A 70,764-nucleotide genomic window follows, 5' to 3' on the forward strand; every position below is an offset into this window, starting at 1 on the left:
ACACTGATGAACATATTGCTGAACCGAAATACAAGTTGACATATGAGATGTCATGCACAAGATAGAATTTTTCATCTGGCTTTCAACCAACGGCCGAATTGTTTATTTCACCGACGTCGAAATGTCTTGATAGCAACCAACAAAATTTGGACAGAGTATCCAAGTAATTCACTTGCTAAGTGGTCAAAAGATTATTGAGTCTCAAGTCAACACGTACATGTATATTAGGCTCGGTTTTAAAGCGTTTTCCTCAGAAATAGCCCAGTCCCAATCTCTGAGGTTAAAGGCCCGGAAACTAGCAAAGAAAAATCCATAAATAAGTGAATGACAAACCAGTTATCAGGATCACTGTCTCTTGGCTTTGGATCAGCATCCATATCGTTAAAATCATAACTCGCTTTTTGATCCTTACGAAAAACAAAAACAAAATATCAACTGAGTCCAAACATTTGTAATTCGTTCTATTTAAAAAAAAAAAAAGAAAAAAAAGAATCTCCGACATTCAACTGGCAAAGAAATTAAAGTTAGTATTTAATTCTTTTTTTTTTAATGTGGCCAATCACTTTTCATTATGTTTCGCAGTTTCAGTGATAATGCCAATAGTGGTAGCCAAAAGAGCTAACAATTAGTGAGAGAAGAATGTTTAAGACCCGGGGTGGGGGGTTAAGAACAATTGCTTGTTTCCTTATCACCTTGAAAAACAGATTAACTGCAAAAGAAATTAAAAGTATATATGTTGAACGTCTTTGTCGTAATTTCAAGTGATATAGGGCACACAAGACATGTTGTTTCATCACATGTAAAACACCGCAGACCGGACATTTATCGGCCGATAACTAATCATAGTTAATGAAGTGAACTTACAAAGTTATCTCTAAGATCTGGATGCGTGTGATCCACTCCGTCATCAAGAATACTAACGACTACCCCTCTTCCCGTGATTCCCTGTCGCCAAACTGGCATCACATCGAGGTCGACGCCAGCTGGACCTGTGGACTGGCCTTGATTTAACTGTGAAGAAAGGTAGAGTACATTCGATCACTTCTACATTAATGGCGATGGATGCATTTAATGAAGAACCAATCAACCAAGTTCGCTTTTGTAATTAAGCTAGAAAAGAAACAAAACTAAGAAAGTTGGTTTCCTTTTTCAAACTGCCTTGAAAACGTTAGGCTGTTCGGGAAATGATCCCGCAGCCTTGTCCCGCGAGAACCCGAGAGAGCAGCGGGAATTGAGCCTAAGAAAATGTGGGATCAACAGCTTGTTACTTGATAACAGTTACTGTATGTCTTGCAGTTAGGACTGAAGCACGTTTTACTCTTTTCCTAAAGTTTATGTTCACTTACGTAGGAAGCAGAGAGCGGAAAGAAGATTTTTCAACAGACCAAATTATTAAAAAAAAGCTTCCGAACTTTGATATGAAAAGGTGTGTAGTTTGGCCTTTTAAAGTTTAAATATGTCGACTTCATTGCGCAAACTGCAAAATTCACCAAACGGCGAATTTTACAAACATCAAAGAAGGACGTTCTTGGAGCCCAAAGAGGGTAGCTCTAAAGGCCACATAAACCTTAAAAAGAGGTACCTCATCCTAAGTTCATTAAAACTTTCAGTTGTGCAGGGGTGAATAAAATGCCCAATAAACCTAGCCTGGTTACTTACTAAAGTAAAATAGACTTACAAGATACCACTGGTCATTAAATTTTGGATCCGTAGGTATACCATCCTTTCTTGTTCTTTCTAAAACATGTTGATGTTCAGCCCATACAACCTGCAGTTAACAACAAACAAAACTTGCATTTTATATTAGCACCAGCTTATAATTATTACTTAGCTTGTTCTCAGTAGTCTCTGATACATCAGAAATTCTCTTGCGAGAATACCGTCTAGGCCACAGGTAACACTCCTCCGTATTTGTTAACTTCACCATTACCTTTTTATCAAACACTTAAATGCGCTGTTCCAAAATTCCTTAAACTACACTAAGAACACGTATTCATCAGTTGGGAAAGCCTTTTAAGTGAATGAATAATTTTTATTGTATATGAGTCTGAGGATAGTTTTCTTTTACCGATGGTTCATTAAGGCTCCGTTAGTCGAGGGTAGAGGGAACACCCACCTACTCGAGTTACCCTGGGCGAGCCAACGTTTCATTCATTTCCTCATTACAAAACATAACGAACCGTTCACTTGAGAAACAAAATGTTGGCTCGACTAGTCGGGTCACCCTTTCGTGATGGTAGGGTCACCCTCCTAGCCGGGCTAACTTTTTTCCATATAAACACTTTGGCTTGCCCAACCGGGTCAACTCGGTCAAGGTGACAGAATTACGCGAAGACTGTTTGAGACAATTAGAGCATGCGCGAGCGCTGTTGGCTCTGGCAAAGGAGTCAACTTTGTTCTGATATAAACGCTTGCTAAAGTTTACTTGGCTGGGAGGGTGACCCTACCACGAGAAACATAATTTCTCCACATAAACTTGTTACGAGGCCTACGTGCTTTTCCAATCTGCAAAATCATAACCTCAGTACTGACAGGGACTAACTCTGACGACTATTTTGTTGGAATCAGTTATAAGTGCAGAGCTTTTGAAGCCATCCAGCTCTTGGCTCCTTTTTTTCGAATGCGTCCTAAGTTGAGATATTTCATATCGAGTATTGTTTCTAAAAACTGTCAATTGTTATAAAATTATACATGTGACACATTTTAGCTTAGGATCTTGGACCAGCTGGTTGTTTTGATTGATCGATCAGCTGATGTGCTGACTTAATTCTTGCAATAAGATCCTGGAGAGGTGCTCCGAAGCTCAGCAAAGCTTTCTTATTATTTTTAATGACCATCAATCCGTAGCTTAAAATAAATGGAGGTTTATCTTACTTCATCTTCAGATAGCAACAATCTGGTCTTTTCGTGTAGATGGCGCTTGTGCCGCAATCCTTTGCCTTCATGTTTAAAGTGATAATAACCTTTTAGTGATCCAACCTGAGTACAAACAAAATGGTCAAAATATCATTGCACAAGACCTCAACTCCTCGTCGGTCTGTATTAAAACAATACCACTGTTTGTGATTACAATCGACTACTCTTACTCTAGAACTGGAATGATGAATATAACAGTTTTATGTATTTCAACTGCGGAGTGAAGAAATGAATGCAGAGACGATCATCATAGTTAAATAAGCATTTTTTGCAATTGAGAAAAGAAAACCTGAAAAAAAAAATAAAGGCGTACTGAGACCCGAACCATGACCACCTCTTCCTTACCGGTGCAGCACTTTAACCAATTGGACCGGCAAGCCAACTGGGAGCTGGTTGGCTCAGCTGTTTACTTAGGTTGGCCAGTTCCCTACAGGGTGACTGCAACAGCGCGAGACGCCAATTACTGCGGGCCCGTAACAGTCCCTTCCTCCACGAGAGATAGACCACCATACCGGGGACAACGCCCCCCGCTCTTTACGAACAGAGTGTGGGTTCTTTCACGTCCCACAGAATTTATATCTACAGGGGTTGTGAGACGGGGCCTACGTTTATCGTTCTTATCCTAGAAGACTGTGGAAAGTCTAATCGTTTGCAGATGTTTTTACAAAGGCAGCACTTTCTCCTCTGCTATTTTAAGACCCAGAGTGTTGGTCCGAGCTGGAAAAATGGTGAAACGCTTTTCAAAGAAGAAACATTTGTACGCTCCAAGAAAATAGCAAGAACAGAACCGCCCACAAACTAATCATCCCTTAAAATCTTGAATTTGACAAGGAACAGGCAAATGAAGTGGAACTTCAATGCAAGTGTTGGATCGGAATATCAGCGCCCGAACAGACTGACAAGACCGACCGTACAGTGTTGTTCTTTATCAAAATACTGTTCCGCTTTACTCATTTCATAAACGGGGGTGTGGTCAGAATTCCAAGAGCTTTGGCTTCTGACATATGGAACATTTTACATCTGATCAATCGGTTCCATTTTCTCCTTTGAATGTCCTGATAACATACTTAACTGTTAGCGAGTATATATGATGTACATTCAGTTACTTTATTTAGTCAAGTTTCTTGGCCTTACTATCAAAGCCAACTGCTGATAAATCGAACGTAACGTATCATGTCCATGCTTAATTTGTTTTTAAATACCACTTGTGGTAAAATACCACTTGTGATTAATATAAACAATCATTGAAGTTCCAACTAACCGGTTTGTTAATTCCAATGAAAGTAATAAAAACAACCTCATAAAAGAATCGTGTTTACCTTTATGTTTTAAACAACTGTTTAAAGAAGGTGTATCTACAAAAGTCTCAGAGGAAAGAGTTGAGTCTTACGCTGATATTGAATGATAAAGCTGAACAAGAAAGTATGAAAAATCTCTCCACGTGCATGAAATGAACAAGTGTATAAGTTAAACAGAAGAGAGAATCAAAGAGGCAAATCTCCAAAAAATTAAGATCACTGGTAGCTAGTAATAACAGTCAGGTATCTGTTGTTAGTGGCATGGCGCATTTTGCGTAACGATGTAAGATCGCTTATGAGTCAAGAAACGCCGGGATCATCTATCAGCCTAGTTAACATCACGGAGCACTTATTTCTCTTTAATTCTTCCCAGAAAGAAAACGTTCGGTGAAACAATAAAAAGTTGCACTTACTCAATGCATCTACCACCAGATGTAATTATTGACGTTTCAATATCAGCCGGCCAGAACACCCGCACAATAACATAAAGAGTAAACGTTTCCTACCTGACCATAGTTTATAAATCCATGTTTCTCAGCAATTCTATCCGCTACCTTAATCTCCGCTGGGTCGAGTTTGACCGCCCAGGAATTTGTGAACATTAGCTCTCCAGATTCGCTTTTGAGTGCATCTTCGAACTTATGGAGTTGTTCCCATTCTCTTCTTGTAAGCTTTGGCGTCGATTCTAGCGTCCTCTTTCCACGTTTTCGTGATTTCCTAGCGGGTTTTCCAAGGAGAATGGCAGTTTCAGAGAGGAGAAAGAGCAACGTGATGTAAGCTCGCCATCGCAATGGTTTCATTTTATAGTTTTTTTAGGGAAATAGTTATAGAAAATGAAGCTAATTTTGTTGAAAAATTATTGGATTGGCCATCTACTTAACCAGTCTGATGCACATAATAAATCATGGTGGTGGCAGGTTGTGGGTTGTCTTGCTGCAAACGCTTCGCTAAACTTCGTCTTGTTTAGTTAGCCATGCGTGTTGATACATTCGCAAGGTATATCACACAGAATATGTTTGTTACGGAGAACTAAAAAAAATAGAAACTAAATCTGCATAAAAAATGCCCTTAACGTTGAAAGTTCTAACTGGTCAAGCCAAGAAGAAATTTAATGAAACTTGGTAGGGATAAAAGAACAGTTAAGAGAACCGAAAGCTAGAATTAAACAAGCTCGAAAGACGCCTGGACAGAAAACGACGAAAAAAGAAATGATTGGTCCATTTGGAGAGGAACTCATGATGCATTGGAAGCGATTCCAAAGTATTGGGGAAAAAATGATTGCTGATAACTGACTGCCCTTGAATTTAATCAGCATCTAAATTGTGTCCAATACAAAGCAAGAGATGTGATTGGTTATGCTGGAGAAAAATCCGTGAAAAAAACTCTGAAATTAAATCTGCATGAAAATTGCTTTTGACAGGACGAAATATGATTCTGAAAATTGAAGGCAAGGCTGATCGCACAGCTTAGGGTTACAGATTTATTTGCCCAATATTTCGACTAAACAAAACTGGTCTTCATCGGGGGCCAGAAAAGCTTTCTAGCCCCCGATGAAGACTAGTTTTGTCTGGTCGAAATCAGTTGAGCACATAAATTTGTAACCCTTAGATGTCCGATCAGCTGGCCTTCAATTTTAAGTGTTATTTTGTATTGCTGATCCTGATCTACAACAATGAGCCGGCCTTGCTGTTTGCCCACTGGTCCTTACAAGAATTGTCCGCGAAATATGATTGGTTAAGTTGGAGGAAAATTTCATGCAGTACCTTGGGAGGGATTTTGATAGCGGAGCCCCAAGCGCGCTTTTGTGGGGCCCCATAGATAAGAAAATTTGGTTATCTATTGTTGGTTTTCACATGACGTCACTAAAATTCAAACTAGAAAGCTATCGATAGAACCGATATTTAACTTCCACGATGTATTAGAACAGCGGAAAACTAATTTTCATACAAATTTTCGCTTCAAAAGGGTTCTTGGTTGTGTGATAGAGTTCGCTTGAATTTCTAAGCTTTTGCGTGACGCGGCATTTACATGACGACCAAGAGAGCTGTCATGTAGGTTAAAGAAATTACTTATTTCAGGGAATTTTGCTCTCTAAACAGTTCATGTATCAGAAAAAGTATCACTTTAATGTTTACGAGTTCCTCGAAGAATAAATTCACCCTTTTGTAGCAAAACTCGGTAACAGATGTTTCTGTTGGTTGCCGTCCGCCATGCTAGTGCTCAGCCGGATGGGCACCAGCATGGCGTCTCCATACAAATCTCTATTAATTTTGTGAAAACATTGCTTCGCATATCTCTTATACGATATATTTCCTCTTGGCGAGGGTCTTTGCATATTTACCTCCTTTCATTTCCCAGATTCTGGACTTTATCTATTGAACGGTTTTGATTTTTATTTTGGTCTATTTTGAATGGCGTGACACTGAAAACCAGCAATCCATTTGAGAAATTTTGGTAGTCACGTGACCTTACGCCCACCCGCCCGCCCGTCCACAACAGGGGGAAGCCAAGGTGAATGTCACTTTCTAGCTAGTGTGGGGGCCTGCAACATGATATTACACATCGACGTGGTGGTCAATTGACAGCTGTCAAAACAGGGTAGTCACTGACCAGTATCACATGACCATATCGCGGGATCAAGTATCCATCCATCGAGGTTACGTTTTCTTTTGAAGTTGTCTGCCGAGGGGTTACTAGTTTTTATCTGATCACAGGCTCAACTCCAAGCGGATTTCTTTGCAATGGGTAAAACTCATTGAAAAAAGCACACGAGGAGAGAAAAGACTGGTTGATTTGCAGAGAAATTTAGCACTTTGAAAGAAATTTCTGAACCTGCGAGCGGACGTCACCTATTTCCTATGTCCCTTCTCAGCGTGAAACAATGGAAATAGGAGGCGTCGGTACGCAAGCTAGTGATTTCCCAATGAAAAACTGATAAAAGAAGCGTTGTTATGATAAACCCCTCTTAAATTTGTCATGTATGAAAAAAGACGCTTGAGAAGAGACATGATTGGTTGACTTGGAGAGGAATTCGAAGCAGTTAGATATCCAAGCTCTCTTCCACCGTCGTCTTCGTTACGGACACGATGGCGGAACAGGGGATGATGGGAAGGGAGAAGAGAAGATTGTCTTTCCCTCCATTTCCCACTTAACAACTATCCCTGCGCGGCACTACGGAGAGGTGAGAGAGAACTGGGGAAGAGTCAGATCCAAGAGTCGAATTGTTAACACAATAGTGATCCAGAGAAAAACCCTAAGATTAAATCGAGCAGGAAAGGAGACATAATTGGTGGATATGGAATGAGTTCTCTTGCCACGAATTTCCATTCAAGGGAAAGGTAAAGTAATTTGTCTAGACCGACAATCTGAGAACTGACTAAAGCCCCAGCGAAATTGCCACTTTTAGTGCTGTACAGTCCTTTGATAACAGCTTACATCCCTGTCATTTGGGTGGTTGTGTACCATTTTGAAGCTGATACCCTTGGCCTTCATCAAACTATGTTCAGCTGCATTTGCAACGATATTCTAAACTCCACCCCGAGACCCTATTCTAGACCAAAACCCTCGGATCTGTAGACCCGACCTCAGACTAAACTGTGTAAAAACCCTGGCTCGGGGACAGTAGAACATAATCTTTGGTGCCAATTAAATTTTTGTTTTCTCGATTTGAAGTTCGTAAAGGCAGCAGTTTTACCAAATAAAAGTTTCATTCATATTTTCTCAGTACATGAAAAAACGAAAAACGTATGCATATTTATATATGTTTAGGGAGCTGCATAGCTCGACAAGTTTGATCAGTTAGAAAGAATTTTCCAGATTTTCTCTCATTTCTCTCATTCAGATAGTGGAGAGTGGCGCGAAATAAAGAGCGGAGAAAAAAGGCAGAAGAGGGGGAGTGGAGGGAACAACATCAATTCCCTCCCAGCCCCCCCCCCCCTTCCCTTCAACCCCATCGCTGTTTTTCTGCTCATTTTTCTGTACGCCGTCCCCACTATTTTGGGCCTGTTCACACGAAAGTGAGGGAACCCCGGCTGTCCATAAAATCCCCCCCCCCCCCCCTTCAAGCCCATCGCTGTTTTTCTGCTCACTTTTCTTTGCACTGTCCCTACTTTTTTGGACCTGTTTACATGAAAGTGAGGAAACCCGGGCTGTCCATCAAATCCCTCCCCCCCCCCCCCCCTTCAACTCCATCGCTGTTTTTCTGCTCACTTTTCTTTTCGCTGTCCCCACCATTTTGGGCCTGTTTACTTGAACGTTAGGGAACCCGGGCTGTCCATAAAATCCCCCCTTCAACCCTATCGCTGTTTTTCTGCTCACTTTGCGCTGTCCCCACTATTTTGGGCCTGTTTACATTGAAGTGGGTAACCCGGACTGTCCATAAAATCCCCCTCCTTCAACCCCATCGCTGTTTTTCTGCTCACTTTTCTTTGCGCTTTCCCTACTATTTTGGTTCTGTTTACACGAACCCTATCCCTGCTTTTCTGCTCACTTTGCGCTGTCCCCACTATTTTGGGCCTGTTTACATGAAACTGGGGTAACCCGGGCCATAAAATCTGGCATTTTTATTTGATCACGTTTACATGATAGGTGGGGTGACCATATAAGAGATTACGAGTTACCTCACCTACCTGGGTTCCCCTACCTTCAGGTAAACAGGCCCTTAAACGCCTGGAACAGGCTTTATTCATAACTGAGGAGGCAGGTAAACTATACCATCAGGTGTGCTCGCTCCTGGTTATGGATTCCTGGTCATATATGGCGAGTACTATCCACTTTGCTGCTCCAGAAACATCATATGAGCCACCATTGACCATGACAAAGTTTTCCCTTTATCTTTTATAGTTCATTATATTTCAGTGGACTTGCTTCATTCTCTAGCGTTTTCTAAATACTCTTTACCTAACCACATCTACAAGCAACATCCAACCTCAAGAAAAATTCAACTTTTATTTAGTAAAGTGGTGAAAAAGGAGCAATTCTATTTGAGAGAACCACAAGTGAATGACAAGAATGATCGCAACGAATTATTACTGTACATAGCGATAACAGACGAAGCAACATCTGAAAGATTTGTGTTGGATTTGTGAGGGGAAAACGGAGTGTTTAGCCATTGGAACGAATCCTTGGAATTCACAATCTTCCAAAAGATCTTCTTGAAAAGTCCATGAAAAAAATGCTTAGTGCTTCCAAGTTTTCGTCGACAACGAAATTTGTTACGTGATGTGAGGTGATATGAGTAGATTCACGCATGACTTGGTTTAGAGAGGTTTCCACACGCGGGAAACTCACGCAAGCACACTTTCACTCCTTATTGGCTACATAGTGGTCAGCGATTTCAAGTCATTATTTAAGTTTAGCTAGGGCAAACAGAATCAACTGCGAAATTGTTTTTGTTTCGCGCTTTATAAAAGCTACTTAATGAGCATTTTCCAGCTCTTAACTCGAGAGAGCATCGTTTGTGTCTATTCTTCATTTGTTTATTTGTAGCGCAGGTGATTTCAATTTGATGACAGTCAAATTTGCGGAGCCAAAATACTGTGAAGTCTGACCCACATACTTGAGAGCAGAGAGTCATGGCAACACATTTGCCATAAGTATTAGGATCTTCAAATTGAAGACACGTTCGACTAATTTGAGAATTTCAATTATAAAATCGATAAATTGATAAAAATCTCTACACTAAAGGTTCTTCAGTTAATTTTCAGTTCCATAAAATGTCAGCACCCATTTTAAAAGAACACCCGAGCACCCACTCGCTAAACACGGGATCTCCGGATTTTCATAGCCAGCATTTACTTGAACACGTTGAGTAGCAGTCTCTTCAGCGGCTACTTGTACTTTTTTCTTGATGTTATTTGAATTATTATCGACTAAAACACTTTTCTTCCCTACAGATGGTGTTTCTGTATTTGTGGATTTAAATTTCTTTTTCTTAAGCGTCTTCACGAACGCTCTTTGGAAATCGTTGTTACTATCAGTGACGAGATCCTCTTCGACGTCAGGCTCTTCCTCGCGGGATTTCCCGCCACTGCCCGATCCCTCGGGATATGAAGTGTCCTGTTCTTCGCCTTGGGAGCCATCGTCAAGGTCTTCATTATTGTCTCCACTAGCAGACCCATCGACATATAACCTATCCCTCGGATATCCCTCGCCACTACCAGACACTTGCCCACTTCCCGATACCTCGGGATAAGCAATTCTACTTCTGTCATATACGTATTCTGTAGTGCTCGCAACATCGCTTTCTGTGAGGTTATACAGATCATTGATCACACTTTGTTCACTCATTTCTGAACTGTTGTGATGATGAACATGATCTCTCCTGACGCCCGGTGGATACGGAAAGTCTACATGGTCATTCTGTAAAATGAGTAAATAAAATAGATAAAAGTTTTAACAAGACATTTTCACAGTGTTTTTTACGACGAAATACTCCTTGCCAGACCCTAGACTAGATTTATTAAGCGTTTACTCCCTTAAAAGCTACGTTAAAACAGACAACAAAGCGATGAAAAGCGATATTATTTAGTACGTATGTGAAAGGGGTGCCGTTTACATATGGAAGGTATACGAGTCCTCCCTGGGACTGTTATTTGCAGCTCTCTGTTTTCTTGTTGCTGCTTAAATGGCAAGTGATAAGAGCAAAGGATATTCTTAGTACCTGGAGCCTCATCTGCTGTACTTTAGCTTGTTGCTGCTTGGTCTGGTCATCTATTACTTGTTCTTCTAAGTCTTCAACATCTGTGTCTTGTTTGCTGGTGTCCAGATGTAGAGTCCCGTAGCCATTCAGTACTCGGTCACCAATCTCATTTAGCGGATTGTCGATTATCTTAAGCTGCCAGAAGCCACGCGGATTCTCACCTTCATATAGCGACAAATTGAACTGGATCAATATAAGATTCTAAGAAGCTGCCCACGCACCTACCCCTCCCCCAACCCAACAATTTTGCCCTACGTGAAAAGTTAGTTTCAACGTTGGTTTAGGGAAGGGGTAGGTAGGCAGATTCCCCGAATCCAGCAAAATTCGCCTTTAGATATCAAGGCAAGATGCAGTGAAGACTCCCTTACACGGCCATTTAATGCCACTCTCAGTGGTGTCCCTGATTAGAAAGAGTTCACCATAAAAACATCTCTTAAGTAATTTCCCATAAGGGGGACATCCTTCTAAGATTGCCTCTTAGTTCAAAGCCCAATGGTGCGCATGTTTAAGACAACTTTCCACACAGTCAACTCTTTGCGTATGGACACATCTCTAAAACACACACCTAAAAGAACTGGGTCCTCAATGTTCTTTGATTATTAGAGTGGTTTTCGTTTGAGTGTCGTAAAACCAAAACCAAAGTAATTACTCTGGCCAATCACATAGGACACAGACAATACATTGAACCAATCAAAACTCGAAGTAATTACATGTGGCTGACGCAAAGCGTGGGAAAATGCATGCGAGCGCGTCACAATTGGCTTTGGTTTTACTTCTGATTGGATGAAAAGGTGGCGCGAATCTTTTAAGCCAATCGCATCGTGTAGAAAGTGCAAAACCAATTACTTTTCGACACTCAAATGAAAACCGCTCTACTATTTATTTGACTGTCTATAATGCAGGAGTGCCTTATAGAGAGTGCTGGGGTGTCTGTCTTGAATACAGACACGTGGTTAATCAGTATCAACGGTGTCCGACTTAGCGAGAGTCCACAGTCCTCTCAAAACACATCACTTACCCCAAGTATGCACAGTCATAAAGCCCCAGTTATCAAGTCCCTCCTTGGAGTCGTCATAGTGACGTGTAGACAGCATTTCGTTCTTTGTTCCTGACGGCGACATCAAAAGAACACTGACGTCACCGCGCCGCCGGTGAATGAAGCTGATGGTCAGCACTACATGCTCAAGTTTGTTTATCTCGGCCACGGTTCCCGCGCACGCTTTGGTGGGTATAGATAACTCCAGCGCGCCTCCCGAAGGAATGTCCCTGGGAATTATACGAGACCAATCACGGATGATTACATGAACTGACGTAAATGAAGGCGTAAGCATTTTCATAAGAAGTTTGGAGAAGAGGAAAGTGAAGGGGGGGGGGGGGGTTGCAAGGAGGGGACATACACAAGAAAGGATTTCCTTTCCCCCGCCTTGATTTCCAAGTGGATAGACGGGTAATTTTTGAGTGACTATGGGGCTACGTCGGATAGGTATTGATTTATTCTCGATGGCCCCGCGTTCAACTCCTCGGCCATACTTGTAAGTAGTCAACTGGTTTGCCTAAGGCCAATTAATATTCTTACTTGTACTTGTCTCTACCCTTATTATTCATTCAAAATATTTCTCCGTTTCTGATTGGCTCAATTTCCACGGCTAATTCTTTAGAACCAGCTTGCCTTGACCAAATTTGGAAGACGTTTCCAATATACGATAAAATGACGTCAATAGTACAGTTTAATCGCCAAAAAACAACGGCAATCGAGAGGCCCTGGGGATGAGGTTGTGTTCTTTTGGTGGGGCGGTACAAAATGGCGGAACATTTCACACGTTTCGCGAAGAAGAAATAGCCGAACTACTTCCTAAAACATAGCAAGAACAAAAATAATACAACTTGACGGATGACCGATAACAGTCTCCGAGATCTACATAATTTTTCACATCATACGAAAGCCGAATCCAATAATTGCCAATGTAGGCTATAGGGAAGCAAACTAGCTCACCGTTCTTCCAAACTTGCGGCTCCTGTACATATTCTTTGAGGTGGAACAGTCGTCCAAGTTTTGGCCATTTCCACCATAGCATCAGCATCAAGGCGACCGAAGCCGAACTTGTGATTAAAATGAAAACCAGCTCCGTTGGTTCTCCAGCCATCATCCACAGGACTCGTCAGCTTGGCCGTTCTGACAACAATGTGTTGTACATCTCGCCACGTCAGACGGTTACTGAAAAAAGGGTTCAATGAAAAGAACGCGCCATGATTGGTTAGAACGGATTCATTACGTTGCCATTAAACACTTGCCTAACCTAAAATCAGACCAATTTTTGAAGCTTTTATAGATTCTCTTTTACGTCGTAATTAATTTACCAGGTTTCATTTTAATGGTCACGCCATAGAAATCGGCCATTTGAATGATGGCGTCATTTCACTACTACGTCCAGAATCCTTTTCGTTTTTCCTTTCACGTTTAAATTTGTTATTCCCAGCGAGGGTCAAATAACAAAAGCCCTAATTTGCACAAGAAAGCAAAACCCTGAAGTATTCTGGTCTTAGCAGTAAAATGACGTCATCGTGCAAATGGCCCATTCATCCATAGGCTCCCAAAAATTTGAACCTATTTATACAGTATAATGATAGGCCGGGTACCATATTCAAGCACGGCTGAAGATACGTTTCAGTTGAATGGTCACACCATAGGATTTCATCCACAGACTCACTTTACGAGTCTCAACAAATAACTTCGCTAAAACGCTACGAACACGTACAACGTGCATTAAAAACGCGAACAAACAAACAATACGGGTTATATGCGATAAACTAGGGAGAGAGGGCATCGTACTCTAGCCTTGTAAATCCGAACTAAACGCCTCCAAATTAGACTGAGAAATGAAATGCTTACTTTGCTTCCAACATGAGGGCTATCATTCCTGCTGCTAGTGGAGCTGCAGATGAGGTGCCTTTAAACTGTTCTGTACATTGATGATGAAGATCAGTTGTAATCTGCAATGAAATGTCACCACATTAAACTCACAATGTGTCTCTGTACTTTGTCCTCACTCAATTTCTCACTCGGCTTTTCACATTGAAATGGCAAAGCAAAATTAGTTTTCCTAGTCCCTACAATATTTAGACTACGAGCAGTCTCTCTTTTTTCTGTAGTCCGTCGAGCAAAACGCGAGACACGCAAATGGCCACGCGCGTGACTGATGGCGCGAGATGGGAGAGGCACGAAAAAAGAGTCTTTTTCATCTCGGGCTGCCGCCCTCGTTTCGCGCGTCTCGCGGCTTCGCCGCTCGCGCGCGCGTGTACTCCCCTTACTAAATCTGAAGAAAAAGAGAGACTGCTCGCAGTCTATACAATATTAGGGAGCTTAAGCAAAGGCGTCTTTGAGCGACACACGTCAACCGGAAGTGAGGTGTTTTTCATTTTAAAGCACCTTAAAGCAGCTGTGTCACGAAATTCAGCCAAATTAGGAAATTACAAAATGACCGTTAAATTAAGAGAAACATAAAAATAACCGCTTAAAACTTTAAAGGAAGGTTTGAATAACATAACAGAAACAACAGATGCCACGGATGGGCAAACTGAAGAAGATTGAAACGGATTGAAATTAGGGTTTTTGAAAACTGTTCAGCATAACAGTTTTTCAAAGTTAATCCCTGCTGCTTGCAATTTCAAAAATAATGCTCAGGAGACATATTTGTTTGTCTCGGATCTCTGATTTTGTCATTTACATGTAATTTCTTTGCTTACCTTTAGTTCCATAGCGATTGAGGGCGAGTAATTGGCAAAATTAAACAAAATGAACTGGACTGCCGTGACACAGCCCCTTTAACGCTACCAAATCTGTATTTCGATGTGTCTTGACTACTATAGAGACGATTTGTCCACACATTTGGGCAAAACCACCGTCCAAAAATGAAAAAAAGACCACTTCCGGTTGTAATTGGCAAAATTAAACAAAATGAACTGCACTGCCGTGACACAGCCCCTTTAACGCTACCAAATCTGTATTTCTATGTGTCTTGACTACTATAGAGACGATTTGTTCACACATTTGGGCAAAACCACCATCCAAAAATGAAAAAAAGACCACTTCCGGTTGACGTGAGTTGCTAAAAAACGTCAGGCTTTATAGGTGCTGGTATGCGTAGCGCCAAAGGGTATGGGTTTGGACCTTTTTTGGACTAAAATTGGGTGAAGAATTAAACCTTTCTGGTCTGAAATAGGGTGAGGTTTGAGCTCTCTTGAACCAACATACGGAATTGGGCATTTTTTTTTGCCTCTTAAGGACACCACCACTTCATGTCTGAAAAAGGGAAGGAGAAAATCACGTTTTGGTCTGAAATAGGGTCGATAACCAAATTTCGAAACATGTTTCAATGGTTTTAATGGTTTAAGTGTTACGTACCATTTTGTTTTCTTCTTTTTCTCGATGGGCACCGCCATTGAAAGTCACAGCCAGAGTAGATGAGCACAGCTCAGTGTAGTAAGCCGACAGACCATGATCGCCAATGCAGCCAACAGATACTGTATATATACTGGTAGTGTATCCATCGCAGTTACAGTCGTCATCTGTTAGTCCTCCATTACCAGTCGCCCACACATAAATGTTACCTTTACCTCCGCGACCCTAAATAAGACATAATAGGTACGCAAGACGTTGATGTATCTCTGGGGGTTTGTGCTTTTATCTCAAACGGATGGTGACAAAAAGGACAGCAGAACATTACAGTAAACGTGCCATTAAACAAGATAAAAGAGTTTAAAAGGGACATCATCACGGCTGTTTAGTCTAATTTGTTAAGTTGAACTTAAGAATGAGGCCGGTGGAGTTAACCTTCGTACAGAAGTGTGAGCGAAGGAAAGAGAAAACGTCGGCGAAACTACCATTGTATAGAAAGACGAATCAGATTTAAAAACTACTCGAAACCGAGGAAAACTTTACGGAGCACATGCAAGTCCGTAAATATTCAGCAGCGTGCAAAGAAAGTAGTGTCCGATAGCCCGGGGCTAGTGGATTTTGCTATCGGGCTAGTGAATTATGTTATTAACTTGTCCGACGGGCAAGGGAAGTTTTTTTAGGAATTCAAATTACAGAAGAACTGTGAAATCACTCTGCTCATCGAAACGTTTTTGGGGCTAGTTGAAATGTTGTTTGGGCTAGTAAATGTTAGGCTTAGCTTGCCAGAATAGCAAGTTGTAAAAATGACTTTCTTTGCACCTGTATTGGCCAGGTCACTTACATAAAACTCTTAGTTTATTTTAAGCCAGACATTAGCACTAAGTTTGACGAAGGTTCTATGCATCTAACCGTGTAGAGTGAAAGTGAAGTCTTTTTGAAAGAAACATTTTTGTAATTTGTTATACTATTTACCGTTTCAGCTCCTCGTTTGAGTGCCTTAGCTGCTAAAGGACCTGGCTTTCCAAACGTCTTTCCATCGTCCTTTGGTCCCCAACAGTTGCTAAAGATATCAACATACTGAAGCTGGAATCCAAGTGAACTGGCCTCTAGTGCGTCTGTGGCTTTACCGTCCAACATACGAACACCTACAACAATTGTGGTAAAAAAAAACTTTTGACTACTTTTCAGACCTTGGATTTCGAGCACAATCGAACTCTTTTTAATACCAGGCCCTGTCACACCAGAGAGCCTCTACAATGAATCGCAGGGCAGGCGACATTTGAGGAATATTTTACATTTTGATAAAGTTTTGAGCAAACATTTTTTCAGGGAAACCATAGTCATTAGAGGGGTTAACTATGGCATAACGTCGCAAAAACTGCGCGCGGTCGGATTTTTCTGCCTTAGCTAGTTCGTGTTTTGTATAAACACTGCTGACATGGAAAGGCTCATGGGCTTTTCGGTGGGAAAGCGTGGGGTTTCTAATTGAGCTCTTTGACTGAACGTAACGCGAAAGATTGTAAGATTGCTCTGTGGTGAAACATTCCCCAGCGGTGAAACATTTTACTTTATCTTTGTGAAACAATTTTTATGCACTACTTTAAAGTTTAATGCACGTTTTAGACATTTCTAAAGAACTTTGAAGAGTTGTAAAGAATGTTACCAGCTCAATCAGGAAAGGCCTACCTTTCCTATCCCCTGAGGGCTGATTTCCAGTGTCGCGCAATTTTTGCGTGTGTACGTGCTTACAATTTACTTTCGCAAATAAAATAGAGGAAATGTATGAAAGGTTGCACGTAAGCGTAAAAGTAGAACCTCGCTCAACTTCACGTTTAATCTCAACACTTTATATCTTGCCTCTATTTTATTTACGTAATTAAAATTTACGTGCGTTAACATGCGTAGCCAAAAACGTGTCAGTGGAAATCAACCTTGAAGGACGTGACTATCCTACAGGATGTAGCCGTGGAACAGCTTGGAACCAAGACAGACAGTTGAATAAGTGATAAATAATTTCACCACAATTTTGTCTCCGAGAAAAAAGATTAAGCAAGTACTTGCTAATTCGTTCAGAGGTTCAAGCAGGATGACATTTTTTGGACTTAGGAGACACCCTCTCTTCGTAACGACAAGCAAATTTTTTGCGGGCTGCAACAGATTTCTATGATCCTTTACAGAGCTGAAAACTTTTTTTATTATGTGAGTGTCAAATTTCACTAGAATTGTGAAAATTCTGAAAATGTGTAAGATGTCATTTTGTGAAATTTGACATTTATTTTCTCGACACACATAAGAAATTTTCTTTGGTGTTATTACAGATAACTAATTACATCTTTAGCCCTTGAAAAATGTAAAAAAGAATGCGATACGCTTCAAAAAAATTCTGGTACAAGGTTTTTGTCCACTGAGAATTAAAAGTACTCAATTTCCTGACGGATTCTGTCTTAATATTTATGCAATCGAGAAATTTTGGCTCTGACAGAATCACCCCTTCCGAAGGTATGTCCGTTCGTACAACTGTACGTCCTCGTCTTAGCGGATGTGAAGTGTCACAATTTGTACAGTACAATCTGTGGACATCCATATTATAGCAAATTAGCAGCTGTCAAAATAGGGTATCCACTGACTGTATCGCGGGCTCAGTTATACAACTCATTGGGCTGTGACAAAGTAACACGTGTCCAGCGGGGTGGGGTGCTCAGTCTCGTGGGCTCACAAAACCTTCCTCAGGTTGATCTTAATTTGTATTTGCCAACTCATTGAGGTGAACTGTTTTTTAGGTTCTCTGCTGACAGGTTAATGGTTTTCAAATGATTGCAGGCTCAGGTCCACTTTTAAAAGAAAGTTGAATTATTTCAGAACGAAATCTCTTAATTAATCCTATGAGAGCATCAATTTTAGCCTTGGCTAAATCTGTATTACATATACTACTGTTTACCTCCAACATGAGCTGAATAAGCTACTCCTGCACCACAGATGGTGTTATTTGCTATAGCGGCAACTTCTCCTGCACAGCGTGTGCCATGGCTGCAGACCAAGAAAAAATTTCACAGTGAAAATATGACTCCTGAGATTCACTAATAATTACAACACTAGTAAAACTAGCAGGTTTAAATACATAAACTGTTGTACTTTGCCACCATTGAAAACATTTACTTACAAGCAGCATTGTCATTCGGTTGTACCAATCAAGTAGCAGCTCAAATTAACTTACTGGTTAATTATTAACTGTATACGGACAGGGACATATAGGTTTATAGTATTGAGCTTTTTTTAATTGGCTATTTTGGTAATTTGAATTCCAATGTGCGGTATTGCAGTATCATTTAGCACTGCAGTATGTGTTTTGTAATCTTTTGAGCTAATGTATTAGGTAAAGGAAACTCCTTCACGGTATTGTGGTAGCGTTCACCTGCCTCTCCTGTCTAACTCAGATCAATACAATGTGCAACACAAAACAAGAATTATATAAAGCTATAGAGGTTAATAAAGGTTAATATTTTTAAGTCTTTACATAATAATAAATGATTACACAATTTCTGACTGCTATATCTACCATGAAATTGTTGTTGCATCTAACAACCTGGCTTTTTTTTACCCTAGTACCGATCAATTTGAGGTTCATTTTCTAGCAATGGCTGAGGTTGATTTCTGGTGCAAATATGCTTGAGATAAATAAACACACTAGATAGACACAAGTTTAAGACAAGCATAATCAATCATATGCAGTCGCTGATTTAAGACATGGTATTTTGGTCCGTGCCAATTATTCTTACAGTATTGCAGTATTGGGTAAGCTCCAGTGTCCCCCTCTATATAATTTACAACTGTACTGAAAATTACCAGTTATCAGGATCCACATCACGAGGACTGGGATCATCATCATTATCATTAAAATCATGACTAGCTTTTGGATCCTGCAATAAATAATAAAAACATAAATAATGAGTCAGGTATGAAAAGAGGGGATGGCAACAAAGAGAGGCTTCCATAGAATACTGTAAAATTCCAAAAATAAGCCCCTCCATGTATAAGCTCCTCAAACTCGTAACACAAAAAACCCTCCGTTAAATCGCCCCTCCGAACATAAGCCCCCGGGGCTTGAAATTGGAAAGTGCCCTCAAATACAAAATAAAACAAAGCAAAAACAGTACAGTAACATATAAATTTTTGTATTTGCCAAAGAACTATTATGTGTCTGCCAGGTGTTTGTAGTCAGAAAGTCTCACAGTTAATTGCTGTTTGCGTGGTTCCTCTTCACTCTTGGCCTTGATTTCCTCGGTCCATATAGACAAAGTACTTGCATGGCTACGTTTTAGAAAGGTCTACGTCCTCAAGGCAAGTTTCAGTAAAAACTATCTGCAAATTACTGACATACAATTCCTTTCAACTATAAGCTAGCCCAATTGATTTTGAGACGCAAATTTCCCTCCATATATAAGCCCCTCCAAAAATAAGCCCCTCAAAAAGGGCCTTTGAAAAATATAAGCCCCGGGGCATATTTTCGCAATTTTACAGTATCCACAGCTACTCCCTGGTAAGTCCTTTGGAAAGCTAATCAAAGTGAAAAGCCAAACTCTTTACTCTTCAAAAATTACTTAGTTAATAATACATCTAGCTTCAGATGGAGTGTGTGCTAAGACCATGATAGTAAGAGGTCCTGCATCAATACTGTTAAAAAAAAATTAATGCATGTCAAGTCTAAGAGTGATATGTTGAAAAATGTAACAAAGGTATGGTCTGACAAAGTCCTACAATAGGATTTTATGTTTTGAATGGTGGGAGGCAAATTTGCTCCCCCCAACCACCACTACTACACAAACAACAGTAGTCTTTCACAACTCAGTGAAGCTATATCTTTGCTCATTTCTGACATATCACTTTCAAAAATGACAAGTTCACCAATACAAGATGCTCTATTCAAGGCTGTCAATTGATTTTGCTAACTAGCCCTTGTTAAAAGTTGAAAAAATCATAGAAAGGTCTGTTACAATGTATACTGAAATTAATAATAAAATTGTTAAAAAATAATAATACTTACATAATTTCCCTCTAAATCTGGATGGGTGTGATCCACACCTTAAACGGAAAATTCATATATGTTTGAAGGTTATTTTCATTTTTTGGAAGTTCCCCTTGTCTACTTTGAAGAAGGGTAATAAATGGAGTTTAACCCATTTGCTCCTGGAGATTTTGCCGAAAAAGGCATTTCAAAGCTAGTCGAGTGGTTTTCTGGTCACTGTCGTGCTATGAAGAGCTAAAACTTACCACAAACCTGTTTACAGGTCGTACACTTCATGGCCTTCTGATCCAGATGCAAAATATTAGCTTGCGAAGTTCAGGCATGTGCAGAAAGCAAAATTTCGAGATAGTTTTTGGGTTTACAAGTGACACAGCATTCTTGACTTTTACTTTTCACCTTCTCTCCTCCCCTCTTTTTACGATTTTCTTACCTCATTTTTTTCTCTTGCTGGGCATTTAGCAGGCTTGATTTTGGTGGGAAGGGTTTTTAGGAAAGCTTTTAAGACTTTAGGATTAGGTGAAAGGAAAGGTAGGTGGGCAATGGAACAAGATTTTCGCGGAGATTTTCAGGTCAATGTTACGTGGGTTTTACCTTTTTCTCCAGTGTCGATGACTGAATTGTGCTCATTCTGGTATGGTTTGAAAGATCTTTTCACTCTGCACAAGTCAGCGGACAAAGTTGTCCTTGACGGTTAAAACTGATGACGTCACAAGCAGTAGAAAGGACGCGGACCTGCATGAGCGGTTACGGGCAGCTCAGGGGCGAATGGGTTAAAGACCTTAATTTGACTTCCATAAAAGCTTTGGACTTCTTTTATGATGCAGAAATCTATCACTGAGTGGCTGCTTCAATGGCTAAATGATCAGACCAATACTTGACTCCACAAATAGTGACAAAATTGTTGAGAGACCTCCATAAACTGGGTATACATATATTTTAGAAAACAAACCATCTGGACCCCTCCCCCCAGCCAATATTAGCATTGTGTGCAAGTGTTGTCTCTTAAAACAGGTGACTTGAACAGAAGTACAACATTTTGTTAAGGCGGGTAGGGAAGGGAATACTTTTTTTTTTTTTGAAGCAGCTATGCTGTACATGTAGTGTTGGGAAAACTTGAGGAAAGACTATGATGACATTTGTGTCTACACTAGTTATTTTGACATCTGGATTGTATCTGTGAACATGACTGGGAGAAGAATTATTGGCATGATGAACATGTAATGGTTGCCTACCATCATCTAGTATAGAGACCACAACTCCTTTGCCAGAGATACCCTTCCTCCAAACTGGCAAAACATTAATATCAACTCCAACTGGGCCTCCAGTTTGGCCTTCATTAAGCTGTAAAACAAAAGGATGCCACACATTATCAATCAAGCAGGTTTGGTAACGATGGCTTGATTTTGACCAATTTTAATTTTTACGATTGATATGTTGAGGTCCACATAACATCAGAACAAGAAGGAAGCCAAAACAAAGGTATTACGATAAAACAAGCACAGTCAAAAAGGCTTATGTGTGCAATGTCTTATGCATTTGCATTCACTTTTGTAAGAAACATACAGCTCCAATATAGCTCCAATACTACTTACTACTACTAGGGGTGCATTCAAATGGGGAATCTGGGAATTGAATGCAACCTAGATTGATTCAACAACTGCTAACCCAAGGCACGACAAATTTATCACCTGGGGCTACAACCAGTTGCAAAAGTACTTAAGACTCTGTACCGTATTTTGGCATAAATGGCCTGTCCATGATCTTGTGCTTGTGATCCCCCCTCCACCCCTTATCAAAGTTGCTAGAAATAGAAGACCATACTAAAACTTAGAGGAACAACTTTGAATGGGAGGGAGTAGGGAGGTCAGTATTATATCTCACAGATCTGTGACCAGGAGCGATTTGCAGCAAGAAAGGTTGTTTTTTCACGGGAGTGTCTCAACATTTTTGCAACTGGTTGTGGCAAAATGTCCTGGGAGGCTAGCTGCCTTTCTGCTAGCTCTCTCTTGAATTATTTACATATAGAATAATTATCTTTCCAATGAGATTGCTTACCAAATACCACATTTCTCGAAACTTTGGATCAGTTGGTATTCCATCACGTTTGACTCTGTGAAGAATTTTTTGTTGTTCTGCCCATTTTACCTGACAGGATAAATATAATCTGTCAATGTCAGTAAGTCAGTAAGTAATGTGTGAGGGGAATACATCACTCATACTCCTAAATTTATGGGCAAAATCTGATAGTGTTACCATTCAATCGAAACTGCTTCAGCAGAACTTTTACATGGTGTTACTCATTTCTCAGGACTACAAAGAGAAATTTAGACTTTTTTTTTTTTCATTTGCCACTATCTGAAGTGAAAATGCAAAATAATACAGTGAAGTCCACAGTGTAACAAACCAACCTCCTTTTCCAGTAGTAGCCTATCAGTTTTATCTCTATTGTGCTCTTTGTTAAGTTCATCTACATCATCATGTCTGAGATGATAATGGCCAGGTAGATCTCCAATCTGAAAAAAATACAAAATACAAAATTTAATTAAGTAATCAGTCAATCAATGGGGCATTTCTAAGCTCCCAAAACACTTACTTTCAAAATGAACTCATGATGCATTTTAAAACCTTCTATGTGGAAATTAGTATCATTTGCATGTGAATAAAAATGGGGGGCAGTGTTCTCCCTAAAATTTAGCTCAGCAGGTAAGGGACCATTCATGGCTGGTAAGGCAAAAAATATGTGCCAAAAACATACTTACTTTCCTGGGGGGGGGGGGGGGGGGGTTAGTGGAGTGAGGGACATGGCCCCACTCTTGCTGTGAAATTTAGGAGCTACGTTCTCAGAAAAGTCATTGACCCATTTTTAGATCTATTTTACGCATATCAGCCGTTGTCATCTTTAGACAACAATTTAAAATGTTTAATTCCAATAATTTTACTCTGTCTTCAATGTTCTCTTTTTTAAATGTTTATATGCTTGGCCCAGAAAAAGGAAAGCTGTGTATACTTTAGTACTTTTCTATATATTCAATCATTTCCTTGTGAGAATCGGCTGATCGGATCACAACTTGGGTATTTTTTAGAACTTCAGGCGATAAATACTACCAGTTACCTCCTGATAAGGAGAACACTATGGGGGGCCAAAGAATTTCCACTCAGCCTTGCCTGGGAATAACTCAGAAAATAACACATACATATACAATGAGTTTGAGTGTAATGATATAAAGACTCCAAAAGAAACTAACGATACCAAAGGAGAATAACTGTACATTGCTTTATCCACGCAGCTTTTCTTTGAATGGCCACACAAACAAACTAAAGAAACTAAGTAACTGGAAACTACTATACTATAAACTACTATACTACTATACAGTACAATAAGCTACTATACAGTACCTTTCATTTAAACACTGAGCCTTAAAATATGTTACCCACACAATCAACATTAGAACTGTCCAATGCAGCAAAATTAACAGAACCACAGGAACGTACTGCTTAAAATCTTTTACATGAAAATTGACACTTCAGAGATTCCACGGGCAGTTGAAATTTACCTGTTTCAAAATTTCATGTTTATGCAGAGAAAGGAACTTGAGTTGTTATTCTTATTGTATTCTTTTTGGAGTCACATGTATTTAATGTTTCATTTCAGATAATTTACAACATTCTGTTTCAGAGTGGTGATTTAGTGTTTCAATGTGCAGTAAACAAAGAGTTAAGCTTAAATTGGTGAAACAAATAACTGCAGACATAAACTATCCCATTTTTCTTCTTTTTTCTTTTCATGTCAATGAAGTCTAAAAGCTCTACAAACATACAGCTCTTGAAGAGATCTAAATTTGTTCTTGAGAGAGCCTTTTTCATGGTAAGGGTAATTCAAAAGCAAACACATGCACAAGAATTGAGATTTTAAGTCAAGCATGGTGACCACCATGGGTTGTTTGGATAATTTATGATATTGACTGCCTTCAACCACATAAATCCACATAGTAATTGTTACCACTAATAACTCAACAAACTCTATTTTTGAAAACGCTGTAATTTTTCTTTTTACCGCTAACCTGGCCTATGATGGAAAAACCATGTCTTTTGGCAATTTTCGCGACCACGTGTTCTTCGGCTGGGTCAATTTCTACTGCCCATGTATTCGTAAAGTAGCCCTCTTTGTCGGCCAGTTCTCTCTTCCAATCTCTAGTGTTGTTCCAGCTCGGGTTAATTTGCGGTCTACCACTTGATTCCGTCCAAAACACACTCAAGATCGCCGCTATCACCAGGCAAGCTCTTGTCAAGAAACAAGGCCCATTTCCCATATTTTCGTTCCGATAATCGACGATCGCTTTCGGGGAGGCATTCGAAAAGGAATCAGCCCATGGATGACAAAGCAATTAAATCATTTATGTTGACAAACGTAGGCAGGTACACGACCGGGTGCATTTCTCTTGCTGGCTGGTGGTTTGATTCAAACTCTGTCCTTGCTCTCATCCCAGTTTCACGGTCTTCTGCCGACATTTCACGTGATAACGAATTCGACGAGGTACAAGAGAAGACATAGTTGTGGTTTTCACTCCCTAAAAGTCTTTTAAGGAATTTACAAGAGCGAGTTTGGACATAACCTGTTCTGTTTGAAACATTCTTTATAAGCGTAACCAAAATATATCAACAGAAACGACATGACTTCTAAGACCGTCAAACTGGTAAGTTTTGATGTCAGATGTAAATCCTTGAACCTCATCATTTTGCCCTTTGAAGAAAATGCAACAAATTCAAAAGCATCCGCCAAAATCCGCCATTTTGGCGAGAGACTTGTGCATGACTTTTCAAAGAAAACCGCTAATACAAAGTACCTCACATTCATAAATCATCTGATGAAAAGTGTGACGTCACCAAAAAACAGTATGGCGATGAGATTGCAGTGCATAGTTCAATCTTCAGGGCTATAGAACAGCGTATTTTTAGGGTAAAATCCTCTTTTAGAAGAAGATGTTTAGCTGGTGGTCCTCGCTAGGACCTGAAAAAAGCCAAAACAGTGAAAAGTCTGAGGGAAAAAACGCGGAAGGAGAACATAAAACCGAAGGAGATGTTCCAACAAGTGACGATGGAAGGACTGCCGAAAATGAGAAGGAACAGCACCAAGAATCGGCCAGCGGCAAGACATCCGAGCTTGATTATGCGAGAGACATGGCCAAGAATGTAGGAAGTAAGTGGTTTTGTTGTTTCTACGTTGTGCTTTGCAGACAATAATAATTACTTTAAAATAGTTTCTCAGCTGAAGAGCGTAAGAACGTCGACAGTCGAGTTTTTTTGCCTCAGCCATTTAGCTGTGTTAAGTTGCGGTTTTTTCAGGTTTGCTTAAACGAAATTATCACCTACCAAAATTTATTTTGTCAAATTTGATATTATCTAAACTAGTTGGATCTAATTTATACATGCATCAGTTGAAAGTCCGATCCTGTTGATATTGCAAACATCTTGTTTGTTTTGCATAATTATACGAGTCAATGACCACAAAAGAGTTACAATAAGCTTGTAGCCTGTAGCTTCTGCATCTGCTACAGTTGTATCTTTGTTAGTAGTCCTCTATCACCTGTTATTTTGATACAGAAAATGGAAAACCATCTTCTATCATCTTGGTAATTGTAAAAGAACTTTAAAAAAAGTTAAAAGTTTGAAAAGTAAAAAAAAAAGAAAAAAAAATCGAATAAAATACAATAAAAAAAGAACATTACATGTATTGTCTACATGTATTTGTTAATTGAACAATCCCATTTATTTTGTATCTATCCTGCAGTGAACTCACTGTATGGGTCCATAGGCTTAATGCCACAAGCAAAATTTTCTTTGAAAAATCAGATGCAACAGTCATCAACCTTGATTTAACAAAGGCCCAAGGGACTTGCAAAATGTGTTCACTGTAACATGGTTTCGTTATGTGCAGGTTTTTTTTTTTCATATATTTTGATATAACTGGACTAAAGAAAATAGTTCATTTTACCAAGGACTTTGTTATACATAGGTTTGTTATATCAAGGCTCCACTGTAATAATGTTCGTTTTAACAGCTTATATCCATCCCGGGGGATGGGGGGTGGGGGTACTCCCTTTTATAAACTATATAGGTATGTACCGCCCCATCAGGTAGGGTTTTTGCACCATTTTGGTCTGAAAACGGGTATACACATCGCCATTTTGGTCTGGAATAGGGTATGGTTTTTGGGGGGAACTACGGGAGTGTATGAAAGTATTTATCATTTCAATTCCAAATGAGTAAGGAAGAAAGAGAAATATGCGAATTCAAAATGGATTTGATGAGTTTGTTTGTTTGTGCTCTAATCTAAGTAGTGTTAACATAATTTCAGGCCAGGTCTGAAAACGGGTATGGATTTTAGAGATCTGGTCTGAAAATGGGTACAGAAAATGTGGCTGTATCAATTTAATTTGCAAAGTGCTAGAAAAAAAGACAAGAAATCTTACTGCTTGTAGATATCTGAAAGGGACATCATTTTTCAATGGAAAGTGTGCAAAAGGGTACCTTTTCTGCCAAAATGGTAGGAGCTGGACCTTGTGGTGGAGGCTTCTTGTATTAAAGGTTGAAGAGTAGCCTCCCTCCTTCCAAGGATAGAATTGAGTGCTAGCCCTTCGTCAGCCCTTCGTGCTAGCCCTTCAGTATCAATAAATATCAAGTATATTTTGTCCGGTATTTGCTTGGGGTAGATTTGGTTACTGGCACCTTTGCAGGGTGTTCATTAGGCATCAGAGATCGGAGAATTCGCCATTTACTATGCAGAATTCTCTAACTAACATTCGGTGGCTTATGACTATTTTTTATTCAGACATGGAGTCTCTTTCAAAATACTCTCCTGTAATGTTACACCTTTCTCCTGCTACTAGGGTTCTTAATGAAAACCCTGCCTTTGAATATGGCCTCTTTTTAAACAAAATTTGTTAAACCCTTTAAGCCCTAAAAGTGATCAGCATCAAATTTCTCCTTGTAATATCAATGCTTTGTAAAAACAGAGTGGTCATGAGAATCACAGACATGATCACACAAGATGCTTGCTTACTTGCTTATTTCGAGCGAACTCGAACTCCATTAACTAGCTTCATCCATTCCTTCCGGTTTTCCATGATGTTCTTCAGTTCAGCTATGCTCAAACCAGTATCATTTTGCAGCTGGTCTATGTATGTTAATGCTGGTCTTCCTCTCTTTCTTGCGCCGTGCTTTGGTTCCCAGAGTAGTAAATCACTTATCACCTCATCCTTTTTTCTCCAACAATGTCCTATAAACCGCAGCCTCCTGATCATCAGTGTATCTGTAATCTTAGGAAGATTGCCGTACAGTTCTTTGTTGGTTTTATGCTCCTTCCAGGAAACTCCAAGAACTGCTCTGAGCATTCTTGTGTACGTACCATCTAGTCTATTCATCATCTTTCCAGTCATCGTCCAGCATTCAGCACCATAAAGCAGTACACTTTCAACTGTGGCCCGAAAGAAACCTATTTTGAGATGATTTTTTAGGTTTGATTTCCACACTTTCATCATTTTGTTGAGTGCACTCCAAGCGTGTCCAATTCTTATATTCATGTCCTTTTCACCGGATTGTATCCACGAACCAAGGTATTTGAAGTTATCTACTTGCTTCAATTTGTTCCCTGCCAGTGTGACAAGATCACCTACAGGTTGATTGTACAGCATGTATTCCGTTTTCTTGTAGTTAACATGCAGACCCACTGTTTTCGCAGCAACCTCCAGTCTTAATAAGAGAAGTTGTGGCTCTTCAAGATAGTCAGAAATTAGGGCAAGATCATCCGCGAAATCAGTGTCGGTGATGTATGTTGCTACATGACGGGAGCTCTGCCGTGGTGTAAGAGTGAACCCAGTGTGTGTTTCTCTAGTAGCTTCTCTAAGGGCATAATCCAAGGCTATGATAAATAGGAAAGGTGCGAGTGTGTCTCCTTGCAGAACTCCCGCAAGAATTTCAAAGAATTCCGTATCACCATCAGGAGTTATCACCTGTGCTTCGGTGTCCTTGTAGAGTATGCTGATGGCATCCACTATCTTTGTTGGAATTCCATATGCCTTCAAGATCTCCATCAATTTCCCACGATGTATCGAATCAAAGGCTTTACTGAAGTCTACGAAAGTCAATATTGCAGGAAGCTGTTTTTCTTTTATTCCCTCTATGAGCCTACGCAGAGTTAAAATTTGCGGTAGTGTAGATCTACCCGTACGAAATCCATTTTGGTTCACCCTGAGCAGAGGATCCAGATGAGGTCTTATTCGATCTAATAGAATCTTGTTATAGATTTTCGCAGCTGTGACAGTTAGGGATATACCACGATAGTTTCCTGTGTCACCCAAGTCACCTTTCTTTGGTAGGGGTATTATTCCACTTTTAACCCATATATTCGGTCGATCACCATTGAATGTTTTGTTGCAGATGTCAAGCAATTGTTGATTTAAGGCACCAGTTTTCCAGACTTCAATTGGTATGTTGTCGAGACCATGTGCTTTGTTATTTTTGAAACCTTTGATACTTTTAACCAGTTCTTCCATGGTTATGTTATCCGTGTTGATGGGAAGAGGTTCATGTATTATGGAAGCAGTAGGTTTTATTGTGACACTGGGTGGTTGACCTAGCAGGTTTGAGAAGTGTAACTTCCATTTACTGACACGGTCTTCAGGACTTTTGGCTTTTATTCGACCCCTGTTTGTGCCCTTTCTTCTTGTGAACTCGTTTACCGTTTCCCATGCAAGACCGGATTTTTGGTGTTGTATAGCGTCAGTAATTGCATGAATCTTTTCATTCACATACTTCTCTTGTTCTCGATCGTAAGATTCCTGTAGCTCTTGCTTGGCCTCCTCCAGTTTTACAGCACTGCTTCTGGTATTTCTTCTCAAGGATACCTCATAAGCATTCTTCACCATTTCCCTTTTTTCTATGATGTTTTCATTTTCCCACGGAACGTGTTGCTTTATCTTGGCCTTCACAGGTACACTGATTTCTGCAGCTTTTTCATGGGCTGTCATGATATTCTCATACATCTGGTTTGCATCCTCATTACCATGTAAGTCCTGTAGAGTTTGGTATCGGTTGCAGACTTCAACAGTATACATGTCTTTGATGATGTTATCATTGAGAAGCTTGTTCCAATCGTATCTGATCTTTTTCTTACCAGATGGTTTACTTTGCCGCAGGCTTAGTCTTATTTTAGCTGTGACAATACGGTGATCAGATCCCACAGAACAGAAGGTGTTATAAGCTTCACAGTTTAAAGCACTATTTTTCCATTTGTTGTTTATTAGGATATAATCTATTTGACATTTGGCTCCAGAAGGTGATGTATGAGTCCAAAGCTTACCTTCGCGCTTTTTAAAACTGGTGTTCAGCGGTTTGAGATTGCATTCTAACATGTAGTTTAGGAGCAATTGCCCATTCTCGTTGGTGTGTTTGTTGTAGACTGACCCCTTAGCATCACTTGCACCAATCTTTCCATTCATATCTCCGCCAATTAGTAAGACATTGTGTTTAGGAACAGCCTTAGTCAATTCTGATAATTCTGCATAGAATTCCTCTCTGTCATCAACGTTAGATACATTGGTGGGGCTGTAGCAGGATATGACAGTAACAGCAGGATTTCCATTGAAAGTGGCAATGAGAATCCTTGGATTGATGGTTTCTACCGAGTTCAGTGCTTTGTGTGCTTTCGGACTGAGAAGTAAGCCAACACCTCGTATTGTTGAGTTATTTGTAGCTTTTTCAGCGGAAGATGTAATCATAACCCAACCTTTCTTCATGTCATGGTACTTCAACTCGATGTCATCATGGTAGATCCGATGTTCTTGGATGCATATGACATCAATGTTCTGTTCCTGAGCTAGTGCAGTTAGTTCACCTGTCCTTCCGATGGAGCTCAGAGTGCGACAGTTGAAAGTGGAAACAAGAGTAGTCTTTTTACACTTAAAAAGCCGGCAATCCTTCAAAATGTTTTGGCCAGTAGCAACACACAAGATGCATTTGCTTGATATTTTATCAACTTCTCCCCACTACTTCTGTAGGAAATGAATAGGGACAACAAATGAGAATTCAAATTTTGATCTTAGGGTTTAAAGGGTTAATACTGTACATGACAAACATTCTGCATTTGTTTGGTGTTGGTCATGACAGAAAATTTTTATAAAAAAGCTCTTCCACCAGTGCAGATCAGCCCCATCTCTCATAAACAATCTTCAGTATCAGCGGCCTCTTGAGTGTTAACTATTATTAATATTTTTAATGATTAGCAAACAAACTTGTTTGAATGTACCAGTAACTCTGTGCTTGATGCTTTGCTTTTCAGGCTTCCTTTTCAACTTTGCCAGTGTTGCAACAAACACTGCTTATAAAATGAAAGATACAGTGAAGGAAACTGTTGAAAAGCAGGTTTGTGTTTAAACATGATTTCGTCTTAAAAGATTCAAGTGTTATCACATTGAATATTCATTGTGTATGACATCGTCACAGTTGCAAGACAGTAACAAGATTTGAAGGTGCTTCAAGCAACATGTGTTTTCTATTAGACAGAGTGAGAAAAATTAAATCTAACAGATGCTTAACAATAAATTAAAAAACCGTTGACTTGTAAGTTTTCAACCCTACAGTCTATTATTGAGGATTTTAACAAGAAACAAGAAGAATTTGTCAAAGAGAAGCATAAAAGGAAAGGTAAGGATCAGAGCTCATATGAATAACCTGTCATTGGAGTGTTGCTTAGTTTATACAGGGTTGTCATTAAGAGCCGGGGGCCAGGGATTTTCCCCGGCTACTAAGAGAGTGGCCCCCGGCTACTTTTATTGGAAAATAGAAGAAAAATGGGACCAAAAGAAATCCCTAGCCGTTTGATTCCCCGCCTACTTGTTGTATTTACCCGGCAACTTGAAATCTTAGTGACAACCCTGTTTATAGGTGTTGTTTGTTTACTTTTTTATGGATGGTGTGAACTTTACTTCATTGTTTCAAAAGAACACATTGTGGCCGAGCCAAAGAGCGTTAGGCTTGTAATCCTAACCCTAACCCTAAACTGAACCCCCCCTCCCCACCACCCCCCACTGGATCTAGCCTATGATTTAATCAGGGCTTCTGATATTTCGCGGAAAAAAAAGCAAAATTTCGCGGGATTTTCAGGGGCAAATTTGCGGAAAAATCGGCCGATTTTGCGGGATTCTGCAGGAGAAAAGTCAAAATTCGCAGAAAAATCGGCCGATTTTGCGGGATTTTAGCGGGAAAAAGTCAAATTTCGAAGGATTTTCAGGGGTAAATTCTTAGAAAAAATCGGCCGATTTCACAGGAAATTTCAGGGGGAAACTTCCCCAAGAAACAATCAGTAAAAAACAGCCAATTTCGCTGGATTTTTTTAGCCAATTTCGCGAAAATCGATCAATTTTGAGTCGATATGACCAGCGTTGTTTAGCGTTTTTTTAACAGGGATAATCATTTGCTCTTTCAACAACAGTTCGCTCGAGAAATGAGCGAATGCTAAAGCTATTAACATTATGGTTAGTGCCCAGTTTTTCGCAACATTAATCTAAGAACGCCTGGTAGGTTTGGGACGTTGTTTACTCGTTGCAGTGACGAAGTTTCAAGATAAATGTGGACGTTTGGGGTGAATAAAACAGGTCTAAAAGCCAAGATAAGTATTAAATATGTTTTGCCGACATGTATTTGGAAATATTTCTGGCGGATTTCGCGGTATTTCGCGGTTTTTTGGGAATTTCGCAGGATTTCGCGGAAATACCTGAATTTCGTGGGTCCGCGACCGCGCGAATATCAGAAGCCCTGTTTAATTATTTTTCTTCAACTCAAAACAGAACATACATACATCTTTCCCCAACTGCTTCAGTGTGTATATGGCAGGCTCTCTTTTCTGTGGATCAAATATATAACTTTTACACCAGAATTACTTTTGACCATAAAAACATTTTTCTTGTCTGCAGAGGCGGCCGTACCACCATGGGTAGGATATAATGAAGAAGAAACCATGAAGAATCAAATACTGGCACTTTCAACAGATGAAAGAAACTTCTTGCGCGATCCCCCTGCTGGTGTTCCATTCCATTTTGATAGTGATTCCATGTACCCTGTTGCCTTAGCAACCCTTCAGGAAGATAAGAACCTAACTAAAATGAGATTCCAACTTGTTCCTAAGAAGTAAGCTATGTACAAAATTAATCTGATAAGTTTTTCTATTACAGTTAAACCTCTCTACAGCGGCGCTCACCTTGGGGACAGAAGTCTGAAAGTGGCCATTGTAGAGAGGTTGAAACAAGAGTAAATGTATGGACTGTCTTCCAAAAAAAAAGGCCATTGTAGAGAGGTGGCCATTATTGGAGGTTTGATTGTATTATAATCTATGGTTTTATAAGATAAAATTATATATATGCATTTTTTATTTTTAAAATGTCTTGATACTTTGAGCAAAAGTATTTTATGCTCCCAGCTCATTTTCAAAGACTCCTTTTTGTAACCTAAAAATATTAGTTATGTTAAAATGGTTACCAGACATTAAATATTGGTCGCCAAAAAAAGACTTTTGGTGCAAAATTGCATGAGAGGTTTAAAGAATCAAAATGCCTGCCAGACAATCACGCCCCAATGTTTAGAGCTGCATGCCACATCTCAAGTCTTAATACATGATTGATTTCTTGTTTTGATAAGATCTGTTTATTGCCCAAGGACAAGGCTGTGCTCTAAGAAAAATTGAACAAGCCCATCGTGCTCTCAGCCTGTGAAATTCAGGGTACCCAACATATGATTCATATGAAAAAACTCAGATTAAGTGCCATGGGCCAACACGCACTGCTATAGTACAGCCTCGAAGATCATTATTAGATTTTAATCCCATCCAATTCACTATTATAATAACTCAATTTAATTTGCAGAATTAAAGAGGACAGATTTTGGAGGAATTACTTTTACAGAGTGTCACTTATAAAGCAATCAACACAGCTCACTTCCTTGGCTGCTACAGGTAAAGTTTAATCTTCCTATGTTTGGTTTATTAATAATGAGATGTACAAGTATTTAAATCAATTGATTTTGTCATGTATTATTATCAAGTTTGTCAATGGTTTAATTGAAAAGATTCTGTAGAATTTTGTTTGGTCTCTTTTCTTGACTCTTGCTGTACCAAGATTCATCAAATTTTGTCTAAAAAAGTAAGTTAGCTACTATTATTAAAAAGTCTTTGGATTGATTTTATTTTCAAGCACACTTTTTAGTTGTTTTTTAAATGTACAGTAAGTGATAGTAACTGCCATCACTTGTCAATATTTTCATTTAGTATATACTAAAACAGTGGATAGTGTTTTTCGCACGCTCTGATTAGCTACTCAATCAGTGAATATCCTGCACTATTCACTGATTCACCTCCAGTTCCCCTGAGCGAGCGATGCCAAACTCGCGTAGGTTGTGAGCAAAATGCTTTCCCGGTTTGCTGGCGTAACAAACTAAGAAATTTCACAACTAATCAAGCAAGCTATTTCCGAAATACATGAAGAAGGTGACGAAGTTCGGTTTGGAAGTTTTAACAGGTAAAGCTTTGTCTTTTTGACTTGAATAGTTATCGATAAAACCGGTGAAACAGTTTTTTGTTTACAAATGCAAATTAAGCTTAAGTTTTGCATTACTTTATTTAGTTGACTTGTTCATAAATAAGCTTAAAACTAAATTTAATAATCTTTTTTACAGAATTATTTTAAATACAAACAGAATTCACAACTCCTTTTCAAGAAACTTCCCCGCAAGAGTTAAACAAACGCCTTCAAAAGTTTTATTTGTAGCTAAGAAAAAGCGACGACCGCGGCCGTTCGGTCATGGCGCGCCAAAATTGTAATCGTTGGCAACAGTAAATGAGTTAAAAATCATCATTTTGTGCTCAATTATCTCACTGTTTTAGTATATACTAAAACAATTATTCACCTCAGTGGCGGTGGCTAGTAGTGGATATTTACCTTGCTGCTTCGTGGCCTCGGTAAATATCCAATACTAGCCACCTCCACTTCGGTAAATAATTGTTATTTATTTCTCACACTACAGTACAGGCCAAAGTTTTTTTTTTGCATTATACTATACATGCAATGTTTTAGATGTGTAAATCTGCCATATTCAATGCAATACAATACAGTACAATGCTTTTATTAATTCTCCGCGAGGGGCTTTTCAGAATTAATTTACAAACATGTGTATAAATAATAAAACTAAGACTAATGATATACATGTTCTTGATATATAAATAACAACTTAAAAATTTCTACTTCTAATAATAACTAACAATGTAATAATACACTATGGTATGTATACCGGTATCCTATTTCTTCATTAATTCTGCCTTTGCATGCTTTTTAAATGATCTTAATGATTGTGCAGTTCTAGTGTTGTTACTGGGACTATTCCACGCTTTTGCTGCCCTATAAAAGAAGCCACTCTGGGCAGCCGCTGTCCAGCGTCCTGGCAGGTTTAGATCTTCACTGTTGCGGAGATTGTAAGCGTGCGCATTGGATCACTTCCCTATTTTACAGCTAATATATGCTGGCACTAAATTGTTAACACATTTGTACATCATTGTCACGTCCCGCAGCCAAAGTTGCTCCTCTATAGTTAGCCAGCCAAGAGCTTTCAGGGATGGGGTAATATGATCGTATTTCCCTGTGTCAGTTAGTATACGGGCAGCAAAGTTCTGCATGAGTTGTAGTTTATGGATGTTCTGTTTATAAGTACCAGCCCATACAGCGGAATAGTAAAATAATTTACTAAACACAACAGAGTTGATCATACAATTTACAGGAGAAAATGTATGCAGAAAAATACATGACAAAATGCACTCAACGAAAAAGTGAGTAAAATTTTAAACAAAGAGCTTACAGATTGCACATATGGCACTTTGTCAAATCATAAACTGTGTGGTTTTATAACAGGTGGAAATGGCCCTTGTGGTGGTGACAGACAATCATCAGCAGCAGAAGCTAAGACAGCTGACACTGGTTGGTGTAACTTATATGTACATTATACTTTTAAGCTTTCCATAATGTCCCCCGGTAAGTTGAGAGGTAGACTCTAAACTTGTGCAGGATTTTTTTGTATGATTATGGCCAATACTAACTTTACAGAAATATTATCGTACTCTACAGACTGTCGTCTACAGAGAAAATTCAGTCAGATTGATTTTACTTTCCCAGAGGTTTACATTGCCATTAATTTTTTTAAGACAATTCCAGCAGCTGTCCTATAGAGTGTATCTCATTAATTTTTTTTTTTCAGAATCAAGCCAAAGTGCACCAGTTGGTATACCTGGAAAGACATCAGATGCACAGGTATGTATTTTGGCCTACCAAATTGTTTGCTCAATTACGCATCTCACTATAGTGTTGGAAAAAGATGCTTCAACAGTTGTGGCTGTGAAATTAATAGTTATATAGGTGAAAATCCTGATCACTTCCAACAACTTGTTCAGGGCTGTCAATAAGGGCCGGTAGCCAGCCAAATCCCGCTGGCTAGTTAGCCATCCTTAGCCGGCTGCTTCAATCTCCTTCTACCATAACTGCTAACAAAAAATAAGCACCACTGAATAAAATTGTAAAGCATCTGTGTTCCAGTTTTGAATGACATTCAACACATATTTAAACAGGGTTAGATCTGTGAAATGTTCGAACCATGCATGGAATGCCTGTGACATTTCGATGGTATTGTTCCCAGTCTTGCGAGTATTCTGACGAAACAACATAGCATCCGTGGTGGTAAATACCTCTTGAAAACGCCTGGAAATGCCATTTCTGAGACTCTAAATTTCAAAATGTCCCTAGATGCCTCGGCCCTCAAAAAATTGTGCCTTTGGTGCAAGTTCCAAAGCCGTCTACTAATCATCATCGGCCTGCTACTTAAAAACTTTTTGACAGCCCTTCTTGTTAAAAGATTGCTGACAGCTAAAGTGCTTATAAACAACAATACTTTTCCCAATGACAGATATGACACCAATAGCCCACTTTACAGTTACAGGTGTAGGTGAGGCTGGAGCTGACCTTGTTTTGATACAATCCTCTCTGCTTTTCTACATGTAGGTAAGAAAAGGAAGGAGGTTTGTGTCAAACTAGGTGAACCACAGCCCCGATCACCTTTACTCAAAGGCCAGGATACTAAGCCAACAGCTCTAGATACGTAAAATGTTGTGATAAAATACATTGCGGGTGCAAAAGACCGTACAGCTGACAAATGACAAAATAAGTGTGCATGGGACAGATTCCATCTTGTCCGTCATCAAAAAGACGAGAAGTGCATAAAGCAGGCAGTGTTTGCTACTATGATTTATTTGTTACTTAATACATGTAAATCGCCTTGTAAAGGGCTTAGAATAATGCAGGGCTTAAGTAAGGAATATTAAAGGCAGTGTATTCACGAATTTGTTGATGTAGCATTTCATTGCATGAATGGTAGTATATTGTAATATCTTCTTCAAATATTAATAATCATTTAGTGGTTATAATAATATCATGGTTTGCCAATGAATCAGCCTATGATTACAGCCCTAGTAAAACTCAGACACTCAAAAGGTAGTCAGAGATGTTCAGAAGCTTTGAGACTTGTACCCTTTTATCATATTATGTTGTTTTGCTTCTAAAACAGGAAACACATGATGAGGATTTAAATGAACCTATGGTTGATGAAAGCTCAATGCAAAGTGAATTCATTAGTGACTCATTTGCTACAGAACAAGGTAAATAAATATCTAAATGTTTAAATCCCCTCATTAACTGTGGAATGAAAACTATTTTGACTCATATGTGCATTCAGGAGTGTGAGGTGCAGGGTGTGACATCTTGTGTTTCTTGTAGAACTAAGTCATGATGACCTTAGACAAATTGGGGTAGACAAAAAGGATGGAGATAAGGCTAGCCAATCAAAAGCAACAAATGAGACAATACCAGCAGGTAAGACAACAGTATTATAAAAATAATAAGATAGAATTTTTCCAAGTACAGCCAGATGGACACGTGCTAAATATTGAAATCAGCCATGGAGCCATTTAGTTGGCAGCAGTTAATAAGTTCGGCACTAAAGAGACTGGAGTGAGGTCTACAGTTACAGTGATGTGGTTCTGGTCAAATATGGATCCCCACCTTATGACCACCCTGTTTATACAACCACCTTGTTATTATGACCATGTTAAAATCACTGAGTCATTTTATTATTTTGAAGACCCCATTCATGCGACCACCTTGTTATTACGACCAGGATTTAATGGTCCAACGGTGGTGGCATTAACAGGGTTCCACTGTAAATGAAATTGGGGAAAATCGTTTTCAGGATAATTATTAATTTAATGAAGAGTATTTTCTTAGTAACTAACAATAGGGTGGGTGTTTTGTGCTGGGCCTGCTTGAATGACTTTGGAGTTCTTTGACCTCAGCTAGTCTCTATGGTGATAAGGTTTTCTAGCTAGAGTGCCTTTAATTTAATTCCCCTATAGGCACAATGCAGTATTCTTTTTCAGTCAGATTGTGATCTCTATTGTGTTAAGTTTATGTTAGGTGAAATTTAATCTTGCTCTATTTTTGTGTTTCTCTTTGTAAGAAACTCAAGATGACATTCCTGAATGGGAAAAAGAGCTTCAAGCAGAATTACAGGTAAAGTTACATGTATTATAGTGTAGTGTAAGGTTGTTTTAATCCTGGTCATAATTTGTTTAAGCAAATTTTGATCCAAAACGGACATATTGGATCTGTCCAGCTAGGAGAGAGTTTCGAATGAATGAATAACTATACGAAAATCCCATTTCCATTTCCATCACCTCAATCAAGATGGGCATCTCAAACAATCGTCAGGTCACTATTAGTTAAGTTTTAAGCCCGGTTGATATAAGCTTTTACCAATAAAATTTTGACCATCCATGTTGGTATCAAAAATAACATGCACACACCAATATTTGTCAATTCAGTTTTGTCAGCACTATTCTTAATCACCATGAAGGTATGCTTTTATTGTAGCTTTTTTCACATTTTTATTGGACTAAATCTCTCTAAATAAATAGATGACGAGAGGTACATGTAAACAAAACAAAAAAGACCAAAAGGTAAGGTGCAAATGGAAACCGGAAAGTCCCATGGAGGGCACCTCCCAAATAAATCAGTAAAAATCATGCTAATTCAATTATTGTTGCCAATGGCAACCACAATTACTTGCAAGACTCCATGAACAAAGTTTATCAGGGTCAAAAACCTCTGCTAACCCATTACTGAACAATTCAGTTATTCTGAAATGTTGGCACTACATGCAGTTGGAAGGGTGGGGGGGGGGGGGAGGGGGCTGCTTATTTGAAGTTGGGGGTTAATTTTTCCCTATGAGAAGCTCATGTCTTCACAAAGCTTGTAATTTGCCAGGGTGATGTTTGTTCTATATGGTGAACCATTATTACTATTCTAATATTTATATCATTAATTTTAATACTTATTTTGTTTTTTTTGTCAATTCAGGATTTTGAAGTTGTAGATAATGAAGAAAATGCTGAGTGGGAAAAGGAGATAGAAGACATGTTAGAGGAGGAGGATAACAAATAATTTGATAAATAGTTAACAAAATAATAATAATTAACAAATAATTTTCACTGCCAGCATTGTCTATGGCTTAACAGATTATCCACTCAGACTTTGCTCCTATTCTCACATTTTACCCAAAGTCAAGGCCTTGGCCAGGCAGGTGTCTGGGTTTCCTGGGACCAAAAAATACCTTTTTTTCACATAGTGGCCTTAGAATTGCTGGCTTATGAACTCAGGTGGATGCCTTCTTCTTATTTCCAATTCCTGGTTACAGGTAGTCAGAATGATATACCGGTAATCAGTCAAACCATCAAAAATGGACTTCATTATTAGTTAAATATAATTTTTAGGAATAATCTTCTTACCTACTAGTATTTCAGCCTTATTTAATCCTAAAAATTATATTTAACTTTGTGAGTTTTTTAACATATTTTGATCTGCTCCTAATAACCTGTCAAAAAATGTGCCTACATCTACCTCTTTGGTGTTCTCTTAGTGTAAATTAAAAAAATATATTTATTACATGTCCAGTGACAAAATATACAGTCATGTAGATTGGACAGTAATATTGTTTTGTAAAAATGGTATTTAGTTAGTTTACATTGCATGGCTTAAAACTAACATTTTGGTTTACTAGTCAAGTGGCTAGTGACTGGTTGGATTAAACAACAGCCAATGAAAACAATAAGTATTTTTTGTAAAAGCCAAAGAGAAGTTAGTCTTAAGCCCAGCACTGAAATCACTGAGAAGCATATTATGTATAGACGTCTGAGCATAATAAATCAGAATTTCTGATAGCTTTCTGAATGTGTAGATCACTCTTCACGATAAACTTTTTGTGACTTCAGGTGTTATAAAAAAATCATGCTTGTGGGATAGTTACTTCACATAAGCAAAATGCACATCTCACAGTCCTGGACACTGACTCAAAAAGTCCTCTAACTATAGAAAATGATATACCTTGATGAACCATAGCCCGTAATGTGTATGTTGGGGTTTATTATTTTACAGGGAAGTGCTTCCAAAACTGTGTGTTTGATCACAAATCAACCGGGCTTACAGGGTTAACAGATACTGGCGTGACAAGGAAATGAACTTGTCCAGGATGAATGGACAGGATATTTTCCAAGGCTGTCTTAAAAATGGTGCCACAATCCACCCATTCCACCGACTTGTGAACCATCCAAACTACAAGTTGCTTTGAGACATTATAATTATTTTATATCGTTTAACTTTTGGGAAATATTACCTTAAAAAACCAAGCATTCTTAATTAAGCTGGTGTGTAGGTGTGTTGCATAACTGAACAGCATTAAGAACACGTAATGTTCTTTAATAAGCTTAAGAACAAACATAATCTTTGTAAAAAAGATTGTCTTTGAATTATATTTTTGGGGATGGCAGGAGTGTCAGGTGTGTCACCAGTAGAGCAAAGATTTTCCCCTCAATATCTACATACATGCAGAAATTCTCCAGACCTTTCATTAGTTGAGAGAATTTGGTAGAAGATCAAAGCATTTCCCCTTAATTTTACTGATCATTATAAAAATTTTCATAATAGCTTGCGTAGCAAGCGTTTCCGTTTGGTTTCGGAGCAAAGAAATACCGAGGAAGGCCAAGGAAGGGTACTTTCAGTTTTGACCGCGCAAGAAATGTACAAGAGCTCTTTTACTTGCACCACTTTTCTCGCGGTCTTTGACTCTCCTTCCTCGTTCTTTTGTCCTAAACCGCACAGAAACGCTTGCTATGCAGGCTACTTTCATAACCTTGTCTCTTGATGATGTATGCCAGGAAAGTGTTAGGGGAAAATTGATTTTGGTTACTCCTGGGACTTAGAGGGTTAACCAAAAAAGCAATAAAGTTTCTTAGACTGTTTGTTTGTCCATCTGCATTACTTAGTGTCATTGTGAGAGTTAACATTTTTACGTATTGGACTTCTTACTATGGGGCGCCAAATGTATTTTTATTATTTAGAGTGGTTATTTGTATATAACCAAAACAAGAGTGGTTATTTACAAATAACCACATTACAGGTTTATTATTTCTAAATAACCAAAATGAAAAATTGGTTATTTAATAAATAACCAAAATGCGAAAATGGTTATTTATTAAATAACCAATGGCGAAAATGGTTATTTAATAAATAACCATTTTCGCATTTTGGTTATTTATTAAATAACCAATTTCCATTTTGGTTATTTATTAAATAACCAATTTCGCATTTTGGTTATTTATTAAATAACCAATTTCCATTTTGGTTAGTTATTAAATAACCAATTTTTCATTTTGGTTATTTAACAAATAACCAATTTTTCATTTTGGTTATTTAGAAATAATAAACCTGTAATGTGGTTATTTGTAAATAACCACTCTTGTTTTGGTTATATACAAATAACCACTCTAAATAATAAAAATACATTTGGCGCCCCATATCTTACCAAGTCCCCTTACATAATATTATCCAAGTAGACTGTTCAGTTCACAAGGGCACCACTATTATTTCAAAGAGGGAGTGGAATTGGGGTAATAATTAGCCTTCCCCTGAAAAGGGGAGAGGCTTTTAGAGGATTTACGGTGTGTGAAAGCGTCAGGAGAAACTTGTTTACTCTCTTCAGAAACATTTAATTGACTGCGCTTAAAATAGGATGACCACCAGAAACTCAATGATGCCGGTATATTAATGAACAGTAACAAATCCAGACCTTAGGGGGGAAGGAAAGGGCCCACCCAAAGGGGGGAGAGCAGGGGGGGACCCACTTCTGCACAGGACTCTGTGGTTACACATTCCAGTCGTAACATCAACAATCAGGCAAATTCAAAAACTAAAAGTCACTTTATGTTAATTGAACATTTTCTTTATTCTCAATACCTTTATGCTTGTGTATTAGCATTGCTTTCAGGAGAAGTTTGATTTTCATCCCTGTTAAGTTAGGGATTAATACCTGACATGACCTTGCATTTTATTATTGCTGAATTGCCTCTCATTTCAATTCTCAGCAAAATCATTCAGCTGCATCAAAGTGCTTGCAGCTAGTACATGAAGCTTCAACATCTCTACATACATAGTTACTGTATACAATCAAGTGAGAGGGTGTCTGGAAGGGGCCCCAAATGACTTAAAGGTTGCAACACACTTGGCAACAATTTGCAGCAGCATGTTGTGACAATAAGTTGCATGACAAACTGCCTCATGTACTGGAGAATTTTTGTGCAAATCTGTCTCTGCAATAGAATTTTGTCACTGCAACAAGTCACCCAAAATTAAATCAGACTGACAGAATTTGTGTGACTTGCTGTGCTAAAAATTGTGTTGTGGAGACAAGATTTTAACAAAAATTCCCCAGTACACACAAAGCGATTTGTCACTGCAAGGTGTCACCCAACTTGCTGCCTCACCTGTACACAAGACTGATATGTTGCCATGATGAATTGTAGTGACATATCGCCTAGTGTGTTCCCACCTTTACAGTTTACTGTAGACTACTATAGGCCTCCCTTGTGAATTCCCTCATAAACCAGAAATTTGCCATGAGCCTGGGAATCACCTAGCATCTCATTTCATGCACTTGCCATCAACTTCACACAAGATCATCACTTACCGGTGTGCGGCACGAAATTTTTGCGGGAGTTTATTTTTGCAGATTGGTGATTTTTTGTGTTGTGCGGGAACTAATTTTTTCGATTAGGACAGATTGGTTTTTCTTGCTGGGAATTAATTTTTGCGATTTTCAGAAAGTACCCAGTACCGGCAGCATCAATAATATTTCTGTTTTTATTGAGTACGCGCAATAGAAATACATATTTTCAAACAATAAACCAGTAATTTGTTGTTTCTGAATGAAAGAGACAAGTTGTGATTGAACAGACACGATTTCTTAGTACAGTGTATTTATGTGTAGCGAATTTAAGTTAGAGAATATTTACTCTGCAGTCTATTTTTGCGGAAAAAATGTTTGCAGTAATTTTTGTTTGCTGGAACTTATTTTTGCAGAACGCTGGAAAGACCGCGAAAATTGGAACCTGCAAAAATTTTGTGCCACTCGGTATCTTGAAATCATAATGCTAGGCACCCTGGATATTTTTACAGGACCAGAAATGCGTCTGCGCTTCGCAGGCTACAGAGTACTGGACTCTGTTACATTTTTGTTGGAACACAGGCTTGGTTATTTATGTCTAAATGGTTTTTTAAAGGGGGCTCCTTTAACTTTTTAAGCCTCAATATCTACATACAAATTCTCCAAACTGATCTCCATTCACTTCCTTAAAGAATGAGTTGAAAGAATTTGATAAAAGATCCAAGTATTTAATTTTATTAATAATTTTCTCATAACTTAATCCCATGGCATAGAATGGATATTGTTAGGAGAAACTTGATGGGCTATTGGGACTTAATAAAGGTTAAATCTCTGTAGTAATTGAAGGCGCATGACAATCATATGATCAGCTGATATGGCAAATGAATGTTATTTTAAGTCATGGGTAACAATAAGTTAACAGTTGACAAATAATACCTCACTGGGAAACTTCACATGCACAGAGTGGGCATAAAATAAAGCCGGCTTGCACCTGTCTGTTTATCCACAATTATAACTGCTGTTATCAAAATGCTAATTATAGCAGCCATGTGCATTGTGCAACATCCATCTGCACCAGAAGCGGAAGCAAAGTCACTTGCAGTCTTAAAGTTGAAAATTTTCATAATTTTTGTTTTCATTTCTGACCCAATGTATCACTGGAACACTCTTGTGCCATGAACAGGTAATGAATTACTAGCCACACCCGTTAAATTTCCCCAAAGTTCATGTAAAGTGCAACAATTTAAGGGGCCACCCAGGATGCAATTTTACAAATGGTAACTCTCTCCTGAAAGTTTCAGTGACATTTCCTAGCGTATTAAGCTCACATCAGGTGCTTCATAGTACGAAATAGACTTTATACAGTGGAACCCAGACACTCCACAATGTGGGCATTTCATTGATTGTGAATACTCCCAGAAAAACTTCATGCCCTCCGTTAGATCGACGACAGGTTTACCACAAGAGTGACAAGCTACCCTTTGCTGACAACACGGAGAGGCAGCAAAGATGTCGTAACAGTACATGGTCCCGAGCTGGTGAGAAGAACCATCCCAATCTTTGTTGCAAAGTTTACATTTAACGCGATTGGGAATGCCTTCTAAACATTGCATGCAAACTGCAGTCAGGTATTGCGCTTTGCCGTTTTGCGAGACGTCCACGCAGGTCGAATTTAGTTGTCTCGGTGTTAGGAAGAACGTTCCATCGATAAGCGGATATTTGTCGAAAACCGGTAGTTCTCGGCTACAAAGAACACAACTCGCCGTTCGCGTCTCGCGCAAGGAGAGGTTGGAGAGCACAAAATGTCGTGCGTCGTCATTCATTTCGTCTTCCATTTTAATATGATAAGGGTTCAACTTGTGCTTTGGTAAAACGCCTTGAAACGAGCTAAAGTCTGCTCTTTTGAGGAAAATGCTCAACACGTTCGTGACGTGCGTGGAAACGTTCACGTTTGAGTGATTGCCTGCGAAAGTCTCTCCAAAGAAGTGGCAGTTGTTTTCACTCGAATTTGCTCGAGTTTTCTTTGTAGGTGTTTTTGGGAGCGGCGAAATCGGCGATCGCTCGGGCGGTGATTCCGATAGCTGGCTACAATTTGATGACTGAGAACTTCTGCGAGGCCTACCCATCGAAGAAACGACGTTTACGGTTGGTTTTTCGCTGGCTTTCTTTTTCTTTCGCTTTCCCTTCACCTGGTTTTGCAAGTGGCCCACTACTTCGTCGAGGTTAGGTGGTTGATACTCAAGATCTTTTCTCAAATGACCTTTTCCGCATTGACAAGCACAGCACTTGTAGGCCAAGTCATAGCCTTTCTTTGTCCATATGTTCTGTCGCCTCTGCTTTTCCGACCAGCTGCGTGCTCGTCCAGTGCCTCTGAGATAGGCGAGGATTTCTTCTTCGAAATCGTCAAAACATTCACTGTGCATGTAGCCACTTTGCTGGCAGGCGTCGTTGTTGCAAATAACCCGAACAGAGGTCGGCAAATCGACCGAACTTTTTAAAGGGCAGCCTTTCGGCAGACAGCACGCGATGAAGTGTTCTTTCTCCCCGTCCTCGTGGTCAGAGGATGTCTCTTCACTCATACTTACCCGGACTTTCTGTTTGTGCGCTTTCGAATGAGGCATCTTGAAAGCTTAGTTCCCACCCACAACAATGAGATCAGTTCCTTTTATTACCGCGTTCCACGTCCTCTGCTCACATGCAAAGTAGTGTTTCCTAATGTACAGCGTAGATTAGTCCTATTTACATTGAATGTCGTGACAAGGGGTGGGGCTTGTGTGACCACCTGACACGTATCCGGTTGGCGGTCTTTGTCGATTTCAATGGAGAACGAAGTCTCCCGGATGAATAGTCGCGCAACGGAGCCAGAGGAAGTGACACGTAACATAATTTTATGCGAACTTTTGTCTCGATATTCAAGTTAATTCTTTGTTTTCTTGGGTCTCATAGATCTTTATCTGTTTTTCCAGCATGCAGTAACTCTTGAATTATCTTCTGTGTGTTTTTTTGTATCAGACCAAAAAATTGAGGCAACTTCTACAGGGTCATGCTCGGATCCCAAATCTCTTTGCCGATTACTCTAACAGAGGTGAAAACCCTGAATTACTAGTAAGCTTTCCTGTGGTACTGCTGTTTGCCCAACTTGCCTCATATAAAACTGAACTTACACGTTACTGTTGGGTAGTTAACGACACGCAATTTAGCCTTTGGGAATTTCCCGATTGCACTTTATTTTATTGGCTGTATTTTTAAATAATGTTTGAAAGTCCTTTTAATATCTTGAATAAGACAACTTTTAAACAAAAGGCCTTGATAAGCTGTTTTATTGAGTATGATAAATCAATCTTCTCGGCGCGCGAACCAAACTGAACTGAACACCTGTTGCATGTAATTATATAAAACAAAACGTTTTTATTTTACAAAAACAGGTGTTTCTAAGGATCTTCCCGTTTCAACAAAAAAAATTTCCTTGAAAACCGGAGTCTTTCGCATATACGTTTGTAGTCATTCCGCTTCATCTAGTTTACTGTCAGCAGCTTATTCAAATAAAACCCACCGCCAGAATTCCGGCTACTCTCATGCTTTTTCTTTGTCCTCTTACCGCCCCACCAGAAAGCAAACAGTTGGATTTCCATAGTTTCCCTTTGGTTTTTTAAAAGTCTTAACACTGAGAGTCGGTTCCTGGCCCCAAGAACGAATTGAAAGATTGCTATTTTTGAGGTAACATTAAGCGTAGTCATTGTCTTATGAAATCTTCTCGTTTTCCTTCTACCACGGGTCCGCCATAAAAAAGTCCATTCCGTTTTGTGTTTTGGGTCGAGATTAAATATTTTATCACGCAGGGCACGCCAATTATTAATTATTTAAAACCTACGCCAATGATAGTTGTGTCGTGCTTCGTGTAGCGACCGCTTTTGGGTGAAGGCGGCGCGAGAGCAACATGCGTTGCAGAAATTCTGAAAGGTTCACTCCACAATGACCAAAACGTCTAACAAGATCCTTAGTTCCGTTTAATGCTGGTTCACAAGATGTTAACGGACCGAAGGGACCGTCAAAGACTGTAATGGCTATTACAACATGCTTCGTGCGAAGCCTAAAGAACTGCGTTGGGCGACGTTGCCAAAACACTCCGCTCCCTAGTCGAGCTTACAAAAACCTGAAAACCCGGATGCGCGTGACCGGGTCACGTGTTAAACAAAACAACTGGGAAGGCGTTACATGGCTCCCCCATACATTGTGAAATGTATGACTTAACAATAAAATAAATGTCAAAATAAACTTAGTGTTCTTAGTGTTCAAGAGGGTAATTCTTTCTGCTGGCTCCCCGACGGGGTCGTACTCCGGTCTATCGAAGTTTCCTTCTGTAACTTGCATCAGTCGTCTCTTCCTTCGGACGATGAACAAGGATTAACTTGTGTACGGGTCTATCCAGAAGCTTCTTATTTCCGGATTCAGTATAGAAGAGGGAGACTTTGCGAACGAGTCCGTCATCACTGGGATAGACTTGGGTGACTCTGGCGAGAGGCCATTCATTTCTTGGGGAAGAATCTTCGCAAATCAGAACAATATCATCAACTTGGACGTTAGGGACGGTCTTGTTCCACTTCTGACGCTTTTGCTGCTGTAGACAATATTCTCTTTGCCATCGGAGCCAGAATTGGTCAGCCAAGAATTGAACTCTGCGCCATCTCTTTCTGGTGTACAGATCTGGTCGAGAGAAGTTGCCAGGCGGAGGTAGTACTGCCTTCGTCTTCAGAGTGAGCAAGTGATTTGGTGTGATCGGCTCAGGTGCTTGTGGGTCTGACAAGCTGTCGGTGGTCAGCGGGCGGCTGTTCACGAGGTTTTCGGCTTCAGTGAAGAGAGTACGTAACCCTTCGTCGTCTAGCTGCGTTGACTGATCTTCGAGGAGGCCAGATAGAGAGGAGCGTACTGTTCGTATCATGCGTTCCCACACACCTCCCATGTGTGAGGAGCTGGGGAAATTCATCTTGAACTCGATGAAGTCGCATTCTTGTGTTAATAGGAAGTTCTTCACTGTGTCAGTGTTCACCTCTGCATTGAGCTCGTTTCTTCCTCCGATGAAGTTGCTTCCTTGATCTGATCTTAGTTGGCGCACTTTGCCTCTTCTGTTGATGAATCTTCTGAGCGCGTTAATGAATGAACTTGTTTCCATAGTGTTCAAGGTTTCAAGGTGTATCGCCCGGGATGAGAGGCACGTGAAGACGATGCCCCAACGTTTCAATTCCTTTCGGCCTTCCTTAATATACCATGGGCCGAAAACGTCCATACCCGTGTAGGTAAAGGGCGGTGCTTGTGTCACACGTTCTTCAGGAAGATTTGCCATCTTTTGGACTTGTGCTCGTCCGCGCAATTTGTGGCAAATGGCACAGCTTGACAGGAGATGGGAGACAACAGAACGACCGTTCACAATCCAATAACCTGCTTGCCTGATGGAGTTGTGGGTCATCCCATAACCTGGGTGGTGCTCTTTGCTGTGAAAGTGTCGGATGAGGAGATTCGTCACGTGACTCTTCTTTGGACATATGATCGGATGTTTTATGCCATAATCTAATTCGGCTTTTAGGAGTCGTCCGCCAATTCTGAGGATTCCCTTGCTGTCTAAGAAGGGGTCCAGTTTGTAGAGAGAACTTGTCTTCTTGATCGTTTCGTTCCTGGTATGAGCACTGTGGCGATCCTGGAACATACCATCTTGGTGGTTGGCATTTTGAAGGATTTGGATCTCCTTGCCGAAGTGCTCGAACTGAACTGACTTGAGAATTACTTCTTCTGCTAAGCGTAATTCTTCGACTGAAGGGGGGCCGGTGTTGGGCCTTGTGTTGAACTGCCTGTTAGGGCGTCTCTGTTCTATCATTCTCTGGATGCGCACAATGCTCCTCTTTAGGCGAATGAGGGAAGATGAATGGCGAAAGCGTTCTGGTTCTAGAATACTGAGAGAGCTCTCCTTCTCCTCGCTTTTGGTTTCTTCATGGCTTGAAATGCAGACGGTGGACTTAGGTTTCTTCACTTCAACGTCTTCGTGTTGTAGATCCGCAACTTGGTCTAGGCTGATCACCGGTACTTCGCTTTCCCATAGGAATTCAGGGCCATTGAACCATAGTTCGTGTTCAGAAAGCTCTTTGGTGGTGGCACCTCTTGACGCGATATCAGCTGGGTTGTTCGGACTGCTAACGTAATGCCACTGCTGTGGGTTTGATCTGTCGCGGATGTGTTGAACACGATTTCCGACGTACGTATGGAAGCGTCTCGCGTCATTTCGAATGTACCCTAGAACGACGGAAGAGTCCGTGTAAAACAATTTCACTGGGTTACTGTAGTTAAGCTCTTGGCTGAGCATGGAGGCTACGTTAGTAGCAACCACGGCGGCGGTCAGTTCAAGGCGTGGAATTGACATTGGCTTTAGTGGCGCGACCCTAGCTTTGCCCATCAGGAAGCTGACATGTACTTGGCCTGAACTGTTTACAAGACGTAGGTAGGTTACCTGGCCGAGGCCTGTGTTGCTGGCATCGGAGAAGCTGTGTAACTCCACGGCAACTGGTTCGCCGAAATCAGGTGGCTTGAGACACCTTGCTATCTTGATCGTCTCCACAAGAGGTAGTTCGGATCTCCATTTTTCCCATTGTGAACGGATGTGGGCAGGAACTGGGTCGTCCCAGTCGATGCCTTCGCGGCACAGTTCTTGGAGCAACTGTTTTCCGACTAAGATGACAGGTGCAATGACACCAAGCGGATCATAAACTGAACTCACAGTTGATAGAATTCCGCGACGGGTGAGAGGCTTGTCCTTGAGCTCAATTCGAAATCCAATGGTATCAGACTGGATGCACCAATAGGTACCTAAGGATCGTTGGACAGGTAAGACATCGTGACGTAGATCGAGGTCCTTCAAGTCCTTGGAACGATCTTCAGCAGGTAAGGCTTCCAGCACAGTCTCACTGTTGCTGGCAAACTTGTGCAGGCGTAGGTTGACTGCTGCGCACATGGCTTGGGTATTCTTGATGACATTGATTGCTTTAGCTGGTGTGGCGAAAGATTTCAACCCGTCATCTACGTAGAAGTCGTTCTTCAAGAAGTCTGCGGCCTCATTGCCAAACTGTTCTCTGCCGGCTTCTGCTGTCATTCTGAGACCGAAATTAGCAACTCCTGGGGAGGAGACTGCCCCGAAAAGGTGGACGTTCATGCTGTACTCTACGATTTGACTCTCTAAGTTGTTATCCTTGAACCACAGGAATCGTAGAAAGTCTCTGTGTTCCGGGCTGACGTGAAAACCATGAAACATCTGTTCAATGTCGCATGTCACTGCTGTCTCTTCCTTTCGAAACCGCGAGAGCACACCAACGAGGGCATTCATCATGTCAGGGCCCTGTAGCAGATGTTTGTTGAGAGACTCGTTGTGGAAGATGGCACTGCAGTCGAAAACGATTCTGATTTGGTCAGGTTTCTTGGGGTGATAAATGTCAAAATGAGGCAAGTACCACACCTTTCCTGTGGCAGTCTTGAGTTGATCTGATGGGACGAGACTGGCGTGGTTCTTGTTAAACATTTTCTGCATGAACTCAGTATATTGCTTCAAAACCTTGCCATTCTTGAGAAGTTTTCTTTTTATGCCTAGTAGCCTGTTTAGGCATTGTTCTCGGTTGTTCGGCAGACTCAACTTGTCTGTCCTCAGTGGTAGCGGCATTTCCCAATTGCCCAGTTCATTTGTATGGATGCTTGTGGTAAGAAGATCATTGAAACGTCTGTCCTCGACAGACTCGGTGTTCTCAGTGCCTCGGATGGTTCGGCTATGATGTAGTTCACTGTAATCCAATTGCATCATTTCTCTTATCTGCTGGGGCGTAGTGACATCCTTAGATTGATGTTTGGAAGCGAAAGAGGCTACGGCCTCTTCTCTGGAACTGTTGCTCGTTGGAACATTGAAGAGGTTGTGAGAATCTTCTCGTCGTACGGTGATGCGGTTAACTGTTGCACAAGCCGTACTGTCTTGTTGGTTGTCTAGACAAACTGGACCGATGATCGTCCAGCCGAACTTGTACTCTTCAGCCCACGGCTCATTGTCTTTGCCGTATATAACGTGTAATGGCTGAAAGGCAGATGGGATGTTACGACCGATTAACAATCCTATCTCTACTCCGGGATGATAGTGGATGTGGTGGGCGATCTCCTTAAGGTGCGGCCAGAGTTGGGCAATGTTAGGCGTGGCGATGTCCTGATGGCTAGCTGGAATTTTCTCTTGTGAGTATGCAAACGGAATCTTAATAGAATTGTGTCGACTGTCTGTGTCCTTGATGTGCAATCCGTTTACTTTCTGAGTACGCACAGTGTTCACGCCCGCAATCGTACTGATATTGAGGTTAACTTCCTGGCCTTTGACCTGCAACTGGTCGAGAAGAGTGTCTGTGATGAAGACATCTGTTGACTGGTCATCCAGAACTGCATAGGTCAGCATCCTTGCTGAAGGGTTGTCTTGATGGAAGACTTCGACGAGAACTATTCTAGCGCATGAACGAGCAGAATGCCCTTGGTTGCAGACTCGTGAGCAAGCAGACCTCGCTTCACTGGCATTAATCACTTTGTGCCTGGATGGGTCATGCAGTACAGTGGCATGTTTCTGTCGACATATCTTGCAATCTAGCCTGTCTTGTTCGCAGTCTCTGGCAACATGTTTGTTGGAATTAACACACTTGAGACAGACTTTGTTTTTCATTAGGAAATCTCTGCGTTCTTCGTATCCTAATTTCTGAAACTGTTCGCAATCGTTCATGCTATGAGACTTCATCTTGTGATAGAAGCAATACGTGTTAGCCGCAGTAGCTTTGGTAGTGTCCGGTTGCTGAGCATGGGTTGAAAGCACATTGGAGATTTCTATTGGTTCTTCGTGATTAGCATTTGTCTCGCCATTGTTACTGGGGGGTGAAGTGGAGGTCAGATTAACAGCTGGAGGACGCAGGCGGGGTTGGCGGTTCAAAGGTTTGAAACGGTCTGTCTGTGGTGTACCACTTGAACCTGAAGCTTGAACAATTTGAGGTATGTTGACACGCTCAGCGTGGTAACGCACTTCTTGAGCGAAGTCTGCAAATGAAGGGAATGCGTCCTTGCCTTCTTTCTTCTGAAGTTTCAGCACTTTATCAGACCATTTGGGCTTGAACCACGATGGCAGCTTTTCGACAAGACTTTGAATCTGTGACGGGTAATTAAGGACTTGGAGACTCAAAATGTGTTCGCTTGCAATCTTCACCTGTTGAAGGAAGTCACTGAATTCTTCTAAGGCTGCTGCATCGTTCGGTCCCACCTTTGGCCAGGTTGTTAATTTCTTCTGAAAACTGGTACTGATTATTGCTGGGTGGCCAAAACGTTCCTTGAGGATTGTGCGGGCTTGTTGATACGCACTTTCAGGGTTCTGCACTAAGTACTGAAGCTGCTCTACCACTTTTTTGGCTTTGCCATCCAAATATTGGTACAAGAAGTGTAATTTCTGTTGGGCTGTCACTGGTGCTGAATCAATCAGACTATCAAAAGAATTCTCCCACAGGAAGAATTTAGTCTTGTCAGTCTCATCACCCTTAAAAACATCTGGTGTGGCTTGAGGGAGGCGTTGTAGCTGACTGATCTTGGCTAGGGTGTCAGTTAGTTGCACTGAATAATCTTGGGGTGCAGGGGAGTAGGCTGTATATGACGATGGTACCAACGCTGGAAAATTTCCGCAAAAACCTCTTGGAGGTGTGAGTCCAATTTGGGACATAGTACACGCAGGCGATGTGTAAACTGGAGGAGCTTGTCCTCTTAAGCTGAAGGTGGTTGCAGTGGTAGAGTGTGAGATTCGATTGGTTGATCCTTGAGGGCCTTGATTCAAAGATACAGATACAACGTCAAGTGGTGTAGACGATGACGTCACTGTCACTTTAGTCACTGGTGTTCTAGTGCCAAAGGGCGTTGTAGCAGGCGCACCCGGTGTAGACGTATGTTCGTCAGCATTATTGCTGGCAATAAAGGTGGAAATTGGATCATAGGTTTCTGTCGGCAGTGCAGGCGACTGCAGACAGTTTTCTTCTTGCATTGCTTTTTGGTAGACTTGCTCTTGTGCAGTGACTTCTCCAAGTTCTTTTTGTATTTTCAACTGTTCCAGTTTCTGTTTTTGTTCGGCAATAACTGCTGAAAACTTCAACGTTTCTTCTAGGGCTGCTCTCTTAGCTCGAAATTCAAGCAGGGTCTCCTTGCAAGAACTTCTACTTGATCCCGACCCTTTCGAGACTCGTGAACGGTGGGACCTTTGAGATGTGATAGAGGCTGCATCATTTTGTAATTTGTCAATTTCTTTCACGGCTGTATCATGAACTGCTTTCCATGTGTCAAGCAGATAAGTTTGTTTACTTGTGGCCTGATGAGTTTCATCCGAATCATCTGATAGCTCTATCCATTGGTCAAAACTTTGTAAGACAATGTCTAACTCCTTGATCAAAGCTGAAATATTTTCTTTAATTTCCTTAGGATCTTTGCCTAAGAGGATTTGCTCTTTAAAAGTGTCTAATTTAGAGCGAAACTGACGGTCGTTATCTATCGCAGCGCTTCTCTTCAAGCCACATTTGTATTCCCGCCCTTTGGCCGTGAGGGTCCTGGGCCTAGTGTTACTCGAATCGACAATAATGTCGGCGTTTGTAATCGATGAAATTTCCTCTATTTTTGGACGTAAAGACACATTATCCGGTAAAATAACAGATGAGCTAACCTCAGTCTTTGTTGAGTCGACGATTTCTTCGTGAGCTGGGCTTGAGGTGTGTTTTTTCGCGCTCTTCTCGATGAGAAATTCCTCTGGTCTCGACACGAAGGTTAGCCCGAGTCCGGTATCCTCGTGTTTATCATCGAATTTTGCTGAATCCATGGTAAAGTTCCTCGGCGTAAATACAATTCGTTAGAGTTCCTCAGATTAAACAGGAGTCTTCAAAGTTCCTTGAGGTAAATACGAGTCTTTGACTGTAGCGACCGCTTTTGGGTGAAGGCGGCGCGAGAGCAACATGCGTTGCAGAAATTCTGAAAGGTTCACTCCACAATGACCAAAACGTCTAACAAGATCCTTAGTTCCGTTTAATGCTGGTTCACAAGATGTTAACGGACCGAAGGGACCGTCAAAGACTGTAATGGCTATTACAACATGCTTCGTGCGAAGCCTAAAGAACTGCGTTGGGCGACGTTGCCAAAACACTCCGCTCCCTAGTCGAGCTTACAAAAACCTGAAAACCCGGATGCGCGTGACCGGGTCACGTGTTAAACAAAACAACTGGGAAGGCGTTACACTTCGTATATTCATTTCCAACTGAAAAAACCTCGAAATTATGGTTGTTTGGCCAGCCCGGCAACCGTTAATTAAAAAAAATAACTTCCTACTTTTTTTCGGATTGTTAAATTAATAAAACTACTAAAACTGTTATCCGCCATCAGCCGAAAAAATTGTGGGAAAAGTGAAATGCTTATTGAAAATGAGAGCAATGGCAATATAAATTCAAGTATATTCAAAGGCTAATTCAATTTCTAATTGCAAAGTCTTGTTATGCTTGTGGCCATCACTACATAGCGTATAGTTTTCGAGTTTGAGTCAGTAGTCAAATTTATGTGGTATACAAACGTGACTTTCATTTTTTTCCTTTTCCGACAAATTTAAAAGCTAAAAACCTTTAATTAAACGATTAAATGCATCAGAAAGGCCCTCGCCCAATTTTGTAATAATCGCGGCGAAGAAGAGGCCAAAGAAGATATTTTAAATAATGCCGAGTTGCGATAAATAGCCTATCTCAAAACAGAAGTTTCATTTCCTAAAACCGTGTAGGCTCGATTTCTCTCGCTCTCTTGGTCCTCGCCGAGAAGAGACGGCTGTATTCGCCATAAAAATCAGCAGAAACAAGTACTGTTTTCTAAACGAGCGCCAGAGTGAGCGCCGAAGGCACAAGCTTGTAGCGGAGGTTTGAGGTATGCATCCCCGGGAAATTTTTTGAACTTTTAACTCGTTAAAGTCTCCTTTCCTCCAAACTTTTTTCCAGATTCAACTTGAAAAGTTTTTATTTATTTAAAATATATACATGTATAATGAAAAATATGATCGATTTCTGTAAAACAGTGGAAACTGGTGTGGATCCAAACCTGTGTCGTAGTTAAGTGTATTTTTATATTTTCAGTATTGCTGACTAGGCTTTTAAATCTTGAAATGCCTCCTTTTTTGGCGCAGAGTTAGCCAAGTCAGCTTTATTTAAGAGACCGGCAAATTGACAAAAGACTAAGTCTTATGCTTGCTTACAAAAAAAACCCCTTGTATTAAACAGAATGATGTTATCGACCAGCCAGCGGTACATTTGCGCATTGTGCGGTGGACAAGTAAATGTCTAAAAATCACTATCCATGGAAAGAGGTCTCTTTGGTGGCAAGAATTTAGCGCTCTGTACCGGGTTAATTTTTAGAAAAATCAGAGGTCGGTGCATCGGTGAGAACACAAACACCGGGCTTCATTAACTGATCCAATTGATGAAGCACAAATTGGCCACCCGAACCAAGTTAAAAAGTTAAGCTTAAGTGGGAGTTTCTAGCCCCATCGTCATGAATCTGACGGCGAAAAGTTTTTTACTTATCAGTTGTAGGTTTTATTCTATTTTTCAACACTCAGGTATTTATTTGTCGCATTGACTACTAAATCCCGCTTTAAATACGGACACCGGCTTGAAACGGGATCTTCGTTAGGGTCTATTACGGATAGTTTGCTTTGTCCCTGGGGAAAGGAAGGCCTTATATTTTCTCTAATTTCAACCACGGACACGCCAACGCCCGTTAATACGAACCGCGTTCTTATGACCCCCTCGAGTACAAGAGAGGTTTGACCGTAGTTTTTTTCACGTTACTTGGTATTCCTGTGCACAGCCTGCTATTATTACCCAAAGTTCTTTTCACGCCTAGCATCGGTGGCAAGACAAATTTTTCAACATGGCGCTCCCAGTTCCGAAAACGATGTTTCAGCACATGCTGAAAGAAGGAGCCAAGGTATGTGTGGATGTTTAATATATGAAAGCAACTTATCATATTTTGTTATTCCTTGTTATAAGTGCTTGTTGATTGCGATGGGACGTATGGGGTTGTGTGTTTGCTCAAGTCACCCCATCACCGGTGGTTTTTGCACGTGCGTTTGTAAGTGTCAGATTTAACAAACCCATCACTGATAAAGTACATAACGCAACTGTATTAAGACTTAAGATTTTGTGAAGGTGACCAGCAATCTTCGGGAGGGTTTAGGGCCACATAACAGTGAAAGAACCCACTAAGTTTTTTGCTCGAATCACCATACCTTGGTTCAGTTTGTTGAGATAATGTTCAGCACGGGTTTGTACAATGTACTTGTGTGTTAACTATATTTTATTGTTATATCGAAAATAAGGAGCAAGGGAAACCTTAAGTGAAAAGTGCAGGCTTATTTCTGGATTCATTGGAATTTGTTACGAGACAGGGGATGAAACAGGGGTCAATTTGATAAAACTTTTACAATTTATCATTGCAACATTATAATTTGCAAGTGAAGAAATTGTCTTAGAGTCTGAAATCAAAAGCTACAATTGTAGAGTAAACTTCTAAAAGTTTTATCAAATTGACCCCAGGATTACCAGTAGGTAATGCCTGTATTAGCTACAAAACCCATGAAATGTTGTCTACACCACCATGGTCTATGTCCCCAACTCTTTACAAACAGCTGTGTGGGTTCTTTTCAACCACAAGAACAGTGAAAGAGCTGCAGACTTGCTACCCTGCGAGCAGAGGCCCTTCGATCTTATCGACTTATCTAGGAAGATCGAAGGGCCTCTGCTCGCAGGGTACAGACTTGCCAACCCCCAAGAGACAAAAATCTTGAGATTCTGAACCTACAGCTGGGAAAAGAAGTGTGAAGTAGGGAAAAGTTGTGATATGTCCCAAATTTCTCAATGGAAGGACTTCCAGCTGGAATTATTGGCATGAGAAGTCACATATCATTTTAAAGCTACAATCTTGGATCAAATGCATTTGCTAGGCATTTTTTTTAGATTGAGTTTGCTACAGTACCGCTCAAAAGTAAGTTGACACTCGAAGCTCAAAATTCGAGACTTGATCCTTGTTGGGAAACAAAGCTTACTGATGCTCCTAGAATTATTTGGAAAAAGGACTTTTCCAGATCGCATGAGACATCTGTTGTCAACTTGAGAGAGCCTTTGTTAGCTCCTAACGTCTTGAGTGTCAAGTTTTTGAGAGTTGGCTTACGGTTTTTCATCCTGTTTTGACAAGACTAGAATATCTAACCATTTGAAGATGTCAGAACAAAGGCTGTAAATTCTTCTCTGTTGTTTAAGATCCGAAGGGTTAGTCCAGCCAGGGTTAATCGATGGCAAACTGTCCCTGGTGTATGGGGGAGTGTAACTAATGTGAAACCTGTGAGCCAGAAGCAATTTTGTGAGCTGTGAGCTTGTTTTTGTGTACTATTTTTTGCAATATTTAACCTCCAAATAGATGCACTTTAGTTGTTTAGTTATTTATCATGTTTGCTGAAATCCTGGTTGGAAAATATACAGAACAAGTTTTGCTATGTTTCTGGATTACTGCAAAGCAGATGAATGTGTTTTAAATAACAATTTAACATTATGTGTGTTTTTATTAGCATTACTCAGGTCTTGATGATGCTGTTTACAGAAACATTCAAGCCTGCAGAGAGCTTACACAGAAAACAAGATCTTCCTTAGGACCAAATGGTAGGCATTGATTTTTTTAAAATCACCTTTCTGGTTTTTATACCTATAATTGTCTAACATGATTTACTCATAATGCGCATCCTAATCCTTAGCATTAAATGAAAATTTTAAAGAATTCAGCAAAATACATAAAAATTTTAAAATAGACAGGATTTGAAAACAAGTTGAGCATGCAGCACTGTTATATATTGTGGTGTGAAATAATGCATTGGATTTTGATGGCCATGCAGTACGCCCCCATCAACCTTCCATCAAACATAATACATGTAATTTCAAAATGAAGTGCAGTATGCACCCTATGGTGGGCTGAAAGTTTAGCTTGATAAAAATGTTTTGACAATTACATGTATAAGTGCCAGTATTTCTGATTATAATCATAAGTGATGTACTGTAGCTCTACTACTGTTCATCATGCTATTTTGTTTGTTCCAATTAGACACAAATTTGAATGCCATAGTGTTTAAATGTATTTAAGATGTGTCAAATAATGGTAAACGAAACGAGGTGAACATTGGGCTATGTTTTGCATTTGTCTACTATTTTTTATGCTGCTGACTGTAAAGTTACTCCTATCTTGAGAACTATTTGTAGACAATTTTTTAAAATAACATTAGGGTGTATTCAATTGATCAATCATACTTTTGAATAAAAATACTAGAAAAAGATCAATATGCTTTGGCTTTCATTTCATTGTTAACTCCAGAACTTTGTTGGACATTGTTAATTTAGATGAATGTAGCTTTCCAGTCATCCAAAAAATTGGTAGTTTAGATTTTTCACAATTTGTTACTTCACTAGGCTTTGCCACAGGCAGCCCAATAAAAAGTTAATTGGGTCACAACTAATTCACAAAACTTACAAAGCAAAAGCTTCTTGTGAAGTGTGTTTGGCAGGCTAAAAACGTGTAAGTCATCAGTTTAAAGGCTTGTCCGTCCCTCATTCATGTATAGCAGTCTTAAGATGAAGCTATAAGAACCTTTTTAGCTTGATTGTGTAAGTTAGATTCATACTCATGTAGTTTAAAGCAGTTAATAATTAATTATAATATTAATCTTGTGATTTTAAAAGGCATGAACAAAATGGTTGTCAATCACTTGGAGAAGTTGTTTGTCACAAATGATGCAGCTACAATAATCAAGGAATTAGAGGTATGGCTTAAATAACAATATACCAGTGATACTGATAGGCATGACTCATGTACAGGTTCTCTTTATGTAGCAGTAACTTTTAACCTTTATAGAAAACTGAAATTAGTATTAATATGTAATATATGGAACATGTTGCCATGGAAGTGGCTGTTGCAACACGGCACAAGATCAATAGCCCAGTAAATGTCTGAAACAGATAATTTATACCAAACTTGACAGGTTTAAGAATCCCAACTGACCGAAGGCATACCAGCTGGCTATTTGCAAGTGTTGCTGTGGATTTGATCCAGGGAGTACCAAGAACAAATGCAGCAAGTGGTCAGGACATGTTTCATCAGCCACCCTGCCACTTGTTATAGTTAACCCTTTTAGTAGCAGACTACTTAATCTTCTAATGATCAAATCTGCCTCATTTGCCATTACACTTTCTACTATTACTCTTGCATTGATGTATACTCTTACCATTTTTGTAGAGCTTTGGTATAATATCTTATAATGTGAGGGCTGAGCACTCAAAATCTCCAGAACTGAATTATTGAGTGATCCTTTCTTTTTTTGCAATATTATTTAACTGGTAGTTATTTTAGCCATGGTTTTTTTGTATTTGGCCAGGTACTGCTAAAATGGTTTACACTGTAGTTTAAGTTTACGTTAAGTTTTTGTTTCATTGTAAACTGACTTTGATACATGTACTACTAGGTTCAACACCCAGCAGCCAAAATGTTGGTGCTAGCATCACAAATGCAAGAGCAGGAGGTATGTACATCACAGTGGTGTGCCTGTCTTTGTTAATAGTCAATCAGGGATCAAAAAACCACAGTTCTGTGTTATAATCGATGATGGAATATGTTAAAATAATGCTCAATTGATTATTGTGGAAAATAAGAAAAAAAATTGCTGCAAATAAAGATATTGACACTGATCAGGGGCATAACATCCTTTACGCACATGCATACATTACTTAAGAAATTGGTAAGTTTTGGTAAGATTTTCTGTTATGAGTAAAAGCCATTTGCAGTGTCGTAACTTGACCTTGTATTGTGCAGATTTGTTCCTGTTTGTCTCGCTGTTATTCCGCAACATTTTACATGAAAAAAACAAGTTACCCTTTTAGTAGTGGAATAAGATAAATTTGAAACATTCTTGAAGTGTTTCAGTGATTTTGTTACAAATAGTTATGGTGAGTCCTGGAACTCATCTTTTGAAAAATTATGAGTCCCAGTCCAGAGCCATTCAGTCCCAGTTCAAAAAACAATGAGTTCTAAACTGAAAATGTTTGGGTTTTAAGTGACCAGGCAGTTACTGAATCTGAAGACAGACTCAAAACTCTTCATCACAGTTTACTGAAATTGAAATATGGTCTTTCTATTAAAACAACAAAATTGAGGGGACTAAAATAAATATGCATAAAGACTTCACTTCGTAATAGGATGACAGATGAGTGACTTTCATCCTTATACATAAAAACAAAGAAGTTAAGGTGACTCGACCCAGTTTTTTTTAGGGGGTACTATCCTACTTAGAAGCTCTCTGGTATCCCCAACTTTACTTTTATCGTAAGTATAACACATAGAATGGATAACATATAGATCAATCTACAATATAACATAAAATTATTGGCGATCGGAGTAAATGTCACGTGGTTATAATGCCACGCCCCTTTAAGGTCTGAGTCGAAAATCTGCTGTTGCCAGTGTTTTTTCGTGAAAATCTCTCGGCTACACATAGTGCGCATTAGTGCCTTGCGCTGAACAGAGTTTCACCAAAATCGCAAAGACCCAATTCGAAAAATTCAGCGGTTTCCAAATTTAGGTCATAATTTATGCGAAAAGGATAAGCAAACTTTACACGTATTATATCTAATAAACTATGAGATTCATCTCTGTATTTTGGGCATCATTATAACAGATGGATCCTTGAAAGTCAGCAAAACGCTTTAGGGCCTTGTAAATGCGCGCCATTTCGAGCAGAGCAAACATATAGAAATTATAGTTTTCGCTATTTGTTGACGTTTGTCAGCGTTTAAGAGTCAATCTCACGAAAAAAGCATTTTCTTAAAAATTCGTAGTTTTTTTTCCTTCAAATTTTTTCAGGGCCGCAATTGATTAACTAACTACCCGGACTCTGAATTTCATGGTCATTGAAAAACTGTGACATTACCTTCTATAAGCCCAAACTTGAGTAAACATTGAAGATTTTTAGCGTTTTGGCTGAGTTTGTGCTTTGGGAGTTGTCTATTGTTTCTAGTCTGTCATTATACAGCATTCTTGTCCAGCACGCGTGCAATGACCACGCTTGGCTGACTTCCGAATGCTCACCGAGATATGATAATTTAGTATAAGAAAATAGAAGGGATTCCCGTGGCTTGCATTAAACCTATGAAAAAATTGTATTTTTTTAATAGTAAGTAGATTTAGTGTGTAGCACTTCTTTATTTTTTTGCAAAGGCACAAGAAGCCAGGAATTGATTAAAAATTGTGAGTTAAACATCTGTGTATCACGCGATGGCCTGTCTCACTGTACCAAAATTATCATATTCGGAGGTCAGCCAATTTTGGCAATCAATCAGCGATTTTGGTGAAACTCTGTTCAGCGCAAGGCACTAATGCGCACTATGTGTAGCCGAGAGATTTTCACGAAAAAATGCCGGCAACAGCAGATTTTCGACTCAGACCTCAAAGGGGCGTGGCATTATAACCACGTGACATTTACTCCGATCGCCAAAAATTTTATGTTATATTGTAGATTGATCTATATGTAATCCATTCTATGTGTTAGACTTACGATAAAAGTAAAGGTGGGGATACCAGAGAGCTTCAAAGTAGGATGGTACCCCCCAAAAAAAACTGGGCCGAGTCACCTTAAATATATGTTGATAATTTCATCACTAAATTTGCGTAAGAAAAGGGGAGGCGACTGGCCTTGTGCTTGTTAACACTCCAGAACCAGCTCAAAGAAGAAAGTTTTAAAAGCTTTTTTTAATATCATGCTCTATTGTAAAAAAGCCGGTAAACTGCCAAGATACATTGTATGTATTAAAGAAAAGCAAAGATGCTATTTTGTACAAAGTTTTTAATACCATATGGACCCCTGTGTGTACTTGCCAAAATGGCGATGCTACACCCCTGCTCATGTGTTGTCTTTGTAATTGACCATTAATTCAGCTATGGCCCATTGATAACCCTTTCTTGATACAGTTTTTGTATGTTTCATCATGTCACATCATGTGGTACAATGGCTAAATACTTACTTGCTTTGTTTTGTGCAATAATATTTTTTATTAGTTGACTCTCGATAACTCGAACCTCGAGCTAACTTGGACCAAAATTGATTTCCCTTAGATTTGCTTCATACATTTACTATAATTTTACTCTCAGTAACTCGAACCCTCGATAGCTTGAACCTCCTGCTAACTCAAAGTAATTTTTGTTTCCCTTCAGATCATTCCTATAAATACCCTCAATAACTCAAACCATGCTTTAAGCACCTGACAAGTGGAAAAATGTGAACTACAGTCTGAAACGTTGAAATTATTTTAACAACCATTTATTCTTTGTCTTTACTTTTTTGTCGGTCCAGTTTAAATACAGCAGTGTCCAGCACTGTGTATTTATCAAGTTTTGCATGTTACTTGCATTCATTCCCCACCCCATTTCCTCCTTTCGGGTTATTTGCTTCATACTCCCGATAACTCAAACTCCCACTGACTCGAACTTTTTTCAATTTCCCTGAAAGGTTCAAGTTATCGGGAGTCGACTGTACTTTAACTTGAACACAGGATGGTGAAAAATGAATAAAATGTAACAGATGATTGATCTGTTGGGTCAATCTGAAGATTTTTTGATGTAATATATCAAGCATGAGATGCAGTGTTTCATCACCAGATGAAACACCAAGAAGAGAGGTGAAAATATGCTGGCAGGGGTGTATTTTTGATGAACTTTGAGGTGTTTCACCTGAATGCTTGATTTAGAAGGAGAAGTTAAGAATGCAAAAATGAGCAATTTTTCATCTGATTTCCAGACACTCAGTAAACATTAATTTCCTTTGTATTTTCTTTATGAATAATTTTATTAATGAGTTTGGGAAGATCATTTATGAAATCTCAGCCACTTCCCAGCACTATTAAAGTACACTATGTTACTGCAGATTTCTAGTTGATGCTCATTGTAACTGTGCAGTGCACTGTTATAAATGCATTTTTTGCATTGATGGTTGGTCTATGCGACATGAGGGCTACAGCTATAACATGTAATTTAATTGAAAAATTCATTTAAACATAATATTATCAATTTATTATTATTTTCTTTTAATTTTTCAGGTTGGAGATGGCACAAATTTTGTTTTAGTCTTTGCTGGTGCTCTTCTTGATGCTGCTGAGGGGCTTCTGAGGACGGTAAAATTGGCTGAGTTTGTTGTTTGGCTTAATTTTGTTGTTTGTAATAATCAACGTAACCTTAGCATGTGAAAGACTCCAGTATGTTTATGAAGTATTGTTAGGGCTTTCACTTAGAAAAAGTAGAAAAAGCGTCTATAGAAGGTCTGTTGTACAAGGAAAGTTATTAGATAGTTAAAAGTGCTAGTACACCAAGGACATTTCACATTTGGTTTATTTCTTCTGTTGCTGTTGATTGTTATTGTCAATAAAATATAATACAGTGGTTATTTTCATATAAAATCACCATTCATTAACTTCCAGTAGAGTTTAACAGAAACTTGTATTATAGTAGTCATGCTGTTTATAACGGTCGACTGACCATCAGTGATTTTGTAACAAATAGTTATGGTGAGTCCTGGGACTTATTTGCAACAAATGATGAGTCCTAGTCCCAAACCACTGAGTCTCAGTTCAAAAAACAGTGAGACCTTTATGTAACCTATGGGCCTTTATGTAACCATGCAGACTATTAATCTAAAGACAGACTCCAAAATTCTGTATTATAGTTTACTGGAATGAAAAAAAACTCTTTCTGTTGTAAAGACTAAAAGAAATATACCTTGTTAAACAACAGCCACAACAACAGCCACAGAAATCACGCGAACAAGTTATTCTACAAAAACATGTTCAGGTTGATCGATTGATCTTTGTGTCCCACGAGGTGCATGCCATGAATAAAGGCGCTTTTTATGCATCAGGGATGCAGGATGCAGAGGTAAAAAAATTACTGAACCTTGTATATTTCCCTAGGGTGACCATTAGACACAGGTTTGACTTGATGGGGGTCTTAATAGTACTATTTCTCGCGCTATTGCTATTCCATATTTTCAAACATGCTCAGTGATAATGAATAATTTTGCCTTGTTAGGGTCTCTCCCCTCCTGAGGTCATAGAAGGTTATGAAAAAGCATGTAAGAAGGCTCTAGAAATATTACCAGGTATGTAGAGTGGTCAGGTACCTGTGCATTTGAGCACCTTTTCACCCTTTAAACCCTATTAGGCTGATTTAGCAACGGAATGGGAACATCATTTGACGATGGGAAAGCGTGCGGAAAGGACTAAACTCGACTTCCGGTGCCCAATTAGCAGCTCTGCCATTGGTCAAGCCAGTTGTTTGATTTGCACGTGCCGTCATCAACTGGTGTTCCTGTAATATTTTCAGCTAAGCTAACCAGTCATTTGCCAAGCCAAAGTAGGCCCTTCTAATATGTTAAAGTGAGATAAACATGTGGAAACATGGTGGACAAGGTGCACAGGGGTTAGCATAGGATAGTACACACTGGCCATGCAGACTTCATTGGCTCAAAATGTGCCTTTTGAATTTCATTGTATGTTAATAATACTAACAATAATAACAATGATAATAATGGAAACTTTATTTGTGTTTTTGAATGTACAATTGTGAATCTTGCTATGTATAGGCAATTTACAAATGCTGCTTGCGATTGGATTATTTTAAAAAAACAAAAACAAAAACAAAAACAAAAGAAATCAAAATGGGCTATTCCAATTCCTACATGTATTTCTACAACAAAAGATGTAATATGTTGCTCTAATGGCTATATTTATCATTTTCTTGATTATATAAAGTTGCTGCTTTTTTTCAATGTCATTTATCATGTCTAAATAATAATAATAATAGTAATAATAATAGTTATTATTATGAAGTCGCCAGTGCTCTTTAAAAAAAAGTTATTATTATTAATAATAATAGTAGTGTGATATTATTATTATTGTATTCTTTCTTTCTTTCTTTCTTTTCAGAATTGACCTGTTCTAGTTTATCGGATTTAAGAGACAAAGATGAAGTCGCCAGTGCTCTTAGAACTGCAGTGGGCAGTAAACAGGTATGTTGTTGCTATCTTATGATTGTATGCATAGAACATCAGTAAACTGTATCTATTTTCTGTACCTTACATGCTCTGCTTTCTTGAAACAATGAACTGCCACCTCTTGCAGTACATTTTGACTGCAGTCTTGCCAGTGTAGAATTGTGTTGCGTAAGAGATAGAGATGACCAAACCACAAAATAGAAAAAAAAAGCATCTCTTTCTGAGCAGGATTTCTTAATGTTATGAGAGATTTTTGGAAGGATCTATACCCAGAGGAAGCAAGTCACTTCTGATTGATTGTTAGAATCTCCTTTTGAGCTCTCTTGTGTTTGTTTGTGAAATAAAGGAGAATTTAGCTGATGTTGGATTAATTATTTTCTTATAAATATATGTTCATGCTTTTTTCTTTAGTATGGCAATGAGGATTTCTTATCAGAACTTATTACAAAGGCTTGTGGTGAGTGTAAACAGTTTCCTACATGAAGTTCCTAAATACTATAAGTATCATGATTATGAAGTGGAAAGTGTACATTAATTTTTCACCTGCAGTATCACAAGAGAGATGTAATAGGCCTCAAGTGTGGACTGACTGCAGTAGTTAATCAGTAATAAACAAAAATGTTTGTTTGGGGTGCCTTGGTTGAACTTTTTCCTCTTACTGCGCTTTTCACAAACATGCAAATTCTGAAGTTCAAAAGCCAACTGACGTTTGCGATTTTTGCTGTCGTCAATCATTTTAACAGACCTCTTAGGAAACAAAACTTTACTTTAACGGGTTCAAAAGGTCATGGATTGTGATTTCTGACTGGTGGATTTCAATCCATTTTGTGAGTTTCTGTGTTTCAAGGTTCGTTCCTTGTGATCATAATTATGATTGACGGCAGCGAAAAATGAAATTGTGAAGGCGGCTTTTAACTTCAGAGTTCGCATGTTTGTGAAAAGCACAGTAAGGGAAAGAGCAGGGTGTTCATTAGGCATCAGAGATCAGAGAATTCTCCATTTACTGCCCAGAATTCTCCCACCAAGGTTCTTTAGCCTATGACTATTTATTATTCTGCATTGAGCCTCTTTTTAAATTCTCCTCTGATGTTACACCTTTTTCCTGCTACCAGAATTCTTATGGCCAAATTCATTGTATCGCACTGCGCGTTTGCAAACTTCGAATGGCTTTTTCTGTTCCATCAATCATTTGAGTGGGGGCGGAGTTAATGCAAATCACGACTTGCCCAGCTTGGCCCACAAAAACAAAACCAAGAATGACTCTAGACTGCTCAAGAATAGAGAAGGAAATCGCGATGATGAGTGGACGTTTTGTAGAAGGCAGGAGGCAGACATTGCTTTATTCTTGCAGGAGACTTGTAAGAATAAGACATCAGAAAAATCTTTGAAGAAAACTGGTCAATTATTGCCCGAAAGAGGGCAATCACAAGCAACGAACCTTGAAAAACAGAAACAAACAAAGTGGATCGAAATGATCAATCACAAGTAAACATGTGTTTCCTAAGAGGACCGCTACGATGACTGACGGAACAGAAAAACCCAAAATTCCTTTTAAGTTTGTAAAACGCGCAGTGTAATAAAACAAATTTGGCTATTATGAGTGCACTTTTCCTCACTGCCATGAATATTTGTTAATTATGTATCTTTCTATAGTTTCTCTTTACTTCAACCTTGATTGATGATGTAGACTCTTGCAACTTACATGACACAATTCCTGGAATTTTCCATGTCACCAATTTTAGTTTTTGCCCAGTTTTGCATTTTTTAAAATCTTAAAATATTCTATATTTTCTTTTTCTTTTTTTATTCCTTTACCAAAATTAATATAAAATTTATATACATTCTAAGTAAGCCTGGGAAAGTAGCTGACATTTGGCAATGTTACTACTGGTTTCCCTGCCAAAGGACGTCTGAGAAATGAGCGCAGAAATTCCACACTGGTGATGCGTCACTTCTTATTGGCTGAATCAAATTTCCCACGCCGTACGACCAATCAGAAGCACTACTCAGATCAGGGTAGTGATGCGTCATCAGTGTGGAATTTCTGCCCTCGTTTCTCAGACGTCATTTGGCAGGGAAACGAGTGGTAGCGTCGCCAAATGTTGGCTGTTTTCTCAAGCTAATTCTAAATGTGCTATTAGTAATTTTTAGTTGCCCAATGAAGTAACATTCCTGCACATAAGTACAAAATAATAGAGCATTATCTAAAAACACAGTTGGAGACGCCACAAATTGATCAAGTAAATAAAGTGGAAATGAAAGTGCTTTTAATTAAGGAGCTACAGTAGCTAGTTCAGAACAAATACTTACCATTTTTTGTTTTGTTTTGGTTCTCAGTCTCCATCCTGCCACAGAAGGCTACATTTAATGTAGATAATGTGAGAGTAGCCAAGATTTTGGTAAGTTTGAAAAGATCTGAGGAAAAACCATGTTAAACTCTTCACCATCCCTTAGATTATGCTAGGTTAGGGTAGGTTAACACTCCATCTTGTAACTGAGTCAGAATCCTAATCAGAAGCACAAGCATTAGGAAGTCGTAACCTTGAGTTTTCATTGTACTCATGGCTGTATTCCCTAGGATCTTGTGAAAACCAGATTTTCAGGGTCAAAAGCAGAATCAAAAGAAGGTCTATTGATTTTTTCTTCCCTTTTTTACTTATAAATGAAGGGGAAAACACATTAAATTATGCAAAATATACATAATTTAAAAGAAAAGAATCTCAAAAGATGAGGAAGTCTCAAGAAGCCACTTCCTCTATACATTAGATTTAGTTGTTAGTATAGTCATTAAAAGAGAAAAGAAAAAAAGGAGATCAGCTTATAATAAATTAATTTACAAATGTATGGAAAATATTTAAGAGAAAGTTAATCATCTAATAATTAGTAATAAATTACAAACGATTAATTGAGAATTCTGTAAAATAATTAAATATGATTTAAGTAAACGTTTAAAGGTTCTTATGTTATTTGATCTAATTATTGAGCGAATTAAGGAGTTCCACATTGTGTAGTCACTATAGGTGAGTTTGAGCCCGAGGAGGGGTTGAAGGGAAATTGAGGTGGGGACGGCCACCTAGGCTCATATACAACAGCATGTATGAGTTATCAGGAAACTTCTATTTTAACTATATCTTATTTATATATTATGATAATACCTCATATGCAAATGAAACTACCTTAATAAGATTATTGTTTCAAAAGTAGGTTGAGTTTGATCGTCCGGGTGATCGTAGTCCTGAATAGGACTGTTGTTGTTGACAGTGACTGACGTTTCGACAATCTGTGCGGTAGTCATCTTCAGAGTCAAAGTGAGTTCTATCACGTCAGTTGATGGTATTATACTCTGGTTATTGATCTGATTGGTCAGTTATGTTGCGATGTTATTGGTCGTCTGTCAGTTAAGCCGTGATGTTATTGGCTATGAAGACTCCTAATCAGTAATTGGTGCATTTCGATCCGTCTATTGAAACAGTCAGACAGTCGTCTATCGTTAGTCAAATTGTCAGTTCTCCAGTCGTTCTCTCGTAGTAATAACATCACGACATAATTGACCAATCAGATCAATAACCAGAGTATAATACCATCAACTGACGTGATACAACTCACTTTGACTCTGAAGATGACTACCGCACAGGTTGTCAAAACGTCAGTCACTGTAAACAACACAGTCCTATTCAGGACTACGTTCACCTGGACGATCAAACTCAACCTACAGTGAAACCTGTATTAAGTGGACACCCTCAGGGAATGCTGTAGTGTCCACTTAATACAGGGTGTTCGCCTACTACAGGTTTCCATACATAACGTCATATGAGGTGTCAAATGCCATTCAAATGAACAGTGGAAGCGTTTAGAGTACTCCCAGAGACTATGACGATAGACGTTTGCATTAATTTCTTTATTAAAGTGAACCAATTGATCAGATGAGTGAAACAAGCTCTATACACACAAAATGAAATAGAAAACAATCCTGTAACCTGAAACTAATCAAATAAGTTCGTCAAGTCATGTTTCTTAATGTAAAAATCGAAAAATTTGTGGGTGGCAATTCAAGGCAATCTTTCACATTTCCGGTGTCTGGCATGTTGGGTGGTGGAATTTAATTACAAGTGTCCGTTTAATACAGGTCGGCAACAATAGAAATGACCGCTTAAATGTCCGCTTAATAAAGGTTTCATTTAAAGTAAATAAGGGAAATAAATTTAAGGACTTCGGCTACTGTCCGCTTAATAGAGGGTGTCCGCTTAATATGGTGTCCGCTTAATACAGGTTTCACTGTACTTTGAAATGACTCCTAGGTTCAAACTGTTCACAGTTTTAAGATTATTGTTGTCGTGTTAGGGTTCTGGTATTCATAGTTCAGAGGTTGTTCAAGGAATGGTTTTCAAGCGAGAGGTTGAAGGTGATATTAAGGCACTTAAGGATGCAAAAATTGTAGCATTTTCTTGTCCACTGGACTCCATGGCAACAGAAACTAAGGTAAGATGAGTTATTAGATTAAAAAATGTTTATAACTGTGCAGAGATCCAAGGAACTGGGTCAAATTTGTAGGCATCTAAGCATGACCACATCATGAAGTGAACAAACATTTGATGTTTTCAGCCTTTTTATCGCTTTTTAAATAATAAAGGTCTGTAAATCAGACTTGTTGATGGTTTTTGGATATAAGTAGCTTGCAAATGCAGTTGTATTTCCAGTTGTCACTTATCTCAGCCCAAAAAGTGATGTCTGCTCATAAATTATTTTTATGCCACAGAAATTGTTTTTGGCTCCCACTTGCAGAGGTTACTTTTTAATGAGAAAGAAGGGACAACTTAAAATATTTCTGCATTTGCTAGGTTAATTGTTTACAACATTCAAAGGGACAATGTCTAAATAATTTCAATATTTCAGGTGCCTTTGAATATATATATACATGGGCTAAACTTGTGCTGACGTTGGACAAAAAAAGGCAGCTACTTCGCTCAGAGAAGCTGGCTAATCCTCCCCCCTCCAAAAGAAAATCAATGAAAGAACTTTCAAAAATTGTTGATACAGCCAATTACTGTACTCAAACCAGTTGCTTCTTCTAAGCTACAATAAGGGACAAAAGTAGTTGACACACTTGTTTAAAGCGGGTACTTTTAACAAACATTTAATTCATTTATTATTTCATTCCTTTTAAACGCCGTAAATCCCCCGACCCCCCGAATCAATGTTGTCTGAAGTAAAAAAAAGACTTGAGGGTCCAAAATTCAACATTGATTTTGGGGGGAAGGGGTTGGGGTAGACAGGGGAAGGGGATAAGTATATCCACTATGCAAAAAGGGGCCATTTTTCGGAAGTGTGTCAACACTTTTGTCCCTCATTGTCTGAATGCAAAATTGTGCTACTGCACACAAGTTGAGCCGTGTATGACACTGATTTTAACTGAAATTAAAGGAATCTATGACATAATTATGTTATTGGTGGTGGGGGTGACATTGACTTATTCACGACCGAATTATAGGGCCAATTCGAATTAAGTGATGACGTTGTAAAAGGGCTGCGATATCCAGAATAAACGTCGATATGGTTTACATGCTAAAAACTGACGCTGAAACTCGCACACATGTACAACTTTTGATGAATTTCAAGGGTATGCGTACTGAAAATATTTTTAATAAAGTGAACATTTCTCGTTCTTCACTTTATCCGATTGTTAAGGCGCAAACAATCACGGGGAGGGTAAGGATTGACACGTAGTGGAGATAGTCACTGGCCAGTCACGGAAATATGGAACGTTAGTGAGGAGCCGCCGTCACTGCGTTCAATATCGAAACTACGGAAAAGTGAGGGTAAATTCATGGTCAATTCAATAAAAAACTAAGGACTGCGTAGCAAACATTGCAAGTGTACACGAAAACAATTACTTTCAATCCCACCTCGTAACACCCTGTGTGACATGATAACGCAACGTAAATAGCGTGACATGAGCGCATATGTCTGTGTATTTGGACTGCATTTCTCAAGCGAAACCCTGTGTTGTTGTCTATTGTCGGGAGAGAAAATGAAAAGAGAGCTTTGAAACGTGAACTGGTGATTGACTCTCAAAGAAAACGACAGCTCAAACTGAGAAAAACACTGCTTCCTTCGTGT

At 39.4% G+C, this 70,764-nt stretch overlaps 6 protein-coding genes across 6 annotated transcripts in view; 2 read left to right on the forward strand and 4 right to left on the reverse strand.

Moving 5' to 3' along the window:
• The window catches only part of LOC140949965 (PC3-like endoprotease variant B), a 15,858-nt gene extending 10,815 nt beyond the window's left edge, over nucleotides 1–5,043 (reverse strand). The window contains exons 1-5 of the mRNA XM_073399121.1: nucleotides 4,721–5,043; nucleotides 2,875–2,979; nucleotides 1,679–1,768; nucleotides 865–1,011; nucleotides 334–407 (exon numbers count right to left, since the gene is read on the reverse strand). Of these exons, the coding sequence (XP_073255222.1) occupies nucleotides 334–407; nucleotides 865–1,011; nucleotides 1,679–1,768; nucleotides 2,875–2,979; nucleotides 4,721–5,014 (710 nt within the window). The 5' untranslated portion in view covers nucleotides 5,015–5,043. The remainder of the gene's footprint in view (nucleotides 1–333; nucleotides 408–864; nucleotides 1,012–1,678; nucleotides 1,769–2,874; nucleotides 2,980–4,720) is intronic.
• A 4,099-nt stretch (nucleotides 5,044–9,142) lies between these two features.
• Nucleotides 9,143–25,119, reverse strand: LOC140949976 (PC3-like endoprotease variant B). The gene is made up of 14 exons (XM_073399133.1): nucleotides 24,395–25,119; nucleotides 22,742–22,846; nucleotides 22,389–22,478; nucleotides 21,566–21,674; nucleotides 20,352–20,389; nucleotides 19,154–19,227; nucleotides 18,249–18,337; nucleotides 16,283–16,455; nucleotides 15,317–15,538; nucleotides 13,805–13,905; nucleotides 12,908–13,129; nucleotides 11,933–12,180; nucleotides 10,876–11,075; nucleotides 9,143–10,574 (listed from the first exon to the last, which is right to left on the reverse strand). The coding sequence occupies exons 1-14, from the start codon at nucleotides 24,641–24,643 to the stop codon at nucleotides 9,909–9,911; spliced, it is 2,586 nt and encodes an 861-aa protein (XP_073255234.1). The 5' UTR covers nucleotides 24,644–25,119; the 3' UTR covers nucleotides 9,143–9,908.
• A 76-nt stretch (nucleotides 25,120–25,195) lies between these two features.
• LOC140949986 (synapse-associated protein 1-like) lies at nucleotides 25,196–40,767 on the forward strand. The gene is made up of 11 exons (XM_073399142.1): nucleotides 25,196–25,530; nucleotides 30,670–30,752; nucleotides 30,971–31,034; nucleotides 32,303–32,516; nucleotides 33,248–33,336; nucleotides 35,282–35,347; nucleotides 35,625–35,677; nucleotides 36,984–37,074; nucleotides 37,193–37,288; nucleotides 37,932–37,984; nucleotides 38,831–40,767. Exons 1-11 carry the CDS (start codon nucleotides 25,314–25,316, stop codon nucleotides 38,912–38,914), a joined length of 1,110 nt encoding a protein of 369 aa, XP_073255243.1. The 5' UTR covers nucleotides 25,196–25,313; the 3' UTR covers nucleotides 38,915–40,767.
• Nucleotides 40,768–41,725: 958 nt separating this feature from the next.
• Nucleotides 41,726–45,182, reverse strand: LOC140949995 (headcase protein homolog). Its single transcript, XM_073399153.1, has one exon. The coding sequence runs from the start codon at nucleotides 45,086–45,088 to the stop codon at nucleotides 43,778–43,780; it is 1,311 nt and encodes a 436-aa protein (XP_073255254.1). The 5' UTR covers nucleotides 45,089–45,182; the 3' UTR covers nucleotides 41,726–43,777.
• Nucleotides 45,183–46,451: 1,269 nt separating this feature from the next.
• LOC140950005 (uncharacterized) lies at nucleotides 46,452–52,311 on the reverse strand. The gene has a single exon (XM_073399165.1). The coding sequence runs from the start codon at nucleotides 52,222–52,224 to the stop codon at nucleotides 46,810–46,812; it is 5,415 nt and encodes a 1,804-aa protein (XP_073255266.1). The 5' UTR covers nucleotides 52,225–52,311; the 3' UTR covers nucleotides 46,452–46,809.
• Nucleotides 52,312–55,379: 3,068 nt separating this feature from the next.
• The window catches only part of LOC140950222 (T-complex protein 1 subunit theta-like), a 28,420-nt gene continuing 13,035 nt past the window's right edge, over nucleotides 55,380–70,764 (forward strand). The window contains exons 1-10 of the mRNA XM_073399430.1: nucleotides 55,380–55,502; nucleotides 57,139–57,229; nucleotides 58,298–58,377; nucleotides 59,077–59,133; nucleotides 62,699–62,773; nucleotides 63,684–63,753; nucleotides 64,580–64,662; nucleotides 65,059–65,104; nucleotides 66,985–67,046; nucleotides 68,989–69,126. Coding sequence (XP_073255531.1) covers nucleotides 55,446–55,502; nucleotides 57,139–57,229; nucleotides 58,298–58,377; nucleotides 59,077–59,133; nucleotides 62,699–62,773; nucleotides 63,684–63,753; nucleotides 64,580–64,662; nucleotides 65,059–65,104; nucleotides 66,985–67,046; nucleotides 68,989–69,126 — 759 coding nt within the window. The 5' untranslated portion in view covers nucleotides 55,380–55,445. The remainder of the gene's footprint in view (nucleotides 55,503–57,138; nucleotides 57,230–58,297; nucleotides 58,378–59,076; nucleotides 59,134–62,698; nucleotides 62,774–63,683; nucleotides 63,754–64,579; nucleotides 64,663–65,058; nucleotides 65,105–66,984; nucleotides 67,047–68,988; nucleotides 69,127–70,764) is intronic.

Source organism: Porites lutea, chromosome 1 (assembly GCF_958299795.1).
Source record: "Porites lutea chromosome 1, jaPorLute2.1, whole genome shotgun sequence".
Classification (NCBI taxonomy): Eukaryota; Metazoa; Cnidaria; class Anthozoa; order Scleractinia; family Poritidae; genus Porites; species Porites lutea.

What these genes read in the sequence shown, in the direction of transcription:
- LOC140950005 (XM_073399165.1), bottom strand. Translation starts at nt 52,224, where the DNA reads ATGTCCCAAATTGGACTCACACCTCCAAGAGGTTTTTGCGGAAATTTT.
- LOC140949976 (XM_073399133.1), bottom strand. Translation starts at nt 24,643, where the DNA reads ATGGGAAATGGGCCTTGTTTCTTGACAAGAGCTTGCCTGGTGATAGCG. An exon ending in TTATTCAGCTCATGTTGGAG is followed by an intron (nt 16,456 to 18,248) that starts GTAAACAGTAGT and finishes CAATTGTTGTAG; the next exon opens with GTGTTCGTATGTTGGACGGT. An exon ending in TATGACTGTGCATACTTGGG is followed by an intron (nt 11,076 to 11,932) that starts GTAAGTGATGTG and finishes CGCTATATGAAG; the next exon opens with GTGAGAATCCGCGTGGCTTC.
- LOC140949986 (XM_073399142.1), top strand. Translation starts at nt 25,314, where the DNA reads ATGTTTAGCTGGTGGTCCTCGCTAGGACCTGAAAAAAGCCAAAACAGT. An exon ending in CATGGCCAAGAATGTAGGAA is followed by an intron (nt 25,531 to 30,669) that starts GTAAGTGGTTTT and finishes TTTGCTTTTCAG; the next exon opens with GCTTCCTTTTCAACTTTGCC. An exon ending in AGCTAAGACAGCTGACACTG is followed by an intron (nt 35,348 to 35,624) that starts GTTGGTGTAACT and finishes TTTTTTTTTCAG; the next exon opens with AATCAAGCCAAAGTGCACCA.
- LOC140949995 (XM_073399153.1), bottom strand. Translation starts at nt 45,088, where the DNA reads ATGCCTCATTCGAAAGCGCACAAACAGAAAGTCCGGGTAAGTATGAGT.